Consider the following 72,089-nt stretch of genomic DNA (forward strand, 5'->3'; position numbering starts at 1 on the left):
GTCGTTTACGCCGTCTATTGCTTCTACGACTATCGCTGCCGCTTAGTGATAAAGTAAAGCAATTACAGGGCGTTTGCATTTCATACAATAAAGCGACAACCATATGGCTCCTGCCAGTTGCCGATAACTTCGGTTACAAAACATGATCATCTCATACAATAAAAATATAGCATCACGTCTTGACCATATCACATCACAACATGCCCTGCAAAAAACAAGTTAGACGTCCTCTACTTTGTTGTTGCAAGTTTTACGTGGCTGCTACGGGCTGAGCAAGAACCGTTCTTACCTACGCATCAAAACCACAATGATAGTTCGTCAAGTTAGTGCTGTTTTAACCTTCGCAAGGACCGGGCGTAGCCACACTCGGTTCAACTAAAGTTGGAGAAACTGACACCCGCCAGCCACCTGTGTGCAAAGCACGTCGGTAGAACCAGTCTCGCGTAAGCGTACGCGTAATATCGGTCCGGGCCGCTTCATCCAACAATACCGCCGAACCAAAGTATGACATGCTGGTAGTCAGTATGACTTGTATCGCCCACAACTCACTTGTGTTCTACTCGTGCATATAACATCAACGCATAAAACCTAGGCTCGGATGCCACTGTTGGGGAACGTAGTAATTTCAAAAAATTTCCTACACACACGCAAGATCATGGTGATGCATAGCAACGAGAGGGGAGAGTGTGTCCACGTACCCTCGTAGACTGAAAGCGGAAGCGTTATGACAACGCGGTTGATGTAGTCGTACGTCTTCACGATCCGACCGATCCAAGCACCGAACGTACGACACCTCCGTGTTCTGCACACGTTCAGCTCGATGACGTTCCCCGGACTCCGATCCAGCAGGGTGTCGGGGATGAGTTCCGTCAGCACGACGGTGTGGTGACGATGATGATGCTCTACCGGCGCAGGGCTTCGCCTAAACTCCGCGATGATATGACCGAGGTGGAATATGGTGGAGGGGGGCACCGCACACGGCTAAGGAACGATCCGTAGATCAACTTATGTGTCTCTAGGGTGCCCCCCTGCCCCCGTATATAAAGGAGCAAAGGGGGAGGCCGGCCGGCCCTAGGGGGCGCGCTAAGGAGGGGGGAGTCCTCCTCCTAGTGGGAGTAGGACTCCCCTTTCCTAGTCCCACTAGGAAGGAGGAAGGGGGAAGGAAAGAGAGGGAGAGGGAGAGGGAAAGGGGGGGGGGCGCCCCCTCCCCTAGTCCAATTCGGACTCCTCAAGGGGGGGGGGCGCCACCTCCTGGGCTGCTGCCCTCTCTCTCCCCTCAGGCCCACTAAGGCCCATTACTTCTCCGAGGGGGGGGGGGTTCCGGTAACCCTCCGGCACTCCGGTTTTCTCTGAAATCACCCGGAACACTTCCGGTGTCCGAATATAGTCGTCCAATATATCAATCTTTATGTCTCGACCATTTCGAGACTCCTCGTCATGTCCGTGATCACATCCGGGACTCCGAACAAACTTCGGTACATCAAAACTTATAAACTCATAATAAAACTGTCATCGTAACGTTAAGCGTGCGGACCCTACGGGTTCGAGAACTATGTAGACATGACCTAGAACTATTTCCGGTCAATAACCAATAGTGGAACCTGGATGTTCATATTGGCTCCTACATATTCTACGAAGATCTTTATCGGTCAAACCGCATAACAACATACATTCTTCCCTTTGTCATCGGTATGTTACTTGCCCGAGATTCGATCGTCGGTATCCAATACCTAGTTCAATCTCGTTACCGACAAGTCTCTTTACTCGTTCCATAATACATCATTCCATAACTAACTCATTAGTTACAATGCTTGCAAGGCTTAAGTGATGTGTATTACCGAGAGGGCCCAGAGATACCTCTCTGACAATCGAAGTGACAAAACCTAATCTCGAATTACGCCAACCCAACATGTACCTTTGGAGACACCTGTAGAGCACCTTTATAATCACCCAGTTACGTTGTGACGTTTGGTAGCACACAAAGTATTCCTCCGGTAAACGGGAGTTGCATAATCTCATAGTTGTAGGAACCTTGTATAAGTCATGAAGAAAGCAATAGCAACAAACTAAACGATCAAGTGCTAGGCTAACAGAATGGGTCAAGTCAATCACATCATTCTCCTAATGATGTGATCTCGTTAATCAAATGACAACACATGTCTATGATTAGGAAACATAACCATCTTTGATTAATGAGCTAGTCAAGTAGAGGCATACTAGTGACATTATGTTTGTCTATGTATTCACACATGTATCATGTTTCCGGATAATACAATTATAGCATGAATAATAAACATTTATCATGAAATAAGGAAATAAATAATAACTTTATTATTGCCTCTAGGGCATATTTCCTTCACCAGCTACAATCATCCGTAAAATGTGATACTTAAAAAAACATTATAACTATGAACAGAATCCTTGAAAAACAAGAGCTACAACCAAAAGCAATCATGTTACATCAGTTAGCTGCTTGCATATGAAATAAGAAATGTCGGGGAGATTGTAGATAATGTCTAATTGAGAACCCAATCATGCTGGTTACTCCAAATCTACAACTTGGGAAAATGTACGGAAATGCTGATATCCGTAAGAATAGAAAGCTTGAAAGGCCTTTAGAAACTGAATACAACTATAAAAGTAAGAAAAAACAATTGTAAATTCAACCGGGTGCATGTATCCATCTTGACCTTCTTTTAGGGATATTCAAGCATGAAAGTGGAATTGAACCGCCAGCTGGTCAAATAATCAAGATGACTAAATAAATAAGCATCTACTGATAAGATGCACAAATGAAGAGTGGAACAGTATAAAACTTCTTGTAGACCACAATACATAACTAAACATGCATGCACGGTTAGTTATGAACAGCCACTTCTAAGTTACTAATGAATATTTAACTATGTAAAAGATATATTGGACTATCCTGTGAACTACTAAAAGAATGAAACATCATTTTTCATCCAAAAAACATCTAAATTCTGAACGACAGCATTAAGCAGGTAGAAAAAATTCTGAAGGGAAAATAACTATAGAAACACAGTTGTGCACATTCTATCTGTTGTTATATGTTGAAGAAAATAGTAGTACATACCACAGAAGGCAAATCAACTTTAAAAATTTAATGATATTCGTACAACAGTTTGTATAGGACGCCACGGTAACCAATGGTATGCATAGGACAGTACATTCATTGGTGTAGAGGCAAAATATTTGTTTGTTTCCCTAGAAAAGATGTCTCAGAATAGGACAGGGGGGAGCCATAAGGCACAGAAGGCATCTAATAGATAAAAGGAGCACACCATGATTTCATAATCACAATGCAACAAAATATCATATAAGCATGTTCTCCTTACATAAGCCCAAGGAACATGCCATCTTGCAACATTCTCGTAACATTAAGTACAGAACAGCAGAGGGGGCACAAAGCATGAGGTAAATATAAAACAGAAACATCTTGATCTCCGTCAATTCATGAATTGCAAAATTTCAAAGAACTAAACGGACTACTTGACCTATTATCATTTACTGGAGCTTCTGTTCTGATTGCTGGGTACACATACCTTGGTTATTGTACTAAATTTAATACAAATATTCATATGTTGTACTACAAATGCATGGCACCACATTGTAAAAACACATGGCACCAAAAAAGGGCTAGCCTACATGGATAAAGAAGAAATAATTACATCTGTAGCATTTACTTGATACCTACAGGATAAGTTCGGCTACTACTTTTCTTTGAAAGAATATGCATGACACTGTGCATCGGTTCTTTAGTTTTTGCTTAGTCCGTACATACAGCTAAAGAAAAACTTTGCATAAAATTATTTACCATGGTCAACATAACCTTCTTAGGCCCTGTTTGTTTGGGCTTTTGCTTCTGCTCTTACAGCTTTTCCACTTTAGCCAAAAGCTATAAAAGCTCCTAAATAGGTGCTTTTAGAGCTTTTCTGGCTTTTAGAGCTAAATATTGTTATATTGATTCATCAAAATTCATAAAAGCTCGAAAAGCACCTATTTACGAGCTTCTATGGCTTTTTCGCCAAAGTGGAAAGCTACTAAAGCAGAAGCAAAAGCTCAAACAACGGGGCCTTAAGCTTGATGGGCAAATCAAAATTCATGTAGTTGCATTTTGTTGGACCCAGGTTGTTAGTTCAAATCAAAGATAAAGTGGCATGCCTCACAAATAGCTTCTATATGAAGAGCAAGAGACAGTGTAGAAAGCATCTAATCCATATATCCAGCAAAAAGCAAAGTAAAATGTAGTCAACTATAGCTTACAAACTAAAAGGATAAAACTGCGAACCAGCAACATGTGCAGTGGCATGTGCGGCAGCACGATGACCACATATAATTCTTTTGGCCTGGGAATTGGCAACACCAATAACCATGGACCTCATTTCTAAGAAAGTATCAACAATTAGAATGGTAGATCTCAGTAGCAACAATTGAATGCATACTTCCAAATCAGAGACCTGATTTGCTAATTATGAATCAATGCACTTCTAAAATCTTCTAGACCTTAACACCATAGTTTCAGTGGTTGTACTTTATTTTTTGAAACATATACATTACTATATATGCTTTTAGCAACATAAACAATTAGAGACATGTAACAACGGTATGCACAAATGATAAAGTAAAAGCCTAGGAAAAGAAAATAAAAATGTGCCAAGCCGTTCCATGTGCTATGGTATTCTGAAGGACATCAAAGCTGCGCTCAACATGTTTATGGATCACAAAGTCCTCTATGCTGCACGGGAAAGCAATCAACTGGCTCATGAGCTTGGCGTTGAAGCTAGACTAAGGGGAGATCAGGTGATCATCGCCCACGTCCCGGACAAATTAAGACACCTCATATTTTCAGATTGTAACTCTGCCTGAGTTTGTACCCTAGCTCTCTCAAAAAAAATGTGAGGCTCACCTTGCTGATGATTAATGTTACTTGGAGAGGCAGTAGCTGCAGGCTTGGAGGAGGTTGTGGATATAATCCTCCAGCCATAAGCCCGTGGAAGATGTGGTGCACTATCTAAGATTTCATCTTCCTCATTCATCTCTGTCTCTCCTTCTTCCTCTTCCTACCGGTTCTCAACTACGGCAGCACATGACAGTCAGCACCACAAAGGAGTACGCAAGGTAAATATTGAAACTAAGATGGATAATAATGAGATATTAAGATGAGCAATTAATTATCACCTGATTTTTTAATCTATCTACCTGTACTATAGAAACCTTGCAACAAACTTTTAGAACTGGACCAACAGAATGACATGTGGACGGGATTAAAAAAGGCTGAAAGTATCATCCACTTGGCATACTTACATACCAGCCCATTTACTCCAAGGACATGCTAATTGATCTCGAGACACCAGTTCCTTTCAAATCACATAAAACTACATCAAACAAAGATGGATCTAGTTAGAGGATGCACAATCTGCTTACGACAAAATGTGTTGACGCAAAATAATGTAATGAAAGCTCTAATTCATGCACATGCAGGCAATTGAGCTATTAAGTTTCAACTCCATAAAAGTACTAAACTCGATGATAACTTTTGGTGACATGGATTAGCCAATTGAGCTATTCACACAACCATTGCTAACCTTCTTATCTGCAGAGAAACTTCTGTTGACATGCTCGTCGCACTAACCTGCCATGAATTAAGCAGATTTTATCAAAGTTGCAAATCATTTAACTATGCACACAGTACCTAATAGCTAGTTAGCAACTTAACTGAAAAGATGGTGAGCAAAAACTGTATTCAAGCTATGTCATAAAGAACCCATAAGGCACCTACCTATCAATGTGGCTGCAGACCATTGAAATATTCAGTGTTTGTGTGACTACTCGGCGACAATGAATCCAAAGACCGACAACTAATGGTTTTATCAGCAATGAAGACTAAGAAACACACGTTGAAACCATATACAGGGCAGAGCCGGCGAGGCTGCTGGTGCCACCTGACAACCTCAAGGCTAAATGCTTGTTTGACATGGCTCTAGACAATAGTGTCTTATGGCACCAGACTCGTGCTAGCCAGACCTACACACATGCGCTCCTCTAACCAATGTAATCAGAAGTATGCCAACCAAATGAACAATAAGCGGATACGTAATCCATGGTTTGCAGGTGTATTGTGTTGATTTTTAACTATTTTCTGAATATTTAACAGAACAAAATAAATGACGGAAAAAGAAGGGTTAGGTCCAAGCTAAAAAGGAGAAGCAGAGTTCACCAAAATTGTTCATGAAGAGTAAAGATCACGCAGATCTTATGTTTAAAGAGAATTGCCCTATAGAAGTGAAACAAAGACGTGAGAAATCAATGTATTTCGCCATTTTAAGTATCGAAAAGAAAGCAAGAGATCACTCTAGGTACTTGGTTCACTTGTTCCTTCTGAATAACTTTCTGGATGCCTTGTTTTTCCATTTGATGTTGATATACCTATAGATGAATGTGGCATATCATATTGTCAGCACAAGAAAGTAAGCAGCTTAGTATTTCTTCATAATGGGAAAAATTAAAAGACAAAGGAAGTCTGACTGATTAATCCAAAAAACAATTGCTGCTAATCAACACACATATCTGCAGTAGCATTTTTTTTAATGTAATAATAGCAGTGAGCTAGTTCCATTCCATTCTCTAAATGCAAGCAACAAATAAAAAGTATTATGAGGCTCATAAAGGCTAAAACAGAACCGAACAAAGGAGATGGGTGCGGAGGACCTTCATGACATCTGTCAGGGTCGCAACGAACCAGAATATATAGGAACAAGGCTAGAGTAGAGCATCAAAAACTGACAATTCATGCATTAAAGGGCAATCTATCTGACAATAAAAGAGCGTAGAGGGAGTCCTCTTGTCTAGTTAGAAAAAATGTGATGTGTACAATGGATACACACACAAGTTGCTCTAGTTTCAGTTATCCAAAACTGAAAAAAATGTGATGCACACACAAGTTGCTCCAGTTTCAGTTTCCCTCTGTCCCACTATATAAAGCATATTTTGATTGGTCAAGCATCATTTTGATCACAATTACTTTGTCAGTGTAAGCTTTATGTGATATAAAATAAAAATCAAAAGTGCGTGCTTTGTGGTAGGAACTACTTTGAATTGTGCCCTGAGCCAGAAGGTTATTATGTTAGCGTAAGTACTATAATAGTAGAATTTGGCAATTCCCTTCATCCAGTTTTCTAGCTCAAATCGGCGGGCTTCTACTATTTGGATGAGATGCTGTTCAAGTATGTGTGGTTTCAAGCTCAGTTGTTCTCTTTTTTATCTACATATCCGACAGTAGAAGAGTTTAGAAAAACATGATTTTTACATGCAATGGATGTGCACACACACGCACACAGTTGGCTCCAGCCGGTTTGAGTCATCCAAAATTAAACAAAAACGTGATGCGCGCGCGCATACACATAGTTTGCTGCTCGAGTTTCATTCATGGCGTACACAATTTGTATGCATCCAAAACTAAAGGCACAAACAACAGGTAGATGAGAGGGGGAGCTCACCACAATTGTGTTGGGTGGGAGTTGAAGAGGGAGGTAGGGATGTTGGCCTGCTCCTCTGGCCGCTCTACCTGCTGCTCTGCACCTATAGAGACGAGAAGAGGTAGAAGAACCCGCATCAGCTTCTCCGTTACCTTCCTTCACACAACCAACCGCAGGCACTCACACATTAGAGGAAGAAGAAAACCAGAGGAAGGAAGGGTAAGGATGGATCCATACCGAGGATCTAACCTAAGGTGCCATGGGTGGAGCCGTGGGGCTAGGGTTTCAGGTGGCGGTTGAGGTTGGAGGGGGTGGAAGGAGGAGGAGGACTCATCTGCCGGTGCTTCGAGGTGGAGATGGAGGGAGCTCCAACCAGGCCGACAGTGGTCCTTTGCTGGTCTCTGCAGCCCTAGCACCGGCAGAGCTCAGGGACGGCCGGCTCCTCAGCGGGCGGAGCAGCCGGGCGCGAGCGTGGGCAGAGCAGACAGGCGCGAGGCATGGGTCGTCGGCCCGGCGAAGGAGATGGCGGCGGCGGGGTAGGGAGGCGAGCGCTGGTCTAAGGGGAGGAAGAGAGAGACGGGAGGAAGGGGAGAGGGGGCGGCGCGAGTGCGACGAGCGACGGCTAGGTCTCTGCCACGGGAACCGCAGCGATTTATACCCTTGTACGCGAAATGACGGAAATGCACTCGGCAGGGCACGGGATTTACGCGCGGTGGCACGAACGTCTCTGCACTATTCATTGCTACAGGAGCCTCTTCAATCCGACGGCCTGCGTCCTCCGGTGGGTCGATCCGACGGCCCAGATCCCATCAAGCAAACATATCCAATGACCAGGAATCCAAATCTCAGATGAGCCGGAAGTTCTTCCATCATTCTTGCTTCTGGATGGTTGGATGGCTGTCTCCTCGAACGTTGTCAGTGAATATGTTTGTGAACGTATGTGTGGATATTTGGGATGTTCGTTTGGATGGACGGCGTTGGAGATGGCCAAGGACAGGAGTAGACTCTGGTCTACCTTTAGCAGCACAGTCAACGCTCACCTAGCCTTCGAGACGTACGTTAGCAACTTGACGGTCCTGATCGTCTGCCGCAGCAGAAGAGTTCAGCGCAAACCCACACTGCACAGACAATTTGAGCAGCCGCGCTTCCATCTCCCTCGTCAGATCTCTCTCACGTCACCACTCCACCAGATCCACATCCCAAACCGCGCGGCGCAGCAATGGCGGTGCGCCCGAGCCTCGCGTACTTCCCCTCCGACAACGCGCTCCTCGACTCCTCGGGCCTACCGTGGGGCGTCGCCGTCACGCCCTTCTCTTCCACCGATGAGCGCGGCTCCTCTCCGGTCACCGGCGACGAGGGCGACCTCATCCCTCGCTGCACGTCCTGCTTCGCCTATTTCAGCACCCTTTGCTCGCTGCACCGCTGGTCGTGGACGTGTCCCATCTGCTCGGAAGACAACGACCTCTCCGCCGACGCCGCCGCGCGCTACGCGCGGGACGGCAGCCACGACCCGCCCGAGTTACGCTCCGCCTTTGTCGACCTCCTCCTCCCGGGTAGGGCTTCCGCAGTTCCGATCTGCTGCAATGTGGTGCAGTGAAATGACGGGCTTGTGTTATTTTCCAGGGGAGGAGGGTGAGGCAGCGGCTGCGACGACGCCCGTGTACGTGGCAGCGATCGACTTATCCTGTAAGATGTGATGATCTCAAGATTTTTCGCCTTATGGTTCTAGCTTATTTGTTATACCCTCGCCTTCGTCTCCACACAAAAGAGTGATAAATTGACAAGGGAAATGGATGGCTGTTAGGTTTTAAACTTGCTAAATATGGAAAAATATGAACATCGAATAAGATTGTGCCACATATGAATGGAGAATAAAACAGTCCTAGTTTGGTCCAGTAAGTGATTGATATGATCGTGGGGTTCCTGTGTGGTGTTTGTGGCACCCCTGGACGCCTTTTTTTGTTACTTCCTTTGTAATGTAAAAGGGAAAATCATTGCAGCATTATAGTGAGCAACTCTACCAATCCAAGATCTTGTTATGTTGGTAGATTTTGTTTTCCACTAACATGATGCATGGATTAATGAATCCAAATCCATCCCAGTTTAGCTTGAATTCATCTAGCTAGGATAGGTTCCACCTTTGGTGCCTGTTGTCCTGATCAAAATATTTCAGATTTTCATGAGAATAACTCTAGAATTTTGAGACCTTCTGTTTTGTTTTATTTAGAGCTCACTTGTTTATGTCTTCTTCTCATAATTTATTTCTTCATGTTGTTTTTAGCTTCTGAGGAGTTTTTGGAGCTAGTCAAAAGTGCTCTTCTGGCAGCTCTTGAAGGTGAGATCCACTCACAAGCTTTAGGAGCTAATCTATTTATACAACTTTGTTATTGAAAGGACATACATGATACAGGCATACAGCTACGTGTACACTGATCTAGTGATGCCTTGCAGCTCTTTCTCCAGGATCATTATTTGGGATTTTAACATTTAGCAGCAAGATAGGACTATATGATGTTCAAGGTCCAATACCAATTGTGAAAAACGTTTTTATCCCTCCTGATTCTGACGGCACCTTGCACGTGGACCTTAAAGATGTCATGCCATTTTGTTCATTTTTGGCTCCTGTATGTACATTATCCTCTTAATTTAATCCTTCAATTTTCAGTTCAATCATTTACTCAACCTGTATCCCTAGAGCATTGGTTTCTCCTGTATATGCTTATTTTAATTACATCTCAACAGGTTGGCACTTTCAAAGACCGCATCGCTGAAGCACTAGAAACAGTTAAACCAATAGCTTCCTGGGAAAGGGCAACAACTGCATCACAAGTTCAAGATCACGCATTGCATCATACCCGTGGGTTTGGGGTAGCAATTGATGCTCTTGTCAACTACCTAAGTGTGGAAAATGGAACTACCTTTGAACTTGGTATGTAATTTTTTTTGCAGGGAATTGGCATCTTATTGTATTGATTACACTACTATTCTGTTATTTTATTAGTAGAAGATATACATATTCTCTTTAAGGGCTTTATTAGTAGAAAACATGCTTTCTCTTTAAACTACATGGCCTTGCGTTCTAATATTATGCATTCTCCTGGTAATTTTTGAAACAGCTAGAATATTTGCGTTTTTATCCGGGCCTCCGAATTATGGGGCTGGCCAACTAGACGCAAGAAGCAATGGGGACCACAATACTGGTAAAGTGGTGGATTCAAATAATACATTACTGCCCGAAGAGACAAGTTTCTACAAAAATCTGGTAGGTTTGCATAAATATTGATCAATGCATTCTGAGAATATTTTGGGAGGTATCCTGATTGCCATATCACAGGCTGCTAGTGCTGTTCAAGCAGGTGCATGTGTGGACCTTTTCGCGATAACAAATGAATACACTGATCTTACTTCCCTAAAAGTTCTGAGTGTTGAGAGTGGTGGCTCATTGTTTCTGTATTCAAATACAGATGAATCAACACTTCCACAAGATATGTAAGTTCAGTCATCATCTCTGGCTCTGTGCTCTTTTTATTCAGCAGTCCAACTGTATCTCCTCAATTAGGAGATATCCTAATGTGGTTCAGTTCTCAAGCACTGTCTGGTCTGTTTATGTTATTTGCTTCCTCTTTGTAGGTCAGTCAGATTGATAGGATAACATATGCTCATGCTTTGTACATTAGTGTAGCTCAAGAAATTAGTGTGGTTGGAACCCCCATAATGTTGGAATCACATCTATGGACATTCAGGTCTATTTGGTGATTTTGTTTCTTATAATTTGGTTTCAACGTGTGATGGCTGTTTGTTAATTCTCCATGCCAAGGGGTTTGTTACCCAAGGCTAACTGTGGGCTTTATTATGGCCTTCTGGGGCGGTGAGATCTGAATAGGCTTCTTCCTAGTATTCTTTTGTGGGCAACAGGTTCTGTTACCACTCACTGTTGAACCTTAGATTTAGATCATGTTGACTTGCCTGATGCCAAAGATCTAATAAATTATCTGATTGTTGGTTGTGCACTGCCCCAAATGTCCATACTATAAATTGAGCAGACTGGGTTTGACGTAGTTGGATGGCTGGTACATGGTAAATACAATCTATACACAAATATATGTGCAGAATGTGAAAATATGGTCCACATGTCGTTCACATGCTTTGAGCCACTGATTACAATATAGCTGTGAAGCAGTAATATGCATTTATCCACCGTTTTTACTTTTCAGATACAAAATGCTAAAGCGTCCATATGCCTTTGGATGTGTACTGCGGTTGAGAACATCTCCAGAGATCAAGATTGCTGATTCTGTAAGTACTCTGAGAGATATGCAAATTTACCTAGTGACCTTTTTATATGTTCCTTAAGCTGATATTGTTTAATTCATGTCCAACAGTATGGTCATTTCTTTCCAGATCCTCAATACATGCATGTTCAGCACATAAATTGCTGTGATTCGTTTGCTAGCTACACTTACGACTTTGAGTTCGAAAAGGATTCTCAGTTTTCCAGGTAAAGGCCACGCTGTTTCTAACTTTTGTAGATTATGTGCTTATATGTGTTAAAATTTGATGAACTTGAACTAACTAGCAGCAATGTGGTACTTCCCTTCTTTGCTCTGACAAATTGAAAGTTTAGATTTCCACAGTTCAAAGAGATAACCAAATAGGAAACTCTATCATCCATTTACAGTGTTGGGCCTTGCTAGTAATTATGCCAATTCGTAGCCAGATCTTTGTATCAGACATTTGTTTCTTCCCTACAGGTAGGGTGACATTTTTTGTGGTCAACACCGAATGAGTACACGAGTCTTTGCATAATGACGAGCATTTAGGATTTTATGTATTCTGTACTCCAGCTTAAATCTGCCATTGGACCTGTTTTTAAATTCTACTATATATGGATCCCTGTATCAGATTATCCACAAGTTGGCTGGTCTGGTTGAAGAAGTATAAGCCTTGTGAAATGAATTTAGTTTGTTACTGACTGCACCAATAGAGAAGTCATCATGATCCACACCCATAACTGAAACTAGGATTTTCAAATTCTTTCTTACCTGTTGTTAGCGCTTGAACCTTTGGAACAGACGCAATATGGGAGGATTCGGCTAGGTCAGGAACTTACCGATTGGGCACCGTGGAGAAGTGTGCGGCTAGGGCTGAAACCCCAGGTGCAGGGGATAGTGATAGGACATGCTGAGCAAACAAAACGATAGGCCTAGTTCTATGATTGATTTGTTCATCACGTTGCCACTCCATTACATAGAGTGTTTGCCTTACACACTTGCTCAAATTGATAAGCCCACAATGAGTCTTAATCTATTGGAACACAAATTGGACAGTAGTGAACTAGTGATCCCTCTATCAATAGTAAGTTAGGAAAATTACCTACACTGCGAGCCCTGATGTAGTTTATATGCATCACTAATCTGTACCACACGAGGGATCTTCTTTACGTCCCGCAAAAAAAGAGGGATCTTCTCTATGGCACCATAGGAATAGGTTTACGATACATTTGCAAGTTCTCCTTGTCCGGTCGTCCTTCTAAACTATCTTGGCTATGGTTATTTAGATGTCTCCTTCCAATCAATCCGTGCTTCCTTTTAACCTATATATGCCAAATTAATCTGAGGCTTTCCTTTTCTATTGCTTATGTCTAGTTAATCCTAGTTGTTCCTTCTCTACTTCTAAATATTATAGATATTTGTAAAACAAAACACGCTAGGATGGGCTCAGCACATTACTAAGAGAAGGAGAAAACCCGATAAAACTATTACCATTCATTGTCAAAAGGGAAAAAAACTAGAATTTTCAGCATTGAATCTAACCATCTTTTTTTCCTATGAAACCTATCATCCTTTACATGTTTCAACTTAATTCCCAATTAGTGTATCTGGGATTTACTCTTAAAAAGACTAAAAAAGTGCACAATGTATAAGCATGTTATCTACCGGGAATCTTGATAACTATGCTATACAAGGAGAAAACCCGACAAACTATACCATTCATTGTCAAAAGGAAAAAAAAACTAGAATTTTCAGCATTAAAGCTAACCATCCTTTTTTCCCCTATTAACTTATCATCTTTTAGATGTTTCAACCTAATTCCCAGTTAGGATGTCTGGGATTTGCTCTTGAAAGGACAAAAAAAGTACACAATGTATAAGCTCTATCTACCAGGGATCTTACTAACTATGCTATACAAATACTCCCTTCGTCCCAAAATAAGTGTCTTGAGCTTAGTACAGATTTGTACTAGAGCTAGTACAAAGTTGAGACACTTATTTTGGGACGGAGGGAGTACAATAAGGATACTACTACCACCGGTCGGTTACACAGGGCCCTATTGTACTTTGAGTCTAACTTTGACCACCGATTTAACCAGTAAAATATGCGCTATGTTCCATAAAAAGTAACTGTTGGTGTTCCATAAAAAGTAACTGTTGGAAAGATCTTTCGAATGCAATATATAGATCATATTTTCTTATTTAAATCGGTGGCCAATGTTAGACTCGAAATACGAAGCGGGCCTGTATACCCCGACCAGAGAGTAAATCATAAGACACATTCTAACCGTTGATTGAGTCCGGTCTTTTCTTGAGTATGTATTTTAGTAACAATAACAACTTCCATGCCTAAACAAGGGAACTGTAACTATGATCAGTATAAAATCTGTAGCCAAACAGTTTTGACCGTGTATATTATCTCCTAAACCCTTACAACCTGATGTTTGCAACTGTAGGAAGTCAAGGCCTCCTATTCTCCAAATCGCATTTAAGTACACGATGATAGTACAGCATGGTGATGCATCAGATGATGCTTCAAATTCTGGTAGTAGGTAAATTTCGTATCGCCTGTCACAGATTTGTGAATACTTAGTATGCTACATTGTTACTGTTTGCTCTTACAAGTTAAAGTATATTTGATATGCCATTCCTCTGGTGTCAATAAGTTTAAGCATACTGACAATTGTCCTTATGTGTGAGCTGTCCAAGTTATTTTTTGATGATTCTGTGATATACTGGCTTGCAAGTTAATTACTTGCTTGCTAATGTTTGTCTAATTGTCAATTTGCAGTGTGCAATTTCTTTTTGTCAATTTGCAGATGTTCCATGTTAGCAGCAGTTTTATACACATTGTTATCTATATTTTCATATTTTGTAACTTCAAAATACACCTTGTCCAGATCTAAGTTCTCAGTGCAAAGGCGGTTAAGGGTGCGGACTATCCAGTACAACACAACTGCTAATATCTGGGACCTGTATGACTTTGTTGACCCAGATGTGGTATTGACGATACTTGTACACCAGGTACAACCTCTGTTTCAGATTACTGCATTTCCTCCCTAAATTGTAACGACGGCAGTACAATTTTGATGGATAAACTGTTTGTCGTAAGCACGAAGGCTGTTAACTGTAGGACTAAAGCATCTTACTACATCAATTAATTGCCACTACAAGAAAGTTATAGCAATCAAATGTTGCCACAGCCTCTCTGTAGGACTATAACATCTCGCTACATCAATTAAGTGCAACTCTACAAGAAAATTATGGGTAGGAAACTTTGTCTGGGATACAGCTGGTCACAAGCTTAGTATTTCTGTATTTTACTTAAACATTCATTTAGCTGTTTTATTTTAATATTCATCTAATGGTTTTATTTGAATGTTCGTCAACAATTACAAGATTAATATTTATTCAACCCTTCTAGGCTTAGGAGCTATTAGGCCCCTATTTTGGCAGGCCTGTTTTATCTTCTTCCCTGCAATCGGAAGCTAGGTTTACTCTGGTTGTCTGGCACTAGTTTCCGCCTTTCCGGTTTATTGAAGGCGAGCCAACCCAACAAGTTTTGAGTTCTGGGTTTCCAAAATGCTCTCAGGACTCTGTTAATATGGAAGAAGAGAAGCTAAATTTGACCGCAGTCTACGCTAATCTATTAATTCACCATAAGGAATCCTAGCTTAAATCCTTATCTGAATCAGCTTGTTTAATGAATACGGTTCTGCAGGGACATAATGTATTATATATATATATATTGTAGTTTTGGCATTCTGTTGTATTTTAGTTATAAATGCTAAGCTTGGTGACCTTAAAAACAGGAGAGAAATGTTCATGATCGTCAAACCTAATTATATTTCTAGACTCGAATAAAACCAAAGTTATCACTGAAGATCGAGCAGAAGATCATTTGATACTGAAAAAGTTCATTTTCCAGGTTATTTTGGCTTCTTTAAGTGATGTGGTAGAAGCAAGGCTATGGCTCCATGATTGGTTGGCGATTTTCATTGCCCAATACAACAAGGCATACAAGAACGTCAGACCTGCTGATTCTGGAGTTTCTGATATTGACGTTGATTTCTCAAACTGCTCACAATTGCAGCCTCTGGCACGGCTTGTATTTGCATTTCTAGTAAGCCCCTTGCTTCAAGTTCAGGATGAACATATTCATCCAGATTACCAGACATATTTGCAGTGCCTCTTCAGGTAAAGTATATATTTTGCTACCATGCAGTTCCTAAAGTTCTCACAGGAAGAAACAACAAAATTCCACAAATTCCCTTTCCACATTTTTTTACAAAATCCAGATTATCTCACTGCTGTAGTTTATTTGAGCTACGCAAGTATTGCTTATATAATGTTCAACGTTATTATTTCTCTTTACAGTGCACTGGAACCGGCTTCTCTTCGGCAAGCTATATGTCCTACACTGAGTTCGTACTCCTCTCTTGATACAGAAGCAGAAGTGCATCAGTCTCTAAGTCGCAGTGTATTCACCAGTGAGAGACCAATATTCCTTCTTGACGCCTACACTGACCTTTTGGTGTATTACTTGCCTACAGCCAGCCCTTCAATTCCCTTTCCTCCTCCACGTGACTGTGAGTCCAGCACCATCTTTTTTAAGTGCCACTTAGTTGTCCTGAGATTACTGCATTTCCTCCCTACCGTAAACTAATATAAGACGTTGAAGATCACGTCTTATATTAGTAGGGAGTACTAATTCTGTTGTTATGACTTTTTAATTTCTTCACGCATATTGAAGGCCTCAACTTCAGAAGAACGGATGTAGTAGTATGTATGGTTACGGGTTATTTCAGCCAATGCATATGCTAACACTGAACTTATGTTTGTAGGTCTGTTGAGATCAACGGTCGACAGGTTGAAGCAAGAAAGGACCTTAACTCCCAGGCTTGCTTTTATTCATGGTGCACGTGATGATACAACAACATCTGAGAAATACCTGATTGAGGATCGGGCTCTGGATGGCACTCTGATGGATGGTTCTACAGGTTTCAGATCCTTCCTTGAGGAGGTTAGAAGCAGAGTAGCCGAGTTTGGAATATAGAGAGGCCTGTCTCAGCTGTTGTTTAAGCTGTTCAATATGCAAGATTGATGATTGGTCATACTGGGCCTTGGCATGGATAGGATCTGTTGTGTTGCTTAGCTTACTTTTGATACTCCATGTTGCTAGGGCCACTCCATTGATATGATATGAAACCATCACTGCATGTTGAATATGGCAGGATTGCATATTTCTGGAGTTCATAGTCCATGTTGAATATGCATGTCTTGAACAAGTGCTTTGTACATTGCCCAAACAGGCAGACACACTTAAGTGACGATTTTGCTCTGTATGTTATTATTACTTGTTATATAATGTGTTTTTTCGCATAGAAAAGTAAATATTGCCCAATTTATCATGAAACACAGGACTATGCTGATATTATCAGCTCACTGTTACAAGGCATAGGCAGAGAGCAACACAGCTGTGTACCTGTGTTGCAACTTCCTGATAGCAGATAACAGATGCCAACTTTCTGATTCGCATTATCTCGGCAATTCATTATTTTATACTTGTAGCTGTGTGCCTGTGTGGTTACTGTGCTGCCGCAGTTAACATTACAATAGCAGCAGTAACAATAACGATAACAAAGGCTTTCAGTCCCAACAATTTGGTGGACTAGAGTTGGGCATAAGATATTGAAATCAAGTCATGATTTTATACTTGTCGTTAAGTCAAGTCTATCATTTCATACCATTAATTTACTGATTCTCTCCTGTGTGGCATTATCGTTAACTGCACCACTTGGTTTGGTACCTGATTCTGACGTTCAGCGATATGGAAGCCCAAATCAAGGCACAGAGCACAACTGAAAGCAGTGCATGCGCTTATTACAAGGGAGCTTTTCTGGCCGACAAGCGTCCACGGAAACATGCTGCTTCCATCGTCTGATCACTCATCAGATCATGCCTGCGGGCCCGCGGCTCGACGTCCGCATTGCAGCACAACAAACCACTTTTCCCTCGTAGTCTCAAGCCTCTCCTAATTCTCGACTCAGGAGATCCGGTGGTGAACCGAAGCGGCCATCTAGGGACAAGAAAGCCGACCTCGTGATCTCTCGCAATTTACCGCCCTCTAGTAAAACAATTCTATCAGCCATCAGGATCATTTCCAGCCGGTGAGCAATGATGACAACCTGAAAATGTGGGGAGAACATCATGAAAACAGGTAGGCACAGAAATCTCTGAAGAACGATATTCCTACTGCATACGCCACTTACAGTGTGGCTTGCCATCAAATTCATCAGTGCTTCTTTCAGTAGCAGCTCAGACCTGCTATCCAGAGCAGACGTTGCTTCATCCAGTACCAGTATGGAAGAGTTCTGGTAGATTGCCCTTGCGATAGATAACCTGAGGATTGAAAATACGCATGGTGTTGGCTTGAATGAAACATCGAAGCCAATTCAGTCAGAAAAGCTGCCAGACATTGTGCTGGGGAGAATTTTACCTTTGTTTTTGCCCGCCACTTAAACTAGAACCTCTCTGTCCTACATACGAGTCATATCCCTCTGGCAATATCTTAATGAACTCATCGGCATTGGCTATCTTAGCAGCATTCTCAACTTTTCTCATATTAGTATCTCCCACAGGGTCGCCATATGCAATATTTTGAGCGATTGTCCCGGAAAATAACATCTATGAAATAAGAAGAAATGAACATGCATGAATACAATGTTTGCAAAAAATGTGTTCAGTCCAACATGCCAAAATATTAAATTATGTGAGTTCGAAGCTGAGATACCACCAAAACAGAGTTCCATCAGGAGTTGCAAACAAAAGATTACCAAGATATCCTTTTGAACACCCCAAATGAGATGCTTTGAAACCGCAATGACACAAAAGGAAATGATACACCACAGGTACTAACCGGATCCTGTGAAACAAACGCAATATGTGTTCTCAAGCACTGTAGCTGAATGTCTTGAATATCATGGTTGTCCAGAGCTATATAACCTACAAGGAAAGTTCATCGATAGCCATTTTACAAGATAATCATGAAGTTGAGATAACCCAGAAAGCGGGAATTCAAGATAGCAAACTTGAACTAAAAGGCCGAAACATGTAAGACTGTTTACAGATTCTGCAGCAATATACTACTGATGTTCAGTTCAATACCACTTTGTGGATGATAAAGTCGGAGGAGTAATTTGGCAAGAGTGGTTTTCCCTCCACCAGATGGTCCGACAATAGCAATAGTTTCTCCTGCTCTGATATGAAGATTCACACCATCTACTATTGGTGGCATACCAGCAACATATCTAAATGTAACATCATGGAACTTAATATCTCCCTTAACAGAATTTAAATGAAGTGCACTGGGTTTATCCCTCACCTACAGCACAGAAAAGCAGCATGGATGTATGAGTTGCGAATTATGATAGAAAATTTCCTTGATAACAGCAATTCAAATCCAAGAACTTACTACCAAATTATACTTTCTAAAAGGTATATGCTATGGAATTCGTTTCTCACACAACCAAATAGACTTCTTTCACCTTCAACCAGCTTTTCGCTAGCAAAACGTAACTAAGACCCCGCGATCATCCAAACAAAAAGAAAATTACTTTAAGAATGTTGCATTTCTTGAAAATTACACATATATTACATACATAAGAAACCTTAGAAAAAATAGTAATGATTTGTTCAATGGTCTTCTTATAAATTTAATAAAATACAGTCCTTAACAGGAGATGGTGATTACCTCAGGGATGAACCTTGTTAGATCAAATATGCGTTCTAACGCTGGTTCTCCTTGCTTATATTCATTATATGCCTTGCCAAAATCCTATGCATGGAATAGATTCTCGTGAGAACCAAATCAAGAGTGCTGGAAGGAAGTGGTGCATGACAGCATGCAATAAGACATGATGATACAAAGCACACTCAGAAATTCTAAAAAAAAAGAGTTAATAATGCAAAAATAAAATTCCCAAAAGAAAATGTTAACAGTATCAAGTAAGCACAAGGGTAAGTTTATTATCATACTTATCATAAAACTTAATGATATTTTTTGATCACAAACTTAATGATATTTGCTTCTATACAGCTACAGAAATAAAACAATAACAATTGTTTTTGCGTATTCCAGTACAATAACTCTTCAGGTGCAAAAAGGTTGGTGGTGGTGGGGGTACTGCGTGCATCCCATCGAATGTAAAAGAAGATGTGCACGTAATTTTTTCCTTCAGAGCACAAATGATTAATTAGTTGGACTCCAAATTCTATGAACATTATCAATCCTATGCAAGAAAGGATATTAACACAAATTCCAAATGTTTTATACATTTAACATTCATGCAGGGGAAATAAGAGACGAGACATCACTATGGTAAGAATTGACAAATGTAAATGCTCAATAGCGATTGTGATACCTGAATAGGCTCAACAAAAAGAGCAAGTGCTGTTAGGAAAGAAAGAAACCCCTCAGGATCAAATGTGGTTCCAGAAACTGCTACTGAACCAGCACAAAGCACAACCAGGCCTGCAATGTATGTAGTACGAACAGCTTGAGGTATGAGAGCTTTCATCTTCTTCTTACCCAAATTATTCTTCAGATCAAGAAAAGCCAATTCATGGAATCGTAACATCTCTTTGTGCTCCCCATTGTTTACCTTCACAGTGAGCATCGATGGAAGTACCTACAAAGGGTATTCATGTAAACAACAATCCGTGCATGGCTCTATATGTTTATTATACATGAACTAATTGAGTGCTACTAAACCAGACATCATTGAGATAGGCTGCGAGCATGGCGAGGCTAAGATGTGCCTCCTTGGATATTTGACGAAGTCTTTCACCAAGCTTTGCAATGACTATGGACATGCATGGAATTACCTATCAATGTAATGCAGAGTGAAAATTAAACAGTGCACACATAACTACTCCCTCCGTTCCTAAATATTTGTCTTTCTAGGCATTTCAAATGAACTCAACATACGGATGTATGTAGACATATTTTAGAGCGTAGATTCACTCATTTTGCTCCGTATGTAGTCACTTGTTGAAACCTCTAGAAAGACAAGTATTTAGGAACGGAGGGAGTACATATGAGTGACCATGAAAGAGCAGTCCAAACTATGAGATTTGTTACCATTGCTGCAACTAATGAGAGCTGAGGATTTATTGCCACCATTTGAGTACCCATTGCTATCAACTGCAAGCTTGTCGGCACAATTGTCTGCATGAAAAATAGTAATAAAAATTAGCATGGCACAATTACCGGTGCAATAATTTTCAGCACCAGTAGAATAGAAAGCAGTAAACTACTCCAAGGCTATCAACCATGAGGAACGATCAAAGAAAGGGAGAGGATTTCTATAATCAACAATCATACTGATTGCCGAAGGAGCATTTCTCCAAACAGCTTTCGTACATTTTATCAAACACATGTATCTACTAGGGTGCAAGAACCTCACATTGAGAACAGAGTACACAGCGTCCGCAACGTCGTCCGCCTCATCTGTGATCCGGTGCGCGATGTCTCCTGCGGCGATCCCTTCTCTGCCATCGAAAAACGCGAGGTCACGCGCAAGCAAACGCTCGAAGGCGCGCTCCCGGAGGCGCCACACCGCCCGCAGCGCCGCCTCCCAGAGCAACGCCTGCTGCACGTACGCCGCGGCCGCGCGCGCAGAGGCGAAAGCCGCGAGCGCGACCACGCCCCTCGAAACCTCCGCCGACACGCCCCCGCCTACGCCGGCGGCCAGAGCGCGCGGAAGGCGCCCCGCGGCGGGCACCGTGCGCGAGAGGCAGTACACGGCAGCGGCGGCGCACGCCCACCCCTTCGCGATGGTCCGCCACTCCGCGGCGACGTAGGGGAAAACCTCAGAGAGCGGATACGACGGGGGCGAACAGTCTTTGGCGGCCCGCACGCGGAGGCGGATTGAGCACGCGGTCGTTGCGGTTAGAGCTAGGGCTCGGGAGCGCGATATAGCTCTGCTGCTTCGCAGTGAGATGCTTGGGGTGAATGCTCGGGATTGCGAGGAGAAGGTTGGAAGAGGTGCAGGATTCGCCATCGCCATGGCCATAGTCCATGCCGATACCTCGCCGCGGCGGCGCTGTGCGCTATGAAGCCTGGAACGCGATGCGAAATGTGCGGGAAGAAGAGGTTCTCTTCTGCCGGACGAACTGACCCTGAATTCCCAAAATTATGTTTTCCACATTTGCAAATCGGTCAATTGAGAAGGAGAACGTTTCGGTCCACCACGACTGTGCCGATTTTGTCAAGCACAGATAATGTGCCGGTTCAGTCTCTCGAAGATGCTCATAATGATAAAGTGTGCTCATACGTTCATAGAAGCGAGAGTATATATATATATATTAACATATGTGTCGTATTTGTGTTAAATTCTTTTAAAAACGAGAACGTTTTCAGAGTTTCATGAGGGTAGATTGAATCAAAATCAGTTTATGATTGTGACGTGAACCTTAGAACAAGTTCATTGTAGGTAAAGTGCACTTTTGGTATGAATCGAGTCTATTTCTATTCAAGAAATACAGTCATAAGAGACCTTTTTTTGAACATAGTACAGACGCAAGCACTCATATACACGCGCACACACTCATCCCTATGAACGCACACACGGACATCCTACCCCTATGAGCACCTCCGAAAGACTGAGCCGACATATCATCTTGAAATTTACGAAGTCACCATAGGTACCTCGTCGTCGACGGGAACGTCTCTTCACACTGAATGCGCATCGCCGGATATCCTGAAATAATTCCAGAAATAAATGCGAGCACCAGGATTTGAACCCTGATGGGCTAGGGATACCACAATCTCTCTAACCATCCAACCACAGGTTGGTTCACAGTCATAAGAGACCCTTACATACAGGCACGCACACTCATCTCTATGAACACACGTATTTATACACAGTGGCGGAGCCACCTCCCGGCTACCCGGGGCGGCTGCCCGGGCTCTGCCGTGGACTCTTGCTTAAATAATAGCAGTAAATGTACGTCTAAGCATCATTTGTAGGGGCAACCAACTCACAAACTAGAGCGTAGTGTATTTTGCCCCGGCTCTTTGGATGAGCCGGCTCCGCCACTGTTTATACATTACCCATATGGGCATTTTTTCGAGAGAATCTTGAGATCGACAAAGTCGTCTAAGACGCCTCGTAATTGACGCTCACGCTATACCGCTTAAAAAATAGGGCCGAAAAACCTGTAATACATCATAAAAAATGCGACCACGTGTGTTAAATCTAAGACTTGAACCTGGATGAACAAATTTCATCATAATAAATCTAATCATGTGAGCTATGCCCAGTTCAAGATTGAGCCTAGAATTGAAAAGTTCATATTGGGCATAGGACGAAGAGTATTTTGATGTCACGACTGGACTCATACATTTCAATCGCTGGATTAAACCTCCGTTACAAAAGAAGTATGACTAAACAAATTCATATTTTTTAGGTAACTAAAAAATTCTTTACTATAGAGTATTATATTCAATAAATTTGCGGGTCTCCTTTTTCTAACTTGTGACATGGGCTAATTTTCTCTATGACCATTTATTCATCTCTATCAGGTATTGCCCGATTTTATTTAATAAATTACAAGGACGAAATTTAAATTCTTTTCTTTTGCAAAAATATCAAAGGTCATATACCAAGTAGCACATACCCTTGCAAAAACACTACTACAAAAATTAAAAACTACAAAACAAGTCATTGTGGTGCCGAAGTCTTCTTCCTCCGACATACAACGTCGAGGTGTTGTGAGCAAAAGTTCGATGCTGACTGGACCTCCATCTCAGCTGATAAACTTGTTGAGATCTAGGAGCTTGGAGAAGTAGCAGTTGAGAGGCCATCGATGTAGACCAGAACACGCCCGCGACCGATCTGCAAAGCAAAGCCCCATAGAAAAGAAAAAAAATGCCAGAGAGGGCCTAGAGAACACCCTAGATCTGGCCAGACCGGAAAACAAGCCTTACACACTCTTCGAGGAAGCCGGGATTGGCCAAACTTTGTTGGTCGGAAAAAAAACAATAAGGTATTACAAGCAAGCCTTTGGGGCCCAGCTACCTGGCGTTGTTAATGAAAGTGATACCTGAATTTTTTAGATGATTTTGTGAAACTTTTGGGAATATAATAAGGTTATTTTATTTATTCAAAGTTGTATGATAGCTACCTATAAATATGTGTGTCGCCTATCTGCACCCTTTCCCATAAAAATATTTTTGTTATTAATACTAAAGTGAAGTATATGAAGGCCACTTTTACAAACACTTTGGATACACCCTACACGACTTGTTCCACAAATAAGGTCAAAGTAGTTTAGGTCCTCTTCACATAGATAATGCCCATCAGTTATGCCCGTTGGCACGATCACCTTCTTCGAGTGGTGGTCGTCTGGCATGGAAGCTACCCCCATCTTGCATGCGTAAGGGCCTGGACTCGATTGTCATCCTCACCGCCTGAACCATCTGAAAGCATCAAAATGCATGCATCTTCGACAACGCTCAACCATCTGTCATGGCCATGATCAACTCAATCAAGGAGGAGGAATAGCGTTGGGGAAAGGCAGGCACCCGCAACATCGATTGCATCATCCCTGTAACTTAGTGACTAAATCCTTTGGGCTGAGCAACCCTTCCCTCCTACTCTAGGGTATCTGCTACTACGCTCTAGTGCGCACGTAGTATGGATATCCACCCCTTGTACTCTTTTCACTCTCTATCAATGAAATGATACGCTATATGTGTATTTGCGAAAAAAAATGCCCATCAATTATGTTTTTCTACCTTAAGTATTTTTTTGTTGAGTTGACCTTGAGTAAATATTTAAGGTGTATGGGAGTAGCTTCCATTTACAAGTGAACCTTGACTGTAAGAGCTAAAATTATAATCTTTTGGGATAAAAACTACTCCCTCCATCCCATAATAATGTAGTGTCAAAAACACTCTTATATTATGGGACGGAGGGAGTAGTTGAGTTACATTATGATCTTGAGTGTAATACTGAAAATGGTACTTTTGTATGGTTTGTTTATGTGATTGGTGTTTGTTGTGTTTCAGTTATTGAACTGTCTCTATGCAGTATCTCAGTTCTCAACTTCTCATGGAACGAAACAGATCAGATTGAACGCGTGAGAGATGATGATTTGCTGCGATTGTTCCAGTACGGGAAAGGCAAGATTTATGACGACCAACGTTAACGGAAGGAGAGGAAGAACTCGAATGATGTCACCGAGGCACTAATGTACAGATCAATCTGGTCGATCGGCTCCTCAAAGTGCGCTTGCTTTCCTAGTCCTGCGCCACGGCCGTTGCGGCGCGTGATCCCACGCCGGCGACGCATCGGCCACCGGTCTCAGGGTGCATGAACAGCTTGAACCTCCCGTCCTCCTTGCATGGCTGGAGCAGCTCCTGCGACGGCAGCCGCATCTCCCGCAGCACGAGCCGGCCGTCCTCTCGGTGCGCCCGGAGGATCAGCCACGGCCGCCCGCCCTTGCCGATCACCGATATCGGCGGCGGGAACGCCCTCCCGCTCCTCGTCCGCCTCGGCATCACGAACCCTTGGTCGGCTTCGTCGTCGGCGCCGTCGAGGTGGTGCGACTGCCTCTTGCAAGGCTGGGTCCGGCCTTCGACCGCGGGGACGCCGTCCATGGCGACTTCGTCGGGGTCTAAGCTCTCGGCCCCGAGCGCCTCGGTGAGGAGGTCGGAGAAGGGGTGGAGCGGTGACGGTGGTCTCAATGATGGCGCGGGACGGGGGCGCCCGGAGGGCCAGGTGGGGGCTAAGTAGGGCGGGAGGTGGAGCGGTGGGGGCGCCATGGCCGAGCGGACGGACGAACGGTCGTCGCGCGCAAGGGGAAGCACAGTGGTGGTGGATGGCAGTGTACGCGACGTACGTACGTGCGGCAGCGGTGGCCGGCCGCCGGCTATATATCCGTAATCGCGTGATGGCAGTTAAGATAATGGCGCCGATGGAGCTGATCGAGAGAGCGGGTCTCCGTGGGGGCTGGTGGTGCGCGGCCTCGGCTTTTGCGCTCGAGCGGGCGCATGCATGGCGATATGGCACGGATCAAACGCCAACGGTAGGGCCCACTTCAGACACCTGGCCTCTCTCGGCTCTCGTTATCCGCAGAAACAGTCGTTTGTTGAATGTTGGATAATAAATCTGATCCGGACTAGTAGTGTCCAGCTTCCTTTTTTTCGTTTGAGGAGATGTCCAGCACTCCAGCTTCCTTTGACGTTTGTGCTGCAAGGCCGGGGTCTCCACTATAAATGTGACGTGAGATTTTGTACCATAGCAAATCAAACATTTTTCATGGCAAATTATATTGTTAGAGAATGGCAAGTTAAGTTGACGAGTGTGGCAAATTCGCCTCAGTTTATTTTCCCAAATGATAAATGTCACACGTTTGGTACGAACCACTCCGGCCCTGAAGTTTTTTACAACTAAAGTTGTCATAAAAAAAGTAAACCCCCAAAAAATTGAAACTTACTATCCGAAAATAAATTGCCATCCTCGCGGTACTAAACTTGCCACAAAAAAAAATCGGAGTTGTACTGTGTTTGTACCACATGTGTGACACTTATTAGGGTCCTTCATTTATTGTCAGAAAATTGTCATGTTTGCACACTAAATTTGACATCATCGTGTCAATATAAATTACCATGCCCTTAGATTTTTAGTGTTTTCATTTATGTAAGTGGGTAAAAGTGTTATGTTTTTTTTTGCAAATAGTGTTATGTTTTTCCTACGATCGTATGTGTGTAAAGTTCTGTTCAGTGTTTTGTCCCACTATTACTCCTATAAAGGATCCTGGAATACCCGCCTTCTGGGGAGCTTCGAAGGCGAGAGGCCCCTCTGCGTCGTTTGTTTTTAGGTGGCGTGCATCGGGGGCCTCTTGGGGGCTCTCCGGTCTGCCCAAACGGCGTGCACTTAAACGACCCGTCTGGCGGTCCATGGCAGGTGGACCGCGGGCAAGCGCGGGACCATCGTCATGCAATGGTTCTGCGTTGTGCACGCGCGCGACGAACCATTCGGGTTCGCTTGTCAGCGTCCTCACCCCGCGTCGGGTTGTTCGGTCGTTGGCATGGCCGGGTCGGCGGGGGAGGGGCCATCGTCATGCGGTGGTTTTGCATGGCGGCCACGCGTGACGAGGCATCCAGACCCGCCTGTCTGCATCCTCGCACCCACGTCGGGTTGTTCGGACGCGAGGCGATGTACACGACGTTTGCACATCGCTGGTGTCGTGGAATTGTCACGTCAGATGCCCTAGCATAAGGACTTATGTGTGGAGCCATCACAACGTAGTTAGCTTGAAGGGGTTAAAACGGGACAAGGGACACAAAGAGTTTACCCAAGTTCGGCCCCTCGCAACGAGGTAAAGACCTACTCCTACTTTAGGTTGTATTGCTTGGGTTTCGATTACCAGGGAGCGAATACGCTTGACCTAGTTCTCGACTTCTTATTTCCTGCACCTAAACCGCCGCCGGGTCACCCCTTTTATATACACAGGCTGATGCCCGGCGGCTTACAGAGTCCCGGCCGGCTCATACACAACGTGTCTGGCTCGGTGAATAACATACAAGTTAAACATATGGCGGTTTATGCCCGTGGGCCTCAAGTATTCTCCGGGTCTTGGGCCTTCAGTAAGCTTGCTTCATGAACCGCCATCTTCAACATCTTCTTAGGCCTTCTCATTATGACCCGCCAATGGTATGACCCGACTCCTCCTGGGCGGGTGAGGGAGTCCTGGACTAGGGGGTGTCCGGACAGCCGGACTATCATCGTCCGCCGGACTCCAAGACTACGAAGATACAAGATTGAAGACTCCGTCCCGTGTCCGGATGGGACTTTCCTTGGCGTGGAAGGCAAGCTTGGCGATACGGATATGTAGATCTCCTACCATTGTAACCGACTCTGTGTAACCCTAGCCTCCTCCGGTGTCTATATAAACCGGAGGGCTTTAGTCCGTAGGACAACATACATTACAACAATCATACCATAGGCTAGCTTCTAGGGTTTAGCCTCCTTGATCTCGTGGTAGATCCACTCTTGTACTACCCATATCATCAATATTAATCAAGCAGGACGTAGGGTTTTACCTCCATCAAGAGGGCCCGAACCTGGGTAAAAACATCGTGTCCCTCGTCTCCTGTTACCATCCGCCTAGACGCACAGTTCGGGACCCCCTACCCGAGATCCGCCGGTTTTGACACCGACATTGGTGCTTTCATTCAGAGTTCCTCTGTGTCGTCATCGATAGGCTTGATGGCATCTTCAACCAACAATGGTGTCCAGGGTGAGACTTTTCTCCCCGGACAGATCTTCGTATTCGGCGGCTTCGCACTGCGGGCTAATTCACTTGGCCATCTGGAGCAGATCGAAAGCTACGCCCCTGGCCGTCAGGTCAGATTCGGAAGCTTAAACTTCACGGCCGATGTCCGCGGAGACTTGATCTTCGACGGACTCGAGCCACAGCCAAGCGCGCCGCACTGTGACGACGGGCATGATCTAGCTCTGCCACCGAACAGTGCCTTGGTGGCCGCACACGGATCCGCTTCGGCCATTAGCCCGGAGCCGATCGCCCAGATCGAGGACCGGTGGATAGACGCCGCCCTGGGGGCTTCAACATCCACGGCGATGGAGCCGAACACTAATCTTGTCCCCTGCGAAACTCGTGATTCCGAGGCGCCGGACTCCTTGCCGGACTCCGAACCTCCCGCGCCCCTACCAATCGATCCGGATTGGGCGCCGGTTATGGAATTCACCGCCGCGGACATCTTCCAATACTCGCCTTTTGGCGATATCCTGAATTCACTAAAGCATCTCTCGTTATCAGGAGAGTCCTGGTCGGATTATGGCCAGGATGGCTGGGGTATGGACGACAAAGAAATTCAGAGCCCACCCACCGCCCACTTTGTAGCCACTATCGACGATCTAACCGACATGCTAGACTATGATTCCGAAGACATCGACGGAATGGACGACGATGCCGGAGACGAACAAGAAACAGAGCCTATAAAGCACGGGAGGACCACCTCGTCACATGACATATATATGGTGGACACCCCAAAGGAGAGCGATAACGAGGACCAATGGGCCGCGGCAGAAGATGACCCCACCGATAAATGACCAAAACGGCGGCGCAGACGCCGCCCTAAGTCCCGCCTCGACGACAACAACGCTCCCAAGGAGCCCGCAATACGGCAGGGCTCACAAGCGGACGACGAACATGCAGATAAGCAACCGTCCGAACATGACGAGTCAGATAATCAGTCCAGGCCCGGTGAAAACAATAGTCCGGACGACCTCATGCCGGACATGCCGCCGGAGAGCAAGAACCTTCGGAAAAGACTCGTCAGTACTGCAAGAAGCCTGAAGAAGGAAAAACGGAGGCTCAAAACAGCGGAAGACACACTCAGAATGAGATGGAGCAAAGTGCTCAAAACCGCAGATAAGTACGGCAATGGCCACCAATCAAAGAGCTACCCGAAGCGCAAGCTGCTACCAGAATTCGATGAGGAGGCCATAGAGCCTCCACCATCCAAAAATAAAGGGGCTGCCTGGTTGGATAGACGGCCAGATGATAGGCCAAATTCTGACAGCGGCGCCACACATAAACCAACCAACGAACTTGGAAGGATAGATGGCCCAGCCAGGTCCATCTACGGGCCAAAGGAGAAGGCCCCAAAAAGCAAGGCAACACGTCAAGTGTCCGATGATAGCGGCACACACAAATACAGGGGCGCCGCACACCCACTATGTTTCACCGATGAGGTGCTGGACCATGAATTCCCAGCAGGATTTAAACCCATAAACATAGAGGCCTATGATGGAACAACAGACCCTGGAGTCTGGATAGAAGATTATATACTGCATATACACATGGCCAGAGGAGACGATCTCCACGCCATAAAATACCTATCCCTCAAGCTCAAAGGGCCAGCCCGTCATTGGCTTAAAAGCCTCCCAGAAAACACTGTTGGAAGTTGGGAAGAGCTCGAGGATGCGTTTAGAGCAAATTTTCAAGGGACTTACGTCCGCCCTCCGGATGCAGATGATCTAAGTCATATAACTCAACAGCCCAGAGAGTCAGCGCGGAAATTCTGGAACAGGTTTCTTACCAAAAAGAACCAAATAGTCGACTGTTCGGACGCCGAAGCCTTAGCAACTTTCAAGCATAATGTCCGAGACGAATGGCTTGCCAGGCACCTCGGTCAAGAGAAACCGAGGACAATGTCCGCACTAACAAGCCTCATGACCCGCTTCTGTGCGGGAGAAGATAGCTGGCTAGCAAGATGCAGCACCAGCGACCCAAGTACATCCGAGATAAGAGATGGAAACGGAAAATCACAGCGCAGAAAAGAGCAGCGCCGGAATAAAGAGAAAAGCCCAAAGAGCACGGCAGTCAACGCCGGATTCAAAAGCTCGCGGCCCAACAACAAAACACAGCCACTTAAGGATGACAGTGACGAATTGTCCAACTTAAACAAGATTTTGGGTCGGATATGTCAAATCCACAGTACCCCCGGAAGGCCTGCAAATCACACCCACAGGGATTGTTGGGTTTTTAAACAGTCCGGCCGACTAAATGCCGAACACAAGGGGCTCAATGCGTCAAGCGAAGAAGATAAACCCCACCAGCAGAGCACCGGAAAACAAAAGACTTTCCCACAAGGGGTCAAAACAGTAAACTCACTTCATGTGATAATACGGAAAAACAGTGCGCCACTTTCTAAAAAGAGCTTCGCGCGGTCCAACCCAGCAAACCATAGAGATTGGATATCAAAGCCAATCACTTTCGACCACCTGGACTATTCCAGAAGCGTTCGAAACGCGGGACGGACTCCCCCGATATTGAATCCCATAATAGACGAATTACAATTTACTAACGTCCTAATGGACGGAGGCAGCGACTTAAACCTGCTGTATTCAAACACAATCCGAAGGATGGGGATAGACCCCACCAAAATCCGACACAGCCGCACTTCCTTCAAAGGAGTGACGCCAGGCCCTTACGCCAAGTGCACAGGCTCCATATTACTAGAAGTCGTGTTCGGACCGTCGAACAATTTTCGACGCGAAAAATTATTTTTTCACATCGTCCCATTTGAAAGTGAATATCAAGCACTCTTGGGTCGAAAGGCTTTTGTCAGCTTCGACGCCATACCGCATTACGCGTCTCTTACACTCAAGATGCCCGGTCCGCGTGGCGTCATTTTAGTGCGAGGGTCACTTAAAGACCACGGACTCTGATAGACGAATCCGGCCTCAGCAGGCTAGGGGCTCCCTAGCTGCATACCTCTTCACAGGGGGCTGCGCGCACAAACAACCGCGGGTTCATACAAACCCCGCTTTAATTATTTATATTTCTTCTTTTACACATATTTTTCGCACGAATTGTTTTCAAACTAAACGTTCCTCTCTTTTTACAGATGAACAACGTGCATACCCGTCCAGGATAACGGCACAACGGAGACACAGGTGCAGACGTGCAGTAGGGACCCGTTGTGAGGATTCTTTTCAGATTAAGACCCTGCGTAAACCTTTTTTACTGTCTCTTGTTGTTATTCTCCCTTGGTTTCTTCCTATAGCCAAAGCGGAGCTTGGCGTTTTGGCATCGGCCACGTCAGAAGACCATGCCCGTACCTAGACACTAGGGGCTTAGGGCATCGTTCTGCCCATTATTATAAAAGACCGAACACCTTAGGGAGTGTTCGGCGTCTCGAGTTAGGCATTATATGCATCAGCTCCGAATCATGTCTTTGGTCAAATGTTGGGTTTGCCCGGCTCCTGTGTTTTGCTGCCTTACGTTCCGTATCATCGGCTAACGCGGCACCAGGAGAACTACTGCGATTGTGCCCCAGTTCGGCTGGGCGAGCACCTCAGTAGAGAAAGCCGAAAACTGACTGTCATGATACATCGAGAGACTGGTCAACCACTCGATCGACTACCGGAATGTTTAGAATTCCCCGCTTTGACGAAGGACCGTTTCCCGGTCAGGCACATACACACCCCAAATTCGGAGATGTGCGGTGCCACCAGGGGCTATATCGTAGCCCCACCCTCGAGCTCCACTGGCTAAGTGAAAGTGATAAAGCATTATAGTCCGGATTGCCTCGTTCGCTACGCTACCACCTCCTTAAACAGGACCGAGACGTCGGATTAAGTGTGAAAAAGCGCTATTTTTGCGAACACCCCCGCACCCTGTGCGTGGGGGCTGAAGCCGAAGACTGCAATCTTTCAAGTTATACAAATGTATACGTAAACGGCCGCACAGGAGAAGTTTTACTACTTGGGACGCACAAGTATAAAAAGCAGTTATAGCATAATCATCATTTTACAAGCTAATACGTTCATTTGAACGTGAAATTTTTCGAGCACTGCGACTCTATTACACGAGCGCCATGCATAACTTCCCCGAAATAGTGCTCGGCGGGGAGCCGGCTTTCATTCGACCCCTGGGCGGCAACAGCGGTGGCATCCATCTCCGGACAATGCGCCTTCACACGGGCAAGAGCCATCCGCACGCCCTCAATGCAGGCCGACCGCTTCATCTCCTTTATGTGCGGCACCGCTCCAAGGAATTGCTGCAGTAAGCCGAAGTAGCTCGTCGCCTTGGGCCTCTCTGGCCAGACATGGGCCACGATGTCAGTCATGGCAAGTCCGGACAATCTATTTAGCTCGGCCCATTCGGCCAACCGGTCTGTCAACGAAAGTGAGCGGTCCGGACTATGGAATTGAGACCAGTATAGCTCTTCCGTCTTGTGATCCTCCTGGCTCCGGAAGTGCTCAACGGCATCAGCCGCACTTGCAGCTAAGTCCATATACGGATCCTCCGGACTCCACAGCCGCTCAAATTGAGCATACTTTCCATCCATAAACCGGCGACGCAGCAGAAAAGGCTTGCCAGCCACGATATCTCCGGCCTGGCGCAGTTCCTCCTTCATAGCCCGCATTGCAGAGCGGGCATCCTTGGCTTCGGCGATGGCCTTCTTCAGGTCTTCTCGCTCCGATAAGCGCTCCTTTTCAAGAGCCTCATTGCGGTCGGCAGCATCCTTTACTTTCATGGCCAATTCGGCCACCTCTGCCCTGCTTCAGCAGTGCGCAGCCCTTTCGGCTTTCAACTCCTCGGCCGCCCTCGAGGCAGCCGCGTCACTCCTTCGGGCTTGCTCCTTAGCTCGAGCAAGTTTGGCCCGAAGGCTCTCCACAACAGCAGCACCGTCTGTACAACAGCATATAATTTATCAGAGGAGGGCTTCGACCCCCTTAAATAAAGCGACTGCGGAGAACTCATTTACCTTGCGACTCGTCAAGTCGCCGGTTGACAAGTGCGATGTCCGCATCCGCCACGTCAAGTTGCCGACTTAACTCGGCAAACTCACTAGTCCGGCTAGCCCTCGGACTATCCGCCACCTGCATAGGAACGGCGGCATTCATTACTTGCGCTTTTGATCCTCGGCACGCTGTCGTTTCCGACGACCTACCGAGTCCCAGGGGCTACTATCTATACAGGGCGCATTTTTATGTGCAAAACTGTTAAAAGACAAAAGGGTGCGTCATTCTCGCATACCTCAAATCCCGCTAGCAAACTCATGGCGGCATTGCGCAATCCGCTCTCGGCGGACGAAATCCTTCCAATCACCATACGCATCAACGCACGGTGATCTTCAGTTCTCCCGGCCGGATACTAGTGGGTGCCGAACTCTCTGGCCCCTCCGGACTCGGGGATACCCTCCGTGACGATACTTCAGGCTCGCCCACCTTATCTGGCGGCGCTGCAGACGGAGGCGTTTCACTCTCCATCATCTCCGGAAGAAGGTCTCCCGAAGATGAACTCATCTGAGAAGGCTGCAGATCCGAACTGCAATGTAAATATTTCAGTTACCCACAGAAGCACAAATGAAGGTATTTCCTTACTAATTAATTCCCTTTTTCATACTCACGGCTCGCTGGAGGGCTGACCCTTTGGCGATGATTGTGTGTCCGGATTCTCTCCGGGCGCCGGACCCCCCGGTGAAGATCTCTTCCCACGCTTAGGGGCTTTGGCCTCTGGATCTTCGGAGGCGGTCCTCTTCTCCCCCTGGAGGGAGGGGTTCTTGACTCCCCCCTCAGACGCCCCTTTGGGCAAAATATTAGCTCCTCTATTTTCCCCTTCGCCCCCTTATGTGGGTGCGACCTCCAACACTCTGACCAGCACGGGCTCCAGTGCGGTCTCTGGGAGGGGGGCCGGACACCTTATCAGCCTTGATCGCGCCACCCATTCCTGTGAAGAATGATGGGTCAGGAGGCGAACTCTAGAAAGGCGTATAATCAGAATGTCCGGACTCTGAGCTATTTACCTGAGATCCGGGCGATTGCGGCTTAGGCCTGCGTCCTCGGCTAATTCTAGACACACCACCTGCGGTCCGAAGAACAACTTGTACATCTCCACGGGTGTCGCACCCATAAAGTGTTGGAGAATCCGAGGTCCCTCCGGGTTGAACTCCCATAGACGGAGAGGACGGCGTTTGTAGGGCAGAAGATGCCTGATTAGCATAACCTGCATCACCACGATCAGGTCGATCTCCCTCGCTTGGAGGTCTCGAATTCGGCCCTGCAGTAAGGGCACGTCTTCGGATGGCCCCCAATTGAGCCCTTGGTTGACCCACGACATCAGCTGGCGTGGAGGTCCCGGGCGGAATGAAGGCGGCGACTTTTGCCTGCTGCCCTTCGGAGCAGTGATATAGAACCACTCCTGCTGCCACAGTCCGAGTTCCTCTTGGAAGGAACCCTCGGGCCACGGGGCATCGGCCTTTTTGCTTATGGCCGCCCCGCCGCACTCCGCTTGACGCCCCCCGATCATCTTCGGCTCCACCTTGAAGGTCTTCAGCCACAGGCCGAAGTGGGGAGTGACGCGGAGGAAGGCTTCGCAGACGATAATGAATGCGAAGATGTGGAGGATGGACTCTGGAGCCAAGTCGTGAAAGTCCAGCCCATAGTAGAACATGAGCCCTCTCACAAAGGGGTCCGTCGGGAAGCCTAAACCCCGACGGAGGTGGGATACGAAGACAACGAACTCACCGGGGTCGGGGGCGGGCACGGCCTGCCCTTGGGCGGGCAACCTGTGCGAAACCTCGTAGGCCAGGTACTTGGCCTCACGTAACTTCAAAATGTCCTCCTCCGTGACGGAGGAGGGCATCCACCGGCCCTGGAGGTCGGAGCCGGACATGGTTGAGGATCCGAAGCGCTCGAATCTGAGGCTCTGGGTGTTGGAACTGGGAGCGAGGAGGAGATTCGATGCAAGATTGAAGAACAAGGACAAGCCTTGGTCCTCTTATAAAGAGGAAAAAATACCAAGAGCCGTCTCCGTGACCGTTTGGGATTCACCTCCGATAGAGGAGGTGTGGCGACGGGAACGGTTGGGTTACCCACGCACGTATTGATGAGAATCACGGAATAAGGGGAACACGATCTCTGCTTCGACAAGACGTGCCAAGGAAACTGCTTCGCTAAACGTGCTGAGGTGGTATAATAAAAAAATGATTCAAACAATGGCTTGGTAGCGGTGTGATGTCACGCCGCATAATACGTCAGCAGATCGAACTAAGTGTACATTTTATTCTCTCTACGGTGGAATGTGGAGTTTATTTTGCAGAGCCGGACACTATCCTGGTGTTCATGATCTTCTCTGGATTATTCAAGGGAGGAACCCGCCTTGCAATGCTGAACATTATGCGCGCCGGACTTATCGTCATTGAAGCCTGGTTCAGGGGCTACTGAGGGAGTCCTGGACTAGGGGGTGTCCGGACAGCCGGACTATCATCGTCCACCGGACTCCAAGACTACGAAGATACAAGATTGAAGACTCCGTCCCGTGTCCTAATGGGACTTTCCTTGGCGTGGAAGGCAAGCTTGGCGATACGGATATGTAGATCTCCTACCATTGTAACCGACTCTGTGTAACCCTAGCCTCCTCCGGTGTCTATATAAACCGGAGGGCTTTAGTCCGTAGGACAACATACATTACAACAATCATACCATAGGCTAGCTTCTAGGGTTTAGACTCCTTGATCTCGTGGTAGATCCACTCTTGTACTACCCATATCATCAATATTAATCAAGCAGGACGTAGGGTTTTACCTCCATCAAGAGGGCCCGAACCTGGGTAAAAACATCGTGTCCCTCGTCTCCTGTTACCATCCGCCTAGACGCATAGTTCGGGACCCCCTACCCGAGATCCGCCGGTTTTGACACCGACAGCGGGTCATACCCAATAGTCATATCCCCAACATTAGGCCCAGGTTGATATAAACTTGTTCATATCAATCTTCAATACTTAGAAAAAAATCCTTCCTCGTTTGTCCTTACGGAATCTTATAACCCGCCGTGATGTCAGCTCCTAGAATTGTGGTAACCCGCCGTGACGTCATCTCATATTAATATCACACGAGGCCCAAATCTTAATATGTCATCACTTTTAATGAACCTCCGAAAATCGAGGCGTCTGTGCTGTCACATATCCATTTTTCAGCCTCCTCGATTCCCGCACATGCCATCTATCCATTGCCTTATAAATAGGGCCAGGGGTCCTTTTCATTTTCCCCCCTTGCCTCCTCGTCTTCATCCTCTTCCTCATGACACCTCCAGCGCCCGAGCTCCGCCGCCGCCGTCGACCACTGCCTCAACCTCAGCCGCTGCATCAACCTGAATGCACCAGAGCTCCTCTGCGCGCCTCCGCTGTCCAACAACCCTAGTAAGCTTCTCTCCTTTCCTCACCGTAGATCCCATTAGGGTTTCCTCGAGTTCTTCGGAGTTCATCTTCGTTCCTCTTTGTTCATCCCTGTCTTCTATCGTTTTGATCTGAGCTTAGTGCTCATCCTGCGCAGCATCAGTTTTAGCACTCATTTTTTGATATTTGAATGCCTCCTCTTCATGAGAGATCCCATCTGAGCACATGAACTGCTTTGCTACCGCAACTTAGGTTTAGAAATTTCTTCATTATTTGAACTGTCATAGATCCAAAATTATAGCATCGATCTGTGAAAGCTGTTTGTCCAACACTTAGCAATTTTTCTACTCACAGATCTGAAAATCGATAGTTGTGTGTGCGGCTTAACTTATAAACCATAACCCGCCAGGTACCATTAGCCCCCTATTAAGCCGCCAATAGTTTGCCTTGCATAGCTTCGACGCTATCCTCTGGGTTAACACATTGCTTGCTTATCATCTTTAACCTTGAACCAATGACCGACTTAAATAACAACATAATCTTAAACTGGCAAAATTTTCTTTTCAGATCATCATCAACAATGACTAAGACATTCACCGCATGCAACTGGGCCAAATCCCGGGTCACCGAGGAAGATTTGAACAACTTTGTTGAGACTGGCATCTTAGCCAAGAAAACTGACATCCACTGGAGGGTCCCAGGCCTCGAAAATCCTCCTGAGCCCAAGGAAGGAGAAATAATTGTTTTTACTGATCACATGATCCGGGGGTTTACCACGCCCGGTTCAAAATTCTTCCGGGACGTGTTGCACCTTTTCCAACTTCATCCTCAAGACATTGGGCCAAATTCTGTCTCCAATATTTGCAACTTCCAAGTCTTCTGTGAAGCTTATCTTCAAGAAGAGCCCACTGTTGAACTGTTCAGAGAGTTTTATTACTTAAACCGGCAGACAGAGTTTACCGACGGGCCCAGTTTGGAACTAGGCAGGGTTTCAATTCAGAAGAGGAAATAAGCCTCCTTTCCATATGCCGAACCACCCAGTCATCCCAAGGACTGGAATCAGACTTGGTTTTATTGCCAAGACACATCTCCAACGGGTGAGAATCCCCTGCCGGGTTATCGTGACCACCGGCTTAGCAACACACATCCGCTCCCACAACGGATCAGCACGAAGGAACGGGCCAAGTATGCACTCACCTTTTCAAAGATCAGAGCCTTCATGGCTAACGGTTTAACCGGTATCGACCTTGTTCAGTGCTGGGTCTCCTGGAGGATCCCGCCCTTAAGCTGCCGCCCCGGCTTAATGTGTGAGTACACCGGCAACTTGAAAGATCCCAAACACCACTAGGAAATTCAATTATCTGATGCAGAAGTCACTGAAGCAACCAAGGCTTTGTTGAATGAAAGCTTGACAGAATGTAGTAAAATCAGACTTAGGCCTTACCGCTCCTTCAACCAGCCGCCAGCTATAAGTGTTGCACACCATGCTTCCAGTTTAAATCATGTTTTTGTTAATACTGTCCACTTATGATCATCTGACCTCAACATGCCGATTCTCCATTTTGGAAGAAGAAGCCACAGGATAAGCCGACCAAGCCGACCCGGACCAAGACCAAGGCCACCAAAAGGCCTGCCAAGAAGAAGACCGATCCCTCCGAGTTACTAAACTTGGATGATGATGGTGATAATGGTGAGTCGGAGGTAGAACTTGCCTCTCTTGGCTCATTTTTTGTACATCTCATTGACAATGACTTTTATCAGGAGGAAGCGGAACCAGCCGTGCAGGTGACGAAGAGGTAATTGTTCTTTCCTCCGGCTCAGAATCTGTGCCAAAACAGAAAACTTGCAAAGCAAGCCGGAAAGTAAGGTCTCATCCTTTGGCTTATTGGGATCCCAACTTTATTTTGAAGAAGCAGCAACATGAAGCTCGCCGCACAACCCGGAACAGCGGAAGCGGGATCCTTTCCTCCGGCTTACCAAACACTCCGGCTCCCTATAAGCGTCGTCCAGAGGTCTCAACAAACTCCGACTTAACTTATCCCAGGGCCGGTCTTTTTCGACAACCTCTTAATCCTTCCGATTCAAATTATCAGGGAACATCTCATTCCTCCTCTGGCGACTCAACGGGGACTCATGTCCCGACCTTCAAGCCTATGCCTGGGTAAGACTGCCAAGCCTTTGCTTTCAATTATATACTCAATTGTTGTATTAACCTCATCTTGTGCTTCATTCACAGGGCCATGGCAAAGCCCAGCAAGAAAATGAAGGTGACGAAAACCACTGAAAGCCCCTCTGAGCCAGAGCAGCAGTCAGCAGAGACCTCCCACCAAGCCCCTGAAGCCACAGTCGATAAACCGCCACTGGTTGAACACGACGTAGACATGGACCAGATGAATGTTGATCCAACAACCACCAATCCGCCAAGCCCCATTAAGCCGCTAAGCCCTATCAAGCCTGCTGAAGAAAAGGCTGATGATGTTACCATCAGTGGGCATGGTTATACGGAGCTAGGCAACCCTACTGTCTTCTCAAAACACAGCACCAAGGAAGAAATTTCTGTTGCTGACAAAGGCAAGTGGTCAGCCAATCTAGCGAGCTATGCCCACTTCAGTTCCCAAGAGATCCACTCTGGGTACTTGAACTGCCTGTACACAAGCCGTGACTTTGAAGCCGGCTTGGTAAACTTGATGAAGGAGCACTTTGAGGTAAATACTACAGCTCTCTTCATATGAATATACTTCCATTAGCCGCCAAGTTTACTGGACATGATAGAATAGAATGTGCTGTAGACTTTAAATAGCTTTGTAGATAAAATCCAGTAGCCCCCAAGGGCCGGCTTATACTTTCAAGATAAACCGGGACTTCCAATAGTAATATTTCAACTTTGCACATGTAGCCCCCAAGGGCCGGCTTAATCTGTCAAGATGAGCCGGGACTTTGAATATTAATGAATCAATTTCGCACCTGTAGCCCTCAAGGGTCGGCTTAATCTGTCAATATAAGCCGGGTCTCATTACCATATGAGTTCATAAAATCCAAGCATATAGCCCCCATGAACCGGCTATAGCCACCAATAATTTAACCGGGTCGTCATAAAATTGTCTTCAAAAAAGAGCAATACGCATTAGCCCCCAAGTGCCAAGTAAAATACTTGTATTGTGCTTGGGACTTTTAAATAAGATGATTGTAACTCCGCTTATTGTTTATATCCTGCAGACTGAGCTTAATGGCAAAGAATCCCAAGTTGCCGATCTTCAGGAAAACATCAAGTCTCAGCAATCAGAAACCTCCAAAGCCAAAGTAGAATTGACCACTGCCTTGGCAGAGATGGAAAAGCTTAAAAAAGACTTCAAGGCTGACCAGGCAGGCTGGGAGACAGAGAAATCAACTCTGTTGAACAGAGCGAAGGATGCTGAAGCAGCCCTTAAGCCGGTCACTGAAGAGCTCGCTGGTTAAAAACATCAAGTAAATGCCATGACTGTTGCCATCTTTGTTAAGTAACGTCATCTCAATTTGTTACTACCAATGCATTGTAATCATTATTCATCCAGCTTATAGATTTACTTTATAATACAGGCTCTAGAATTGCCCACCTCGGCTCAGATATGCGCAAGAAATTGAAAGCCGCCTACACCCTTGTAGAGCAATTATATACTAGCGCACAACGAGCTATTTCCACAGCTGTGCATAAGAAACAACCGCCAACCCTCATCAAGGACACACTGGAGAAGACAGATCGAGGAGCTTAAGAAATCAGCTGCAAGGGCCGGTGCACTCACCGCACTAACCCGACTAAAGCATGGCAAGCAGATCTTGACCCAGAAGATTTGGCTAATGGCTACCCCAGCGTGAAAGAGGACGGGTATCCCTTCAGCGCAGAGGACTTTGCTTCAATAGCAAGGGACATGCGTCCTTTAGCAAGTAAGTTAACTGAAGATACCAACCTGTCCCACTATCAGGCGGTTTATGATGCTGACAACAAGAAAGTCAAGGCGCCGATCCATGAATCCGAGAACCTTACGCCTCCAATTCGTAAGCATACTTTTGCCCCGGACATTGAACCATCCACACTTAATAATGACGAGGATGCATTCAAGGCTTTGACTGGAATCAACTATGCAACCTCTGACTTCCAGCCAATGGGTGAAGAGGAGGAGGATGAACCGGTGCTGGATGACCCTCAACCCTCAACTCTCCAAGGCCAAGACCAGTGAGCTGCAGGCCGGCTTAGCATTTTCCAACTGTGATACTTTGCAAAAACACTTATTATTTTGGGCCGTCTGTTGCCTTGTAATAGGCTAGCTTTAAACAATTATCTGTTATGCCATCGCGCATGTTGATTTGCATAACACTGATGAGCTGTTTTGATCTTCTTTGACGATCCAATGTTTATGCTCATACTCAGTATCAATTTTGCCTAAGCACATTGTCATAAATCCTGCATACAAACAGAGCACAAGTGCCTTGGCAGTTTACCCCAAGGCGGGTCAAAAAAGCCCCATATAACAAGCCACTGGTGATTGTAACATCCATAACCAGGGCCAGTTTATCAAAACTTCATATAATTATAACAAATTAAATATCATACATGTGATACTTATGTGTATTGCCGGCTTACCAGGCCATATGGAATAAGGGCAGCAGTCCCAATACAGAGCGCAACAGTCTGTGTAATTTATTCACGTCGCCGGCTTACAACGCCTTAGACAGCAAAGGGTAACATCCCCCAAAATTTGAGAGTATAGGACTCCAAACATATGATCATCATACACTGGCGACTTAACGTCCAAAGCCAGGCCGGGTTAACAAAACACCGGATGTTATCAAATAAAGATCCAAACATCATGGCCTGAATCAAATTTCAACCATATATCAATATGGTACAAACAGAAATCACCAAAAAAGAATCAAAGGCAATAGAAAACAGAAGACCAAGGCATTCACAGGCTGCCAAGCCTCAACATCAAGTGCTATTCAAAGGTTGCACAGGCACTGAGTTACTCCTTAATTCAAACCTGTAAGTCAGGCCTCACATGACCAATCACCGTTTTAACTTTGACAAGTTCAGGGTCTTTAAAAGATTAACTGTCAGGAGTACGGTGAGTCATTCCAGGATTACCTGGTCGGAGTGGCAAGCATATAAAGGCAGGATAACCCGGATTTTTGGTGAATACACCTGGCATCCAAGCCTATTACAAGGGACAACAAAGCTTTTGTTCATTTAACAAGAAGCCCCCAAGTAATATTTCGATCCAGGTGTGCAAGCCGGACTAGTAGGGTAGTCATAGCTATGCTCAATGAGTAGGAAGCTCACAAGTTTTTTGCAATCAAGGCGTACAAGCCAGATCAAAAGGGTAATCATAGCTATGCTCAATGAGCAGGAAGCCCCCAGTGACCTTATGAAGTACCAATAAAGACTCAGATTCTCAGAAATGAAACGACAGAGGCCCTGAATCATCAAGGACGCCGACTTTATTATACTAATCATAATATATACAATGACAAAAGTATGTACATCACAAGAGCCGGTGGCTCAGGTGTAGGCCGAAGATGAGCAATATTCCACGGCCGGTGGGTCTCCTCCTCCGACGTGCATGAGTCCTTATGGTCTCAAACATCGATAAGGTAGTATGACCCATTGTTCGGATTTTTGCTGACCACAAAAGGCCCTTCCCAAGGTGGGGATAACTTGTGCATGTCAGTTTGATCCTAGATGAGCCGGAGCACCAAATCTCCTTCTTGAAAGGTCCTGGTTTTAACCCGGCGGCTGTGATAACGACGCAGGTCTTGCTGGTAAATCACTGAACAAGCCGCCGCAAGGTCACACTCTTCATCCTATAGGTCAATAGCATCCTGACGTGCTTTCTCATTATCAGCTTCAACATAAGCCGCCACGCGAGGCGAGTCATGATGTATGTCACTAGGGAGAACCGCCTCTACTCCGTAAACCATGAAGAAAGGTGTGTAACCCATAGACCTATTGGGGGTGGTATTGATACTCCAAAGCACCGAGGGCAACTCTTCCACCCAACAACCCGGTGTCTTCTGCAAAGGGACCATAAGCCGGGGTTCGATACCTCGCAAGATTTCTTGATTGTCTCTTTCAGCTTGACCATTAGACTGGGGGTGAGCCACCGACGATACATCAAGCTGGATATGCTTTTGTTGGAAGAATTCTTTCATCGTACCCTTAGACAGATTAGTACCATTATCAGTAATGATACTATGAGGGTATCCAAAATGAAAGATCACCTTTTTGCTGAATTGAACCGTCATGGCTGCATCATATTTACTGACCAACTCAGCTTCAACCCACTTTGTAAACTTGTCAACAGCTACCAGGAGATGAGTCTTTTTATCCTTGGACCTTTTAAAAGGCCCAACCATATCCAGCCCCCAGATTGCAAGCGGCTAAGCAATTGGAATCATCCTCAATTCTTGAGCCGGCACATGAGCTCGTCTTGAATTTTTTTGACAACCATCACACTTACTGACCAGATCTTCTGCATCAGCATGAGCCGTCAGCCAATAAAACCCATGACGAAAAGCTTTAGCAACGAGAGATTTAGAGCCGGCATGATGACCGCAATCTCCTTCATGAATCTCCCTTAGAATTTCACGGCCCTCCCCAGGAGAAATGCATCGTTGAAACACTCCTGTAACAATGCATCTGCGGAGCTCACCATTGACAATAGTCATTGACTTAGACCTCCCGTTATTTGCCTGGCCAAGGTTTGATGTCTGCTAGAACTACGTCGGTATTTCCCCAAAGAGGAAGGGATGATGCAGTATAGCGACGGTAGGTATTTCCCTTAGTGATGAGACCACGGTTATCGAACCAGTAGGAGAACCTCCTCACACCATATAAACAACACCTGCACACAAATAACAAATACTCGCAACCTGACGTGTTAAAGGGGTTGTCAATCCCTTTCAGGTACGGCGCCTCAAGTAGGCAAATAACGTGAGGTAAAAAGTGGTAGATAGGATAAATAGATCGCAGAACAAATAAATTGCAGCAAGGTATTTTTGTATTTTTTGTTTAATAGATCTCAAAATAAATGCAAGGGAAAATAGATCGCAAAGGCAAATATGATGAAAAGAGACCCGGGGGCCATAGGTTTCACTAGTGGCTTCTCTCGAGAAAAATAGCAAACGGTGGGAAAACAATTACTGTTGGGCAATTGATAGAACTTCAAATAATCATGACGATATCCAGGCAATGATCATTATATAGGCATCACATCCAAGATTAGTGGACCGACTTCTACTTGCATCTACTACTATTACTCCACACATCGACCGCTATCCAGCATGCATATAGTGTTTTAAGTTCATGAGAAAACAGAGTAATGCAATAAGAATGATGACATGATGTAGATGAGATCCGTTTATCTATTGCGGCAGATATAGATCTCATCTTGTTATCCTTAGTAGCAACGATACATACGTGTCGGTTCCCCTTCTGTCACTGGGATCAAGCACCGTAAGATCGAACCCACTCCAAAGCACCTCTTCCCATTGCAAGATAAATAGATCAAGTTGGCCAAATATAACCCAAATATCGGAGAAGAAATACGAGGCTATAAGCAATCATGCATATAAGAGATCAAAGAAGACTCAAATAACTTTCATGGATAAAAACATAGATCTGATCATAAACTCAAAGTTCATCGGATCCCAACAAACACACAGCCAAAAGACTTACATCATATGGATCTCCAAGAGACCATTGTATTGATAATCAAGAGAGAGAGAGGAAGCCATCTAGCTACTAACTACGGACCTGTAGGTCTACAAAGAGCTACTCATGCATCATAGGAGACGCACCAATGGAAGTTGTGAACCCCTTCATGACGGTGTCTAGATTGGACCTAGTGGTTCTGGACTCTGCGGCGGCTGGATCAAAATTTCGTCGACTCCCCTAGGGTTTCTGGAATATTGTGGTATTTATAGATCAAAGAGGCGGTTTGAGGGCCACTCGAGGTGGGCATAACCCCCCAGGGCGCACCTGGGCCTCCTGGCGCGCCCTGGTGGGTGCTGCTCCCCTCGAGCAGCCCCTCAGGTGCTTCCTTGGCCCATTGACTTTCTTCTGGCCCCAAAAAATTCCTCCAGGAGTTGCATTGCATTTGGACTCCATCTGATATTGATTTCTTGCGATGTAAAAAAACATGCAAAAATCAGCAACTGGCACTGGGCACTATGTCAGTAGGTTAGTACCAAAAATGATATAAAATGACTATAAAATGATTGTAAAACATCCAAGAATGATTATATAACAGCATGGAACAATCAAAAATTATAGATACGTTGGAGATGTATCAGCATCCCCAAGCTTAATTCCTGCTCGTCCTCGAGTAGGTAAATAATAAAAATAGAATTTTTGATGTGGAATGCTGCCTAACATGTTCATCACATTCTTTTCTTTATAGCATGGACATATGGAATTTTATATGATTCAAAGCAATAGTCTAGTTTTGACATGAAGACTTTAATACTCAAGCATACCCACAAGCAACCATGTTTTTCAAAATATCAACACTAAAGCAAGTTATCCCTAGCCCATCATGCTCAATCATTGATCCATTCATGAAACACACTCGAATATTAGCTACACCCAATGCTCAAATACGATCGTAGTGCCCCTTAGTTGGTGCTTTATAAGAGAAGATGGAGACTCAACTTCAAAAAAAAATTGCATAAGTAAAAGAAAGGCCCTTTGCAAAGGGAAGTAGGGATTTGTAGAGGTGCCAGAGCTCAAAGCTTAAATTGAGAGATAAAATTATTTTTGAGAGGCATACTTTTCCTACCAACAAAAACGATTTGGAGCATCCCAACACTTTCCATGTTAGGTACATCATAGGCGGTTCCCAAATAGAAAATAAAGTTTATTCCTTTTTCCACCATAACTTTCACTTTCCATGGCTAGCCCTATCCACGGGTGCCCTCCATACCAACACTTTCCAAGGAATTTATTATTTGACAACATAAAGTAAATTCATTTATTCATTTCGGGACTGGGCATCCTAGTACCTTTGTCGTACTGTCGTGCAATGACAAGTGAATAAACACTCATCGTGAGAATAACACATCTAGCATGGAAAATATTGGCCACCCTTTACCGCCTCGCGAGTAGTAGAGCACACAAAAGAGAAATTTATTTTGAATATTAGAGACACACATGCAAATTTTCTTAGAACGGCATGGAAATACTGCATATAGGTAGGTATAGTGGACTCATATGGCAAAACTGGTTTAAAGGGTTTTGGATGCACAAGTAGTGATCATACTTAGTGCAAAATGAAGGCCAGCAAAAAGATTGAGAAGCGACCAACCAAAAAGCGAAAAATCTCGTACCCAAGCATTAAGCATAAGTAACACCGAATAATGCACCATAAGTAGGATATAAATTTCATTGCATAACTATTGACTTTCGTGCTTGCATAGGGAATCACTAACCTTAACATCAATGGCATGGGCTTCCAGAAGCTCAACGAAGCCTTCATCACCCTTCTCCCCAAGAAGCCTGACGCTGCCTCGCTTTCGGACTATCGGCCGATTAGTCTCATTCACCTCCTAGCCAAGCTCTTCGCCAAGGTCTTATCACTCCGACTCGCTCCTCGTCTCAATGCCATGGTTTCTCCCAACTAGAGCGCCTTCATCAAGGGCCGCAACATCCACGACAACTTCATTCTTGTTCAGGAGACCGCCCATCAGCTCCACAACATGCGCGCCCCGCGTGTGCTCCTCAAGAACAACATTGGTGCCTTCGACTCGGTCTCCTGGCCGTTTCTCCTCCAAGTCCTATGCCACCTTGGCTTTGGTCCTCGATGGCGGGAATGGATCTCCATCCTCCTCTCCACCGCCAAGACCCTTGTTCTGATCAACGGCAGCCCGGGCCCGCCAATTCATCATGAGAAGGGCTTGCGCCAAGGCGACCCTGTCTCCCCGATGCTTTTTGTGCTGGTCATCGATGTCCTCAACTCCCTCCTTCAATTTGCCACTAGCTCCGGCGTGTTGTGCCTCCTCATCGAGCACAGGATGGCCTCGAGCATCTCCTTGTATGCTGACAATGTGGTCATCTTCTATCACCCTGACTCGCACGAGCTCATCATCGTCCATGAGCTGCTTTGCATTTTTGGTGCTACCTCGGGACTCCACACAAACTTCCGGAAGTGCTCTGCCTCGCCTATCCAATGCTCGGATGCGCAGCTAGCGCAGGTCGCGGGCACGCTCTCCTGCCCAATCACGCACTTCCCGATCACCTACTTGGGCATTCGCCTCTCGGTCTGGAAGGTCTCTGCGGCTGCTCTCATGCCCTTGGTGGAGCGCATGGCCCGCAAGCTTCCTACTTGGCGCGCTTCTCTTCTCTTCCGCGGTGAGAGACTGGCCTTCGTTCGGCACGTGCTTGCCGCCATGCCCACCCATCTACTCATGGCCATGGCTTTGCGGCCTTCCATCCTGAAGAAGATCAACCGCATCATGCGTGAGTTCCTTTGGCACAGCGGCAATGACTCCTCGGGCGGTCGCAATCTGGTTAGCTGGCGCAAGGTGTGCTGTCCCCTGGAGTATGGGGGCCTGGGCATTCGGGACCTCTAGCTCACGGGCATTGCTCTCCGCGCTCGCTGGCTTTGGCTTAAGGCCACTAATGCCACCAGGCCGTGGAGACATCTCCACATCCCGGGTGACACTGATGTTCAGGCTATCTTCAATGCTTCCACAACATGGACCGTGGGGGATGGCAACTCCTTCCTCTTCTGGACGGACAGGTGGATCGATGGGCAGTCCGTCGCCGATCTCGCTCCGGCTGTGCTCTCCCTGGTCCCCAAGAGTTTCCGGCCGACGCGCTCCGTTGCGCAGGGCCTGGATCTCCGACATCCGTGGCGCCTTGGGGCCTGCAGCCCTGGTGCATTACGTGGAACTCTGGCGATGCCTTCAACATTTCCCCCTTTCCTCTGACCCCGATGAGCTTCGTTGGCGTTGGACGAGCAGCAGCTCCTACTCCGCCAAGTCCTGCTATCAGGCTTTGTTCTTCGGCTCCACCATTGCCCAACACTGGAAGCTCACTTGGCGTACATGGGCCCCTCTCCGCATCCGGTTCTTTGCCTGGCTGGCTGGTATGGATCACTGCTGGACTGCTGCTAGGCTTGCTCGCCATGGGCTCCCGCACGATGATCTCTACACTTTATGTGCTCAGGAGCTTGAGACGATCGACCACCTGTTCCTCCACTGCTCTTTCTCCAGGATCATTTGGCATGAGATCTTTGCTTGGTGCCGTGCCCCGACCCACGTCCCCCAGGACCCGGAGGTTTCCTTCCTGGACTGGTGCTCGTCCTCGGTAACGGCTGTGCCTGCCGCCATGCGCAAGGGGCTCTCCTCCCTGGTGCTTCTTGCCGCATGGTCTCTATGGCGCCACCGCAATGCTTGCATCTTCGATAATGCTCACCCCTCCACAACGCTTCTTCTTCAAGCTATCAAGGATGATGCCAGGACTTGGGCCTGTGTCGGCGCCAAAGACATAGCTAATCTAATGCCTCCTTGAGCTCCTTCGAGCTGAGCATCCCATGTACTGCTCGTGTTGCCTCTCTCTGTGCCTCTTTGCGTACATAGTGAGCGGCTACCCCCCCTGTAACACTCCTGTACTCTTCTACCTATCAATGGAATGATACACAATCGTTGCATATTCAAAAAAACCTTAACATCAATATTCTTACTAAAGCACAATTACTCATCAACATGACTCACATATCATATCGTCATATCTCAAAACCATTACTAAGAATCAAGTTTATTTTGTCCAATGATCTTCATGAAAGTTTTTATTATATCCTCCTTGGATATCTATCCCTTTGGGACTATTTTCATATGTTGCTTTTTGATAAGCTCAAACAAATATAAGTGAAGATCATGAGCATATTTTTTCTCTCTCAAAATAATCTAAGTGAAGCAAGAGAGAAATTATTTAAAATTTACTAACTCCCAAATAAATCTAAGTGAATCATTTCTTCAAAATTAACAAAGCACACCATGCTCAAAAAGATATAAGTGAAGTACTAGAGCAAGTCCATGGCTCTAAAAATTTAAGTGAAGCATAGGAGCAAGCATAGCATAATTTTTGGCTCTCTTAAAAAGGTGTGTCCAGCAAGGATTCAACACTTAAAACACAAAGCAAAACAAGCAAAGTCTCATATCATACAAGACGCTCCAAGCAAAACTCATATCATGTGACAAATAAAAATATAGTTTCAAGTAAAATACCGATGGTTGTCAGAAGAAAGCGGCGATGCCACTCGGGGGCATCCCCAAGCTTAGTTGCTTGCTACTTCTTTGAATATTATCTTGGGGTGACTCGGGAATTCCCAAGCTTAGCCTTTTGCTTATCCTTATTCCTTCATCCATCGTAAGATAACCCAAAACTTGAAAACTTCAATCACACAAAACTCAAACAAAACCTTCGTGAGATCCGTTAGTATAAGAAAGCAAACCACTACTATAAGTACTGTAGAAAACCTATTCTTATTTTGTTTTTGCATTATATCTACTGTATTCCAACTTTTCTATGGCAAAAACTCATCAAAGAAAACCATAGAATCATCAAAACAAGCACACAACACAAAGAAAATAGAATCTGTCAAAAACAGAACAGTCTGTAGCAATCTGAAAATTTCGAATACTTATGTAACTCCAAAAATTATGAAATAAATTGGTAGACGTGAGGAATTTGTCTATTAATCCTCTGCAAAAAGAGTCAACTTCGAATCACTCTTCTGTAAAAAATGACAACGAATCTCGTGAGTGCAAAAGTTTCTGCTTTTCAGCAAGATCAAATAAACTTTCACCCAAGTCTCCCCAAAGGCATTGCTTGGCACAAACACTAACTAAAATACAAAAAACACAACCATAACAGTATAATAACTGTGCTAACACTCAAGAACAGAAAGCAAAAAGCAAAAATAAATTTTATTCATTGAGTTGCCTCCCAACAAGCGCTATCGTTTTACGCCCCTATCTAGGCATAACACGTAAGATCTAAGTTTTGTCATCTTTGTTTGCTTGAAAGCAAAGGGAAAATTTCCTATCAATGGCATTTAATATTCTATTTTGTGAAAGCACATGGCCGTTGATAGCGGAGGAAAGATTAAGCACATTGCGAAAACTTGTATCTAAACTAGCCTTCATCTCTTTAGTTATTTCATCTGATAAAAATACATAAGGGTAGTTGATTCAACATTTTATCCTTTGGGGTGCCCAAATATAATTTTCATCTTTTCATAAGTATCAATGGCATCCCCTTCAAGAAAATCGTTTTCAAAAATAGAATCCAAAACTTGCTTGAAAGAAGAAGGTAAACCAACATAAAAACTCTTCAAGTATATCTCTATCTGATATTGGGGCACATAGCTAGCTTGAATTCTCAACAACCTATACCCAAGCCCCTTTCAAAGATTCATCAAGCAAATAGCGAAAAATTCCAGGATCATCTTCATCACAATTGTTAAGATTTTCCTTAACAACCCCGGTAGATCCTTCCATAGCATCATTGTTTATAAGCTTAGAGAGGACCGAGGGTCCAAAGCATTAAAACTCGGAAGAAAACCCTTAGCCCTTTTAGGGTCGGCCATGGCGAGAAAAACGACGAATGAAAAAGAGGGTGAATAAAATGGCAAAATTTTGTGAAGTGGGGGAGAGGAAAATGAGAGGCAAATGTAAAATAATGTAAATTGCGAGGAGATGAGATTTGTGATTAGGAACCTGGTTGATGTTGAAGATCCTCCCCGGCAACGGCGCCAGAAATTCCTTTTGACGTCTGCTAGAACTACGTCGGTATTTCCCCAAAGAGGAAGGGATGTTGCAGTATAGCGATAGTAGGTATTTCCTCAGTGATGAGACCAAGGTTATCGGACCATTAGGAGAACCTCCTCACACCACGTAAACAGCACCTGCACACAAATAACAAATACTCGCAACCCAACGTGTTAAAGGGGTTGTCAATCCCTTTCGGGTACGGCGCCTCAAGTAGGCAAATAACGTGAGGTAAAAAGTGGTAGATATGATAAATAGATTGCGGAATAAATAAATTGCAGCAAGGTATTTTTGTATTTTTGGTTTAATAGATCTGAAAATAAATGCAAGGGACCCGGGGGCCATAGGTTTCACTCGTGGCTTCTCTCGAGAAAAATAGCAAACGGTGGGAAACAAATTACTTTTGGGCATTTGATAGAACTTCAAATAATCATGAAAATATCCAGGCAATGATCATTATATAGGCATCACGTCCAAGATTAGTAGATCGACTCCTGCCTGCATCTACTACTATTACTCCACCCATCGACCGCTATCCAACATGCATCTAGTGTATTAAGTTCATGAGAAAACGGAGTAATGGAATAAGAACGATGACATGATGTAGACGAGATCTGTTTATCTACTGCGGCAGATATAGATCTCATCTTGTTATCCTTAGTAGCAACGATACATACGTGTCAGTTCCCCTTCTGTCACTGGGATCAAGCACCGTAAGATCGAACCCACTACAAAGCACCTCTTCCCATTGCAAGATAAATAGATCAAGTTGGCCAAACAAAACCCAAATATCGGAGAAGAAATACGAGGCTATAAGAAATCATGCATATAAGAGATCAAAGAAGAATCAAATAAATTTCATGGATAAAAACATAGATTATAAACTCAAAGTTCATCGGATCCCAACAAACGCACCGCCAAAAGACTTACATCATATGGATCTCCAAGAGACCATTGTATTGATAATCAAGAGAGAGATAGGAATCCATCTAGCTACTAACTGCGGACCCGTAGGTCTCCAAATAACTACTCACGCATCATAGGAGAGGCACCAATGGAAGTGGTGAACCCCTCCATGACAGTGTCTAGATTGAATCTGGTGGTTCTGGACTCTGCGGCGGCTGGGTCAAAATTTCGTCGACTCCCCTAGGGTTTCTGGAATATTGTGGTATTTATAGAGCAAAGAAGCGGTTTGGGGGGCACCCGAGGTGGGCACAACTCCCCAGGGCGTGCCTGGGCCTCCTGGCGCGCCATGGTGGTGTTGGGGAACGTAGTAATTTTAAAAAATTTCCTACGCACACGCAAGATCATGGTGATGCATAGCAACAAGAGGGGAGAGTGTTGTCCACGTACCCTCGTAGACCGAAAGCGGAAGCGTTAGAACAACGCGGTTGATGTAGCCGTACGTCTTCACGGCCTGACCGATCAAGCACCGAAACTACGACACCTCCGAGTTCAAGCACACGTTCAGCTCGATGACATCCCTTGAACTCCGATCCAGCCGAGCTTTGAGGGAGAGTTCCGTCAGCACGACAGCGTGGTGACGATGATGATGTCTACCGACGCAGGGCTTCGCCTAAGCACCGCTACAATATTATCGAGGTGGATTATGGTGGACGGGGGCACCGCACACGGCTAAGAGATCCAAGGGATCAATTGTTATGTCTCCAAGGGGTGCCCCCTCCCCGTATATAAAGAAGTGGAGGAGGGGGAGGGCCGACCCTCTCTCTATGGTGCGCCCTATAGGAGTCCTACTCCCACCGGGAGTAGGATTCCCCTTTTCCTAGTAGAACTAGGAACCCTTCCAAGTAGAAGGAGTAGGAGAAAAGGAAAGGGAAGGGAGAAGGAGAAGGAAGGAAGGGGGCGCCCCCCTCCCTAGTCCAACTCGGACTAGTCCATGGGGAGGGGTGCGGCCACCCTTTGGGGCCTTTCTCTCCTTTCCTGTCTAGCCCATTAAGGCCCAATATGAATTCCCGTAACTCTCCGGTACTCCGAAAAATACCCGAATCACTCGGAACCTTTCTGATGTCCGAATATAGTCCTCCAATATATCGATCTTTACGTCTCGACCATTTCGAGACTCGTCGTCATGTCCCCAGTTTCATTCAGGACTCCGAACTCGTTCGGTACATCAAAACTCATAAACTCATAATATAACTGTCATCGAAACCTTAAGCGTGTGGACCCTACGGGTTCGAGAACTATGTAGACATCACCGAGACATGATTCCAGTCAATAACCAATAACGGAACCTGGATGCTCATATTGGCTCCTACATATTCTACGAAGATCTTTATCGGTCAAACCGCATAACAACATACGTTGTTCCCTTTGTCATCGGTATGTTACTTGCCCGAGATTTGATCGTCGGTATTCCAATACCTAGTTCAATCTCATTACCGGCAAGTCTCTTTACTCGTTACGTAATGCATCATTCCGTAACTAACTCATTAGCTACATTGCTTGCAAGGCTTATAGTGATGTGCATTACCGAAAGGTCCGAGAGATACCTCTCCGACAATCGGAGTGACAAAAACTAATCTTGAAATACGCCAACTCAACATGTACCTTTGGAGACACCTGTAGAGCTCCTTTATAATCACCCAGTTACGTTGTGAAGTTTGGTAGCACACAAAGTGTTCCTCTGGTAAACGGGAGTTGCATAATCTCATAGTTGTAGGAACATGTATAAGTCATGAAGAAAACAATAGCAACATACTAAACGATCAAGTGCTAAGCTAACGGAATGGGTCATGTCAATCACATCATTCTCCTAATGATGTGATCCCGTTAATCAAATGACAACTCATGTCTATGGTCAGGAAACATAACCATCTTTGATTAAGTTTGTCTATGTATTCACACATGTATCATGTTTCCGGTTAATACAATTATAGCATGAATAATAAACATTTATCATGAAATAAGGAAATAAATAATAACTTTATTATTGCCTCTAGGGCATATTTCCTTCAGTCTCCCACTTGCACTAGAGTCAATAATCTAGTTCACATCGCCATGTGATTTAACACCAATATTCATATCTATATATGATTAACACCCATAGTTCACATCGTCATGTGATCAAGACCCAAAGGGTTTACTAGAGTCAATAATCTAGTTCACATCGCTATGTGATTAACACCCAAAGAGTACTTAAGGTGTGATCATGTTTTGCTCATGAGAGAAGCTTAGTCAACGGGTCTGTCACATTTAGAGCCGTATGTATTTTGCAAATATTCTATGTCTACAATGCTCTGCACGGAGCTACTCTAGCTAATTGCTCCCACTTTCAATATGTATCCAGATTGAGACTCAAAGTCATCTGGATCGGTGTAAAAGCTTGCACCGATGTAACTCTTTACGACGGGCTCTTTTATCACCTCCATAATCGAGAAATATTTCCTTAGTCCTCACTAAGGATATTCTTGACCAATATCCAGTGATCTACTCCTAGATCACTATTGTACTCCCTTGCCAAATTCAGAGCAAGGTATACAATAGGTCTGGTACATATCATAGCATACTTTATAGAACCTATGACTGAGGCATAGGGAATGACTTTCATTTTCTATTTTCTGCCGTGGTCGGGATTTGAGTCTTACTCAATTTCACACCTTTGCAACACAGGCAAGAACTCTTTCTTTGACTGTTCAACTTTGAACTACTTCAAAATCTTGACAAGGTATGTACTTATTGAAAAACTTATCAAGCGTCTTGATCTATCTCAATAGATCTTGATGCTCAATATTTAAGTAGCTTTACTGAGGTCTTTCTTTTAAGGAACTCCTTTATGCTTTCCAAAAAAAATTCTACATCATTTCTGATCAACAATATGTTACTCACATATATTTATTAGAAAGGCGGTAGTGCTCCCACTCACTTTATTGTAAATACAGGCTTCACAGCAAGTCTGTATAAAACTATATGCTTTGATCAACTTATCAAAGCATATATTCCAACTCTGAGATGCTTGCACCAGTCCATAGATGGATCGCTGGAGCCTTCACATTTTGTTAGTACCTTTAGGATTGATAAAACCTTCTGGTTGCATCATATACAACTCTTCTTTAAGAAAACCATTAAGGAATGCAGTTTTGACATCCATTTGCCAGATTTCATAAAATGTGGCAATTGCTAACATGATTCGGACAAACTTAAGCATCGCTACAGTTGAGAAAATCTCATTGTAGTCAACACCTTGAACTTGTCGAAAACCTTTTGCGACAAGTCGAGCCTTGTAGATAGTAACACTACTATCAGCGTATGTCTTCCTCTTGAAGATCCATTTATACAATATGGCGTGCCGATCATCGGGCAACTCCACCAAAGTCCACACTTTGTTCTCATACATGGATCCCATCTCAGATTTCATGGCCTTAAGCCATTTCACGGAATCTGGGCTCATCATCGCTTCCTCATAGTTCGTAGTTTCATCATGGTCTAGTAACATGACTTCTAGAATAGGATTACCGTACCACTCTGGTGCGGACTGTACTTTGGAAGACCTATGAGGTTTTGTAGTAACTTAATTTGAAGTTTCATGATCATCATCATCAGCTTCCTCACTAATTGGTGTAGGAATCACTGGAACTGACTTCTGTGATGAACTACTTTCCAATCCGGGAGAAGGTACAAATTACCTTATCAAGCTCTACTTTCCTCCCACTCACTTCTTTCGAGAGAAACTCCTTCTCTAGAAAGGATCCATTCTTAGCAACGAATGTTTTGCTTTTCGGATCTGTGATAGAAGGTGTACCCAACAGTTTCCTTTGGGTATTCTATGAAGATGCATTTCTCCGATTTGGGTTTGAGCTTTATCAGGTTGAAACCTTTTTCACATAAGCATCGCAACTCCAAACTTTAAGAAACGACAGCTTAGGTTTACTGCTAAACCATAGTTCATACGGTGTCGTCTCAACGGATTTAGATGGTGCCCTATTTAAAGTGAATGCAGCTATCTCTAATGCATAACCCCAAAACGATAGTGGTAAATTGGTAAGATACATCATAGATCGCACCATATCCAATAAAGTGTGGTTACGACGTTCGGACACACCATTACACTGTGGTGTTCCATGTGGCGTGAGCTGTGAAACTATTTCCACATTGTTTAAAATGAAGGCCAAACTCGTAACTCAAATATTCTTCTCTATGATCAGATTGTAGAAACTTTATTTTCTTGTTACGATGATTCTCCACTTCACTCTGAAATTCTTTGAACTTTTCAAATGTTTCAGACTTGTGCTTCATTAAGTAGATATACGCATATCTGCTCAAATCATCTGTGATGGTCAGAAAATAACGATACCCGCCACGAGCATCAACACTCATCGGACCGCATACATTGGTATGTATTATTTCCAACAAGTTAGTAGCTCGTTCCATTGTTCCGGAGAACGGAGTTTTAGTCGTCTTGCCCAAAAGGTACGGTTCGAAAGCATCAAATGATTCATAACCAAGTGATTCCGAAAATCCACCTTTATGGAGTTTCTTCATGCGTTTTACACCGATATGACCCAAACGGCGGTGCCACAAATAAGTTGCACTATCATTATTAACTTTGCATCTTTTGGCATCAATATTATGAATATGTGTATCACTACGATCGAGATCCAACAAACTATTTTCATTGGGTGTATGACCATTGAAGGTTTTATTCATGTAAACAGAACAACAATTATTCTCTGACTTTAAATGAATAACCGTATTGCAATAAACATGATCAAATCATATTCACGCTCAACGCAAACGCCAAATAACATTTATTTAGGTTTAACACTAATCCCGAAAATATAGGGAGTGTGCGATGATGATCATATCAATCTTGGAACTACTTCCAACACTCATCGTCACTTCACCCTCAACTAGTCTCTGTTTGTTCTGTAACTCCTGTTTTGAGTTACTAATTTTTAGCAACCGAACAAGTATCAAATACTCAGGGGCTACTATAAACACTAGTAAGGTACACATCAATAACCTGTATATCAAATATACCCTTGTTCACTTTGCCATCCTTCTTATCTACCAAATATTCAGGGCATTTCCACTTCCAGTGACCATTTCCTTTGCAGTAGAAGCACTCAGTTTCAGGCTTTGGTTCAGCTTTGGGCTTCTTCGCGGGAGTGACAACTTGCTTGTCATTCTACTTGAAGTTCCCTTTCTTTCCCTTTGCCCTTTTCTTGAAACTAGTGATCTTGTCAACCATCAACACTTGATGCTCTTTCTTGATTTCTACCTTCATCGATTTCAACATCACGAAGAGCTCGGGAATCGTTTTCGTCATCCCTTGCATACTATAGTTCATCACAAAGTTCTACTAACTTAGTGATGGTGAGTAGAGAACTCTGTCAATCACTATCTTATCTGGAAGATTAACTCCCACTTGATTCAAGCGATTGTAGTACCCAGACAATCTGAGCACATGCTCACCAGTTGAGCGATTCTCCTCCATCTTTTAGCTATAGAACTTGTTGGAGACTTCATATCTCTCAACTCGGGCATATGCTTGAAATATTAACTTCAACTCCTGGAACATTTCATATGGTCCATGATGTTCAAAACATCTTTGAAGCCCCAATTCTAAGCCGTTAAGCATGGTGCACTAAACTATCAAGTATTCATCATATTGAGCTAGCCAAACGTTCATAACGTCTGCATTTGCTCCTTCAATAGGTCTATCACCTAGCGGTGCATTAAGGACATAATTCTTCTGTGCAGCAATGAGGATAAACCTCAGATCACGGATCCAATCCGCATCATTGCTACTAACATCTTTCAACACAATTTTCTCTAGGAACATATCAAAATAAACATATGAAAGCAACAACACGAGCTATTGATCTACAACATAATTTGCAAAAAACTACCAGGACTAAGTTCATGATAAATTTAAGTTTAATTAATCATATTACTTAAGAACTCCCACTTAGACAGACATCTCTCTAGTCATCTAAGTGATCACGTGATCCAAATCAACTAAACCATGTCCGATCATCACGTGAGATGGAGTAGTTTTCAATGGTGAACATCACTATGTTGATCATATCTACTATATGATTCATGTTCGACCTTTCGGTCTCCGTGTTCCGAGGCCATATCTGTATATGCTAGGCTCGTCAAGTTTAACCTGAGTATTCCGCGTGTGCAACTGTTTTGCACCCGTTGTATTTGAACGTAGAGCCTATCACACCCGATCATCACGTGGTGTCTCAGCATGAAGAACTTTCATAACGATGCATACTCAGGGAGAACACTTCTTGATAATTAGTGAGAGATCATCTTAAAATGCTACCATCAAACTAAGCAAAATAAGATGTATAAAAGATAAGCATCATATGCAATCAAAATATGTGACATGATATGGCCATGATCATCTTGCGCCTTTGATCTCCATCTCCAAAGTACTGTCATGATCTCTATCGTCACCGGCACGACACCATGATCTCCATCATCTTGATCTATATCGATGTGTCATCACATGGTCGTCTCGCCAACTATTGCTCTTGCAACTATTGCTATCGCATAGCGATAAAGTAAAGCAATTATTTGGCGCTTGCATCCTATGCAATAAAGAGACAACCATAAGGCTTGTGCCAGTTGCCGATAACTTCAACAAAACATGATCATCTCATATAACAATTTATATCTCATCACGTCTTGACCATATCACATCACAACAAGCCCTGCAAAAACAAGTTAGACGTCCTCTACTTTGTTGTTGCAAGTTTTACGTGGCTGCTACGGGCTGAGCAAGAACCGTTCTTACCTACGCATCAAAACCGTCAAGTTAGTGCTGTTTTAACCTTCGCAAGGACCGGGCGTAGCCACACTCGGTTCAACTAAAGTTGGAGAAACTGACACTCGCTAGTCACCTGTGTGCAAAGCACGGCGGTAAAACCAGTCTCGCGTAAGCGTATGCGTAATGTCGGTCTGGGCCGCTTCATCCAACAATACCGCCGAACCGAAGTATGAAATGCTGGTAAGCAGTATGACTTGTATCGCCCACAACTCACTTGTGTTCTACTCGTGCATATAACATCTACGCATAAAACCTGGCTCGGATGCCACTCTTGGGGAACGTAGTAATTTTAAAAAAAATTCCTACGCACACGCAAGATCATGGTGATGCATAGCAACGAGAGGGGAGAGTGTTGTCCACGTACCCTCATAGACCGAAAGCGGAAGCGTTAGAACAACGCGGTTGATGTAGTCGTACGTCTTCATAGACCGACCGATCAAGCATCGAAACTACGGCACCTCCGAGTTCTAGCACACGTTCAGCTCGATGACGTCCCTCGAACTCCGATCCAGCCGAGCTTTGAGGGAGAGTTCCGTCAGCACGACGGCGTGGTGACGATGATGATGTTCTACCGACGCAGGGCTTCGCCTAAGCACCGCTACGATATTATCGAGGTGGATTATGGTGGAGGGGGGCACCGCACACGGCTAAGAGATCCAAGGGATCAATTGTTGTGTCTCCAAGGGGTGCCCCCTCCCCGTATATAAAGGAGTGGAGGAGGGGGAGGGCCAGCCCTCTCTCTATGGCGCGCCCTAGGGGAGTCCTACTCCCACCGGGAGTAGGATTCCCCTTTTCCTAGTAGAACTAGGAACCCTTCCAAGTAGAAGGAGTAGGAGAAAAGGAAAGGGAAGGGAGAAGGAGAAGGAAGGAAGGGGGCGCCCCCCTCCCTAGTCCAATTCAGACTAGTCCATAGGGAGGGGTGCGGCCACCCTTTGGGGCCTTTCTCTCCTTTCCCGTATGGCCCATTAAGGCCCAATACGAATTCCCGTAACTCTCTGGTACTCCGAAAAATACCCTAATCACTCGGAACCTTTCTGATATCCGAATATAGTCGTCCAATATATCGATCTTTACGTCTCGACCATTTTGAGACTCCTCATCATGTCCCCGATCTCATCCGGGACTCTGAACTCCTTCGGTACATCAAAACTCATAAACTCATAATATAACTGTCATCGAAACCTTAAGCGTGCAGACCCTACGGGTTCGAGAACTATGTAGACATGACCGAGACACGATTCCGATCAATAACCAATAGAGGAACCTGGATGCTCATATTGGCTCCTACATATTCTACGAAGATCTTTATCGGTCAAACCGCATAACAACATACGTTGTTCCCTTTGTCATCGGTATGTTACTTGCCCGAGATTTGATCGTCGGTATCCCAATACCTAGTTCAATCTCTTTACCGGCAAGTCCCTTTACTCGTTACGTAATGCATCATTCCGTAACTAACTCATTAGCTACATTGCTTGCAAGGCTTATAGTGATGTGCATTACCGAGAGGGCCCAGAGATACCTCTCCGACAATCGGAGTGACAAAAAGTAATCTCAAAATATGCCAACTCAACATGTACCTTTGGAGGCACCTGTAGAGCTCATTTATAATCACCCAGTTACGTTGTGACGTTTGGTAGCACACAAAGTGTTCCTCCGGTAAACGGGAGTTGCATAATCTCATAGTTGTAGGAACATGTATAAGTCATGAAGAAAACAATAGCAACATACTAAACGATCAAGTGCTAAGCTAACGGAATGGGTCATGTCAATCACATCATTCTCCTAATGATGTGATCCCGTTAATCAAATGACAACTCATGTCTATGGTTAGGAAACATAACCATCTTTGATTAATGAGCTAGTCAAGTAGAGGCATACTAGTGACTTTAAGTTTGTCTATGTATTCACACATGTATCATGTTTCCGGTTAATACAATTATAGCATGAATAATAAACATTTATCATGAAATAAGGAAATAAATAATAACTTTATTATTGCCTCTAGGGCATATTTCCTTCAGGTGGGTGTTGCTCCCCTCGAGCAGCCCCCAGGTGCATCCTTGGCCCATTGGCTTTCTTCTGGCCCAAAAAATTCCTCCAGGAGTTGCGTTGCGTTTGGACTCCGTTTGATATTGAATTCCTGTGATGTAAAAAAACTTGCAGAAAATAGCAACTGGCACTGGGCACTATGTCAATAGGTTAGTACCAAAAAATGATATAAAATGACTATAAAATGATTGTAAAACATCCAAGAATGATAATATAACAGCATGGAATTTTCAAAAATTATAGATACATTGGAGACGTATCAAGGTTTCATCCTCAGGTAACTCGCCCCGGGTCATATAAGCCAAATACAGAATAGTCCAATCAGGATAACATGGAGAGCCGCCACCAACTGTGCCTCCGGGTCAAGAACTGCCAAGTCCTCCTCTGTAGGCAACTTAACAGATGGGTTAAACATTAGGGGGGACCGTTTTACGCTGAGACCCCAGCCATCTTAATGCATTAGCAACCTCATTTTTTGTGTGATCAACATGCTCCACTTGATAACCTTTGAAATGACCAGCAATATTGTCAACCTCTCGGTGATATGCCGCCATGAGTGGGTCCTTTGAATCCCAAGTTCCTGACACTTTGCTGAGCCACCAAAGCACCTTACCCGGCTTAGATTCATCTCTTTAGCCATCCGAAGACCATGGAGTAAGGCTTGATACTCAGCTGCATTGTTAGTACAAGGGAACATCAACCTTAAAACATAAAAAAATTATCACCTCGTGGGAAGTCAATATAACTCCAACCCCCGAGCCTTCCAATTGCCTGGATCCATCAAAATGAATAGTCCAATATGTATTATCCGGCTTATCCTCAGGCATCTGCAGCTCTATCCAATCATTGATGAAGTCCACAAGTGCTTGAGATTTTATAGCCGTCCGAGGCACATACTTTAAGCCATGGGGTGCAAGCTCAATGGCCCACTTAGCTACCCAACCTGTGGCCTCTCTGTTTTGAAAAATATCTGCCGAGGGAGCAGAACTAACCACAGTGATGGGATGACCAAGGAAATATTGCTTCAACTTGCGACTGGCCATAAACACACCGTAAACCAATTTCCGCCAATGTGGGTATCTCTGCTTAGATTCAATGAGCACCTCACTGACATAATAAACCGGCCTTTGAACCGGATACTCCTTGCCTGACTCCTACCTTTCAACCACAACTTCCACACTAACAGCTCTGTTGTTTGCAGCCACATATAAAAGCAAGGGCTCCTTCTCAATAGGAGCTACAAGAACCGGCGACTCAGCCAAATGTTTTTGAAGCACATCAAATGCCTCATTAGCAATATCGCTCCAGACAAAGTCATCTGTCTTCTTCATCATTTGATACAAAGGGACAGCCTTCTCTCCCAAGCGGCTTATAAACCGGCTCAAAGCCACAATATGACCTGCCAAACGCTGGACGTCGTTGATACATGCCGGCTTAGCCAAAGAAGTGATAGCCTTGATTTTCTTCGGGTTAGCTTCAATGCCCTTCTCAGAAACCAGGAAACCCAATAACTTGCTGATAACCCACAAGTATAGGGGATCGCAACAGCTTTCGAGTGTAGAGTATTCAACCCAAATTTATTGATTCGACACAAGGGGAGCCAAAGAATATTCTTGAGTATTAGCAGTTGAGTTGTCAATTCAACCACGCCTGGATAACTTAGTATCTACAACAAAGTATTTAGTAGCAAAATTGGTATGATAGTAATGGTAACGATAGCAAAAGTAAAGATAAATGTTTTTGGGTTTTTGTAGTAGATGTAACAGTAGCAACGGAAAAGTAAATAAGCGAAGAACAATATATGAAAAGCTCGTAGGCAATAGATCAGTGATGGATAATTATGCCGGATGTGATTCCTCATGCAATAGTTATAACATAGGGTGATATAGAACTAGCTCCAGTTCATCAATGTAATGTAGGCATGTATTCCGTAAATAGTCGCACGTGCTTATGAAAAAGAACTTGCATGACATCTTTTGTCCTACCCTCCCGTGGAAGCGGGGTCCTAGTGGAAACTAAGGGATATTAAGGCCTCCTTTTAATAGAGAACCGGAACAAAGCATTAGCACAAAGTGAATACATGAACTCCTCAAACTATGGTCATCACCGAGAAGTATCCCGATTATAGTCACTTCGGGGTTGTCGGATGATAACACATAATAGGTGACTATAGACTTGCAAGATAGGATCAAGAACACACATATATTCATGAAAACATAATAGGTTCAGATCTGAAATCATGGCACTCGGGCCCTAGTGACAAGCATTAAGCATAGCAAAGTCATAGCAACATCAATCAGAACATAGTGGATACTAGGGATCAAACCCTAACAAAACTAACTTGACTGCATGGTAAATCTCATCCAACCCATCACCGTCCAGCAAGCATACGATGGAATTACTCACGCACGGTGGTGAGCATCATGAAATTGGTGATGGAGGATGGTTGATGATGATGACGGCGACGAATCCCCCTCTCCGGAGCCCCGAACGGACTCCAGATTAGCCCTCCCGGGAGAGATTAGGGCTTGGCGGCGGCTCCGTGTCGTAAAATGCGATGAAACTTTCTCCCTTGATTTTTTTCTCCCCGAGACAGAATATATGGAGTTGGAGTTGAGGTCGGAGGAGGTCCAGGGGGCCCATGAGATAGGGGGCCGCGCCCTAGGGGGGGGGCGCCCCCCTGTCTCGTGGACAGGCCATGGGCCCCCTGGCATTAATTCTTTCACCAAAAAATCTTATTAAATCCAAACAGTGGCTCCGTGGATTTCCAGGACATTCCGAGAACTTTTCTTTTCTACACATAAAACAACATCATGGCAGTTCTACTGAAAACAACGTCTGTCCGGGTTAGTTTCATTCAAATCATGCAAGTTAGAGTCCAAAACAAGGGCAAACGTGTTTGGAAAAGTAGATACGTTGGAGACGTATCAACTCCCCCAAGCTTAAACCTTTGCTTGTCCTCAAGCAATTCAGTTGATAAACTAAAAGTGATAAAGAAAAACTTTTACAAACTCTGTTTGCTCTTGTTGTTGTAACATGAAAAGCCAGCATTCAAGTTTCAGCAAATATTATGAACTAACCATACTCACAATAACACATAGGTCTCACAATTACTCATATCAATAACACAATTAGCTAGCGAGCCATAATAATAAAACTCGGATGACAACACTTTCTCAAAATAATCATAACATGATATAACAAAATGGTATCTCGCTAGCCCTTTCTGAGACCACAAAACATAAATGCAGAGCACCTTTAAAGATCAAGGACTGACTAAACATTGTAATTCATGGTAAAAGAGATCCAGTCAAGTCATACCCAATATAAACCAATAATAATGAATGCAAATGACAGTGTGCTCTCCAGCGGGTGCTTTTTAATAAGAAGGGGGATGACTCAACATAAAAGTAAATAGATAGGCCCTTCGCAGAGGGAAGCAGGGATTTGTAGAGGTGCCAGAGCTCGATTTTAAAATAGAGATTGAATAACATTTTGAGCGGCATACTTTCGCTGTCAACACAACAACTATGAGATGGCTGTATCTTCCATACTACATGCATTATAGGCAGTTCCCAAAAAGAATGGTAAAGGTTTATACTCCCCAACCACCAACAAGCACCAATCCATGGCTTGCTCAAAACAACGAGTGGCTCCAACATACAACAGCCCTGGGGGAGTTTTGTTTAATTATTTTGATTTGCTTTGATCTTTTTGGATCATGGGACTGGGCATCCCGGTTACCGGCCCTTTCTCGTGAATGAGGAGCAGAGTCCACTCCTCTTGAGAATAACCCACCTAGCATGGAAGATATAGGCAGCCCTAGTTGAAAACATGAGCTGCTCGAGCATACAAAACAGAATTTCATTTGAAGGTTTAGAGTTTGGCACATACAAATTTACTTGGAACGGTAGGTAAATACCGCATATAGGAAGGTATAGTGGACTCATATGGAACAACTTTGGGGTTTAAGGAGTTTGGATGCACAAGCAGTATTCCCGCTTAGTACAGGTGAAGGCTAGCAAAAGACTGGGAAGCGACCAACTGAGAGAGCGACAACAGTCGTAAACATGCATTAAAATTAATTTACACCGAGTACAAGCATGAGTAGGATATAATCCACCATGAACTTAAATATCATGAAGGCTATGTTGATTTGATTCAACTACATGCGTGAACATGTGCCAAGTCGAGTCACTCAATTCATTCAAAGGAGGATACCATCCCATCATACCACATCGTAATCATTCTAATAGCATGTTGGCACGCAAGGTAAACCATTATAACTCATAGCTAATCAAGCATGGCACAAGCAACTATAATCTCTAAATGTCATTGCAAATATGTTTACTTCACAGTAGCTGACTCAGGAACGATGAATCATCATATTTACAAAAACAAGAGAGGTCGAGTTCATACCAGCTTTTCTCATCCCAATAAGTCCATCATATATCGTCATCATTGCCTTTCACTTGCACGACCGAATGATGTGTATAATAATAAGAGTGCACGTGCATTGGACTAAGCTGGAATCTGCAAGCATTCAACTCAAGAGAGAAGACAAAGTAATATGGGCTCTAAATTAAATAATCAATCATGCATATAAGAGCCACTAAGCATTTTCAATATGGTCTTCTCGACCCCCAAAAGAAAGAAAAGAAAATAAAACTATCTACACGGGAAAGCTCCGAACAAGCAAAAAGAAGAACTAGGAATCTTTTTGGGTTTTCATTTTGATTTCTACTACAAGCATGGAAATTAAACTAACTATTTTTTTTGTTTTTCTTAAGTTTATCAAACACACAAGAAGAAAACTAGAAAAAGAAGTTTAAACTAGCATGGATAATACAATGAAAGAGTATGAGCACCGACGACTAGTGTGTGAACATGAATGTAAAGTCGGTGAGAAATACGTACTCCCCCAAGCTTAGGCTTTTGGCCTAAGTTGGTCTAATACCAAGGACCACCGCTACTCTCCCCAGTGTAGTGGGAGGTGTAATCAGGATACCACTGGCTGGTCATCTCCGGATCCCACTGGACAGATGATGCACGATAAGGGTCTAGCTCAGGTTCAGGTTCTGGTGTAAAAGCTTGAGCTAGATGTTTATTCACCGCTTTCGGCGTGACAAGACGATTATCTGCAAGCAAATCAAACAACAGAGGCGCAGGCAAAATAATAAACTCAAAGTGTTTCTTATTGAATCTAAGTCTATACAAGAGCATCTTCTCTTCGTCGTCAACAATAAATTTGTGTGCTACCATGTGATACGTCTCCAACGTATCTATAATTTTTGATTGCTCCATGCTACTTTATCTATTGTTTTGGACTATATTGGGCTTTATTTTCCACTTTATATTATTTTCGGGACTAACCTATTAACCGGAGGCCCAACCCAGAATTGCTGTTTTTTTGCCTATTTCAGTGTTTCGAAGAAAAGGAATATCAAACGGAGTCCAAACGGAATGAAATATTCGGGAACGTGATTTTCTCACCGAACGTGATCCAGGAGACTTGGACCCTACTCCGAGACATAACAGAGGCGGTCACGAGGGTGGGGGGCGCGTGCCCCCCTAGGGCACGCCCCCTGCCTCGTGGCCCCCTGTTGCTCCACCGACGTACTCCTTCCTCCTATATATACCTACGTATCCCCAAACGATCAGAACAGGAGCCAAAAACCTAATTCCACCGCTAAAACCTTCTGTATCCATGAGATCCCATCTTGGGGCCTGTTCCGGAGCTCCGCCGGAGGGGGCATCCACCATGGAGGGCTTCTACATCAACACCATAGCCCCTCCGATGAAGTGTGAGTAGTTTACTTCAGACCTTCGGGTCCATAGCTAGTAGCTAGATGGCTTCTTCTCTCTTTTTGGATCTCAATACAATGATCTCCCCCTCTCTCGTGGAGATCTATTCGATGTAATCTTCTTCTTTTTGCGGTGTGTTTGTTGAGACCGATGAATTGTGGGTTTATGATCCAGCTTATCTATGAACAATATCTGAATCTTCTCTGAATTCTTTTATGTATGATTGAGTTATCTTTGCAAGTCTCTTCGAATTATCCGTTTGGTTTGGCCAACTAGATTGGTAGTTCTTGCAATGGGAGAAGTGCTTAGCTTTGGGTTCAATCTTGCGGTGTCCTTTCCTAGTGACAGAAGGGGCAGCAAGGCACGTATTGTATTGTTGCCATCGAGGATAACAAGATGGTTTTTTTATCATATTGCATGAATTTATCCCTCTACATCATGTCATCTTGCTTAAGGCGTCACTCTATTTTTAACTTAATACTCTAGATGCATGCTGGATAGCGGTCGATGAGTGGAGTAATAGTAGTAGATGCAGAATCGTTTCGATCTACTTGTCTCGGACGTGATGCCTATATACATGATCATACCTAGATATACTCATAACTATGCTCAGTTCTGTCAATTGCTCAACAGTAATTTGTTCACCCACCGTAGAATATCTATGCTCTTGAGAGAAGCCACTAGTGAAACCTATGTCCCCCGGGTCTATTCTCATCATATCAATCTCCATTACTTTATTACTTGCTTTGTTTTTGCTTTGCCTTTTACTTTTCACTTTGCATCTATCTATCAAAAATACCAAAAATATTATTTATCATCTCTACCAGATCTCACTCTCGTAAATGACCATGAAGGGATTGACAACCCCTAATCGCGTTGGTTGCGAAGAGCTATTGTTTTGTGTAGGTACGATGGACTTGTGCGTGGTCTCCTACTGGATTGATACCTTGGTTCTCAAAAACTGAGGGAAATACTTATGCTACTTTGCTGCATCATCCTCTCCTCTTCGGGGAAATCCAACGCAATGCTCAAGAGGTAGCAAGAAGAATTTCTGGCGCCGTTGTCGGGGAGGCTCACGCAAGCAAGTCAACCATACCAAGTACCCATCGCAATCCCTATCTCTCACATTACATTATTTGCCATTTGCCTCTCGTTTTCCTCTCCCCCATTTCACCCTTGCCGTTTTATTCACCCTCTCTCTTTCCCAATCTCCTCCTCTTTTCCCTGTTTGCCTTTTCCTGTTGCCTTTTTGTTTGCTTGTGTGTTGGATTACTTGTTGCCATGGCACAAGATAATACCAAATTGTGTGACTTCTCGAATACCAATAATAATGATTTCCTTAGTACTCCGATTGCTCCTCTTAATAATGATGAGTCTTGTGAAATCAATACGGCTTTGCTGAATCTTGTTATGAAAGATCAATTCGCCGGCCTTCCTAGTGAAGATGCCGCCACTCATCTAAACAATTTTGTTGATTTGTGTGATATGCAAAAGAATAAAGATAAGGATAACAATATTGTCAAATTGAAGTTATTTCCGTTTTCACTTAGAGATCATGCTAAAGTTTGGTTTTCGTCTTTGCCTAAAAATAGTATTGATTCTTGGAACAAGTGCAAAGATGCTTTTATCTCTAAGTATTTTCCTCCTGCTAAGATCATCACTCTTAGGAACGATATTATGAATTTTAAACAACTTGATCATGAGCATGTTGCCCAATCTTGGGAAAGAATGAAATTGAGGCTTCGCAATTTCCCTACTCATGGTTTGAATTTATGGATGATCATACAAATTTTTTATGCCAGATTGAATTTTGCTTCTAGAAATCTTTTAGATTCGGCCGCGGGAGGCACGTTTGTGGAAATTACGTTAGGAGATGCTACAAAATTGCTTGATAATATTACGGATAATTATTCTCAATGTCACACCGAAAGATCTTCTAGTAAAAAAGTGCATGCTATAGAAGAAATCAATGTTTTGAGTGAAAAGATGGATGAACTTATGAAGATGTTTGCTACTAAAAATACTCCTCTTGATCCCAATTATATGCCTTTATCTACTTTGCTTGAGAATAATAATGAATCTATGGATGTGAATTTAGTTGGTAGGAATAGTTTTGGAAACAACGCGTATAGAGGGAATTTTAATCCTAGGCCTTATCCTAGTAATCCTTCTAATAATTATGGAAATTCCTATAACAACTCTTATGGAAATTTTAATAATATGCCCTCTGAATTTGAGAATAGTGTTAAAGAGTTTATGAATTCACAAAAGAATTTTAATGCTTTGCTTGAAGAGAAATTGCTTAAAGTTGATGATTTGGCTAGGAACGTTGATAGAATTTCTCTTGAAATTAATTCTTTAAAGCTTAGATCTATTCCTCCTAAGCTTGATATCAATGAGTCTCTCAAAGCCATGAGAATTTCCATTGATGAGTGCAAAGAAAGAACCGCTAGGATGCGTGCTTCAAAAGATGCCTTTATTAAAGCGTGTTCTTCCAATTCCTATGAAAATCAAGATGAAGATCTAAAAGTTATTGGTGTGTCCCCCATTAAATCTTTGTTTTGCAATATGTATCTTGATGAAGCTGAATATGATCTTCCTTTACCTAGAAAGTGTTCTAAGAATTCGGAGTTTCTAGATCTTGATGATGAATTTGATAAAAGTAGGATTGAAAGAAATAAAAACCTAGATGTTGCTAAACCCACTATTTTGGATCTCAAGGAATTTAATTATGAAAATTGCTCTTTAATTGGTTGTATTTCCTTGTTGCAATCCGTGCTAGATTCTCCTCATGCTTATAGTCAAAATAAGGCCTTTACCGAACACATTGTTGATGCCTTGATGCAATCTCATGAAGAAAAACTTGAGTTGAAAGTTTCTATCCCTAGAAAACTCTATGATGGGTGGGAACCTACCATAAAGATTAAAATTAAAGATTATGAGTTCCATGCTTTGTGTGATTTGGGTGCTAGTGTTTCCACTATTCCCAAAACTTTGTGTGATTTGCTAGATTTCTGTGACTTTGATGATTGCTCTCTAAACTTACATCTTGCAGATTCCACTATTAAAAAGCCTATGGGAAGAATTAATGATGTTCTTATTGTTGCAAATAGGAATTATGTGCCCGTAGATTTTATCGTTCTTGATATAGATTGCAATCCTTCATGTCCTATTATTCTTGGTAGACCTTTCCTTAGAACGATTGGTGCAATTATTGATATGAAGGAAAGGAATATTAGATTCCAATTACCCTTAAAGAAGGGCATGGAACACTTCCCTAGAAAGAAAATAAAATTACCATATGAATCTATCATGAGAGCCACTTATGGATTGCCTACCAAAGATGGCAATACCTAGATCTATCCTTGCTTTTATGCCTAGCTAGGGGCGTTAAACGATAGCGCTTGTCGGGAGGAAACCCAATTTTATTTTGTGTTTTTTTGTTTTTGCTTTTGTTTAGGAATAAATAATCCATCTAGCCTCTGTTTGGATGTGGTTTTATGTTTTAATTAGTGTTTGTGCCAAGTAGAACCTATAGGATAACCTACGATGATAGTTGATTTGATTCTGCTGAAAAACAGAAACTTTGCGCGCACGAATATAATTTTTTTAAATCACAGAAACGTGCATTTGCGTTGATTCTTTTTGCTGCTGATCAATAGATAAATTGTCCAGGACTTACTATTTTGGTAGAAATTTTAGAGTTCCAGAAGTTTGCGTTAGTTACAGATTGCTACAGACTGTTCTGTTTTTGACAGATTCTGTTTTGCATTTGTTGTTTGCTTATTTTGATGAATCTATGGCTAGTAAAATAGTTTATAATCCATAAAGAAGTTGGAATACAGTAGGTTTAACACCAATATAAATAAAGAATGATTTCATTACAGTACCTTGAAGTAGTCTTTTGTTTTCTTTCTCTAACGGAGCTCACGAGATTTCTATTGAGTTTTGTGTTGTGAAGTTTTCAAGTTTTGGGTGAATTCTTTTGATGGATTATGGAACAAGGAGTGGCAAGAGCCTAAGCTTGGGGATGCCCATGGCACCCCCAAGATAATCCAAGGACACCAAAAAGTCAAAGCTTGGGGATGCCCCGGAAGGCATCCCCTCTTTCGTCTACTTCCATCGGTAATTTACTTGGAGCTATATTTTTATTCACCACATGATATGTGTTTTGCTTGGAGCGTCTTGTATCATTTGCGTCTTTGCTTGTTAGTTTACCACAATCATCCTTGTTGTACACACCATTTGAGAGAGCCATACATGAATTGGAATTTGCTAGAATACTCTATGTGCTTCACTTATATCTTTTGAGCTTGATAGTTTTGCTCATAGTGCTTCACTTATATCTTTTGAGCGTGATGATTTTTGCTCTAGTGCTTCACTTAGATCTTTTAGAGCACGGTGGTGGATTTGTTTAAAAAAACTATTGATCTCTCATGCTTCACTTAGATTATTTTGAGAGTTGTTAATAGCATGGTAATTTGCTTAATGTTAATATACTTGGTATTCAAGATATGTGAAACTTTCTTTTGAGTGAATGGAATACTAAGATAAGTTTGATGCTTGATAATTCTTTTGAGATATGAGGTAATAATATCAAAGTCGTGCTAGTTGAGTAATTGTGAATTTGAGAAATTCTTGTGTTGAAGTTTGCAAGTCCCGTAGCATGCACGTATGGTTAAAGTTGGGTAACAAATTTGAAACATGAAGTGTACCTGGCTTGTGCATCCTTATGAGTGGCGGTCGGGGACGAGCGATGGTCTTTTCCTACCAATCTATCCCCCTAGGAGCATGCACATAGTACTTGATTTTTGATGACTTCTAAATTTTTGCAATAAGTATATGAGTTCTTTTGACTAATGTTGAGTCCATGGATTATACGCACTCTCACCTTTCCGCCTTTGCTAGCCTCTTCGGTATCGTGCATTGCCCTTTCTCACCTTGAGAGTTGGTGAAAACTTCGCCGGTGCATCCAAACCCCGTGATACGATACGCTCTATCACACATAAACCTCCTTATATCTTCCGCAAAACAGCCACCATACCTACCTATCATGGCATTTCCATAGCCATTCCGAGATATATTGCCATGCAACTTCCATCATCATCATCATGACATACATTACTTTTGTCATATTGCCATTGCATGATCATGTAGTTAACATCGTATTTATGGCAAAGCCACCATGCATTATTCTTCATACATGTCACTCTTGATTCATTGCACCATCCCGGTACACCGCCGGAGGCATTCATATAGAGTCATATCTTGTTCTAAGCTTCGAGTTGTAATCCTTATGTTGTAATCAATAGAAGTGTGATGATCATCATTATTAGAGCATTGCCCAAATAAAAAAAAGAGAAAGGCCAAAAAAAAGGGAAGGCCCAAAAAAAAGAGAAAATAAACAAAAAGGGAAATGCTACTATCTCTTTTTCCACACTTGTGCTTCAAAGTAGCACCTTGTTCTTCATGTAGTGAGTCTCATATATTGTGCTTCAAAGTAGCACCTTGTTCTTCATGTAGTGAGTCTCATAAGTTGTCTTTTTATACTAGTGCGAATTTTTCATTATAGAACTTGGCTTGTATATTCCTACGATGGGTTTCCTCAAATGCCCTAGGTCTTCATGAGCAAGCAAGTTGGATGCACACCCACTACTTTTCTTTTGTTGAGCATTCATAGCTCTAGTGCATCCGTTGCATGGCAATCCCTACTCCTCATGTTCACATCAATTGATGGGCATCTCCATAGCCCGTTGATTATCCTCGTCAATGTGAGACTTTCTCCTTTTTTGTCTTCTCCACACAATCCCCATCATCATATTCTATTCCACCCATAGTGCTATATCCATGGCTTACGCTCATGTATTGCGTGAAGGTTGAAAAAGTTTGAGATTATTTAAGGATGAAACAATTGTTTGTCTTGTCATCGGGGGTATAGAAGTTGGGAACATCTTTCTGTGACGAAAATGAAGCATAGCCTGACTATATGATTTTGTAGGGATGAACTTTCTTTTGCCATGCTATTTTGAGAAGACATGATTGCTTTGATTAGTATGCTTGAAGTATTATTATTTTTGTGTCAATATGAACTTTTGTCTTGAATCTTTCGGATCTGAATATTCATGCCACAATTAAGAAG

At 43.9% G+C, this 72,089-nt stretch overlaps 2 protein-coding genes across 4 annotated transcripts; one reads left to right on the forward strand and one right to left on the reverse strand.

The window, feature by feature from the left end:
* Nucleotides 1–8,612: 8,612 nt before the first annotated feature.
* On the forward strand, nt 8,613–17,116 carry LOC119364218 (protein transport protein Sec24B-like). The gene is made up of 14 exons (XM_037629648.1): nt 8,613–9,049; nt 9,120–9,182; nt 9,778–9,831; nt 9,948–10,120; nt 10,239–10,425; nt 10,613–10,758; nt 10,831–10,985; nt 11,711–11,792; nt 11,879–11,994; nt 14,223–14,318; nt 14,667–14,790; nt 15,695–15,963; nt 16,144–16,355; nt 16,611–17,116. Exons 1-14 carry the CDS (start codon nt 8,716–8,718, stop codon nt 16,820–16,822), a joined length of 2,223 nt encoding a protein of 740 aa, XP_037485545.1. The 5' UTR covers nt 8,613–8,715; the 3' UTR covers nt 16,823–17,116.
* A 341-nt stretch (nt 17,117–17,457) lies between these two features.
* LOC119364219 (ABC transporter B family member 29, chloroplastic-like) lies at nt 17,458–21,956 on the reverse strand. Of its 3 annotated transcripts, XM_037629651.1 has the most exons (11): nt 21,234–21,956; nt 20,909–20,995; nt 20,545–20,652; nt 20,357–20,456; nt 20,190–20,218; nt 19,520–19,603; nt 18,934–19,150; nt 18,686–18,771; nt 18,266–18,453; nt 18,039–18,168; nt 17,458–17,954 (listed from the first exon to the last, which is right to left on the reverse strand). In XM_037629651.1, exons 1-11 carry the CDS (start codon nt 21,840–21,842, stop codon nt 17,790–17,792), a joined length of 1,803 nt encoding a protein of 600 aa, XP_037485548.1. In that variant the 5' UTR covers nt 21,843–21,956; the 3' UTR covers nt 17,458–17,789. The 3 variants fall into 3 exon arrangements, with proteins under 3 accessions (XP_037485548.1, XP_037485546.1, XP_037485547.1); XM_037629649.1 differs by having other exon boundaries at nt 20,190–20,456; XM_037629650.1 differs by lacking the exon at nt 20,545–20,652 and having other exon boundaries at nt 20,190–20,456.
* Between the last annotated feature and the right edge of the window lie 50,133 nt (nt 21,957–72,089).

Source organism: Triticum dicoccoides, chromosome 2B, assembly GCF_002162155.2.
Source record: "Triticum dicoccoides isolate Atlit2015 ecotype Zavitan chromosome 2B, WEW_v2.0, whole genome shotgun sequence".
NCBI lineage: Eukaryota > Viridiplantae > Streptophyta > Magnoliopsida > Poales > Poaceae > Triticum > Triticum dicoccoides.

Excerpts from the sequence above, each read along its gene's own strand:
- LOC119364219 (XM_037629649.1), bottom strand. The coding sequence starts at position 21,842 with ATGGCCATGGCGATGGCGAATCCTGCACCTCTTCCAACCTTCTCCTCG. Across the intron at positions 18,772-18,933 it reads ACTTTATCATCCACAAAGTG|GTTATATAGCTCTGGACAAC; the intron begins GTATTGAACTGA and ends CTTTCCTTGTAG. Across the intron at positions 17,955-18,038 it reads ATTTGATGGCAAGCCACACT|GTTGTCATCATTGCTCACCG; the intron begins GTAAGTGGCGTA and ends CCACATTTTCAG.
- LOC119364218 (XM_037629648.1), top strand. The coding sequence starts at position 8,716 with ATGGCGGTGCGCCCGAGCCTCGCGTACTTCCCCTCCGACAACGCGCTC. Across the intron at positions 10,121-10,238 it reads TTTGTTCATTTTTGGCTCCT|GTTGGCACTTTCAAAGACCG; the intron begins GTATGTACATTA and ends ACATCTCAACAG. Across the intron at positions 16,356-16,610 it reads CTTTCCTCCTCCACGTGACT|GTCTGTTGAGATCAACGGTC; the intron begins GTGAGTCCAGCA and ends TTATGTTTGTAG.